The 56,369-nt window shown below is 32.1% G+C and overlaps 2 protein-coding genes across 3 annotated transcripts; both read right to left on the minus strand.

Moving 5' to 3' along the window:
• Positions 1-2,696: 2,696 nt before the first annotated feature.
• On the minus strand, positions 2,697-25,698 carry LOC114332996 (uncharacterized). Its single transcript, XM_028282801.2, has 6 exons — positions 25,518-25,698; positions 14,181-14,309; positions 8,141-8,176; positions 6,311-6,419; positions 3,961-4,025; positions 2,697-2,833 (listed from the first exon to the last, which is right to left on the minus strand). Exons 1-6 carry the CDS (start codon positions 25,590-25,592, stop codon positions 2,816-2,818), a joined length of 432 nt encoding a protein of 143 aa, XP_028138602.1. The 5' UTR covers positions 25,593-25,698; the 3' UTR covers positions 2,697-2,815.
• Positions 25,699-37,642: 11,944 nt separating this feature from the next.
• LOC114332997 (uncharacterized) lies at positions 37,643-52,036 on the minus strand. Of its 2 annotated transcripts, XM_028282802.2 has the most exons (6): positions 51,889-52,036; positions 46,876-47,001; positions 45,391-45,426; positions 43,214-43,322; positions 39,636-39,700; positions 37,643-37,776 (listed from the first exon to the last, which is right to left on the minus strand). In XM_028282802.2, the coding sequence occupies exons 1-6, from the start codon at positions 51,970-51,972 to the stop codon at positions 37,765-37,767; spliced, it is 432 nt and encodes a 143-aa protein (XP_028138603.1). In that variant the 5' UTR covers positions 51,973-52,036; the 3' UTR covers positions 37,643-37,764. The 2 variants fall into 2 exon arrangements, with proteins under 2 accessions (XP_028138603.1, XP_028138605.1); XM_028282804.2 differs by lacking the exon at positions 46,876-47,001.
• Positions 52,037-56,369: the final 4,333 nt, after the last annotated feature.

A 56,369-nucleotide genomic window follows, 5' to 3' on the forward strand; every position in this document is an offset into this window, starting at 1 on the left:
GGCTGCTTTATAGATTCTTGCTTTTGTGTCTTGTCTTAGGAGTTTGTTCTTCCAGATTGTGTCATTAAGACACTTCCTCTTCAACATCTCCGTAACTGGTTATATCTATTCCCAGATATCTAAACCTTACTTCCTGCTTTATTATTTTCCCATCAATTTCGATTTTACATCGTAGTGGGTATTTATATGTTGTTATACATTTGTTTTTTTTTCTGCTGATATTATCTTATTGTATTTCTTGGCTGTTATATTGAAGACGTGTGTTAATCTTTGGAGATCTTCTTATGTGAATATAGTCCTTTTTTGAAATGCAGATCCTGCTTTCTCTATTTACTCTACTCTATTCTACTCTACTCTACTCTATTTTATTCTCTACATTTGATTTGTAGGAAATGGTCCCAATCTTGATTTTACATATATGATTATTTGATTTTACGTAAATTTTTTGCAAAAATAAACCCAGTGTCGTATCCAAATAAAGCTAAAATACTGCCAAAATCATGTTATATTCAATCATAACATATTGTAACTCAGTACCTTTTGTAAATATTATGTTGTATATAATATGTACATCTGAAAATATCTTGATATCATATCTGTTTTGAACTGCTCAAATTAGACGAATTTTGTTTTCGTGTAAGTTTAGCAGTTTGTTTAATATTTCAGTTTATAATTGATTCATATCAAATCAGTAAATAATTATGAAAATACTCAATACATACTCAGTGTTATCATAATCAGTATTTTGTTGTATTCGTTAGGTTTAAATACAGAATCATATGTTAACATTTTGTATATACATTCATGCCATGAGATGGAATATTCCTTGAGCAATATATTTAGTTTCAAAATTATTTTTGTAGTTTTAATACTAATTTTAAAACTCTTCGAAAGTTTAGGTAAAAGATCTCCTTCACCTTTTTAATATAATTTATGAAACTGGCTATATATCACAGGATTGGCTGCTGTCGACTTTTGTGACGATACCTAAAAAAGCAAATGCGAACAGATGTAGTGATGAATTTTGCACTTTAGGATGTACCACAAAATAGAAGAACAACTTGGTGATACACAGTTTGGGTTCTGCAATAACCTTAGAACTAGAGAAGCACTGTTTAGTGTTCAGATTATGGTACAGAGAAGCAGAGATGTCTGATATCCGGTTTATATGTGTTTTATTCGCTTTGAGAAGGCCTTTGATCGAGTAAAACATACTGAAATGATTGTCATTCTTCAGCAGGTGGGTATTGATGATACATACCTACGCATTATTAAAAATCTTTACTGGCATCAACGTGCAAACGACAGGGCTGCATTTTGTTCCCGCAAATTTTTAATATCTATTCTAAGTTCGTTTTCAATAAAGCAGTGGATAATGTTTGCAACATCTGATTAATAGGATCACCCCAACGTGTAATGCATATGGACTCAAGCTAAACACCGTAAAGACAAAAGTGATGGTTATCTATCAGTAAAACGCCGATACAACCGGAAGTGGTAACAGCTTATGGTGAACAACTGGAGAGAACTAACAGTATCACCTACCTCAGCTGTAATCTAAATGAGAACTGGGACATGAGCAAAGCAATTAGAATAGGTATAGAGAAGACCAGAGCTGCATTCTTTAATATGAAGAATCTGTTATGTGAAAACAATAGTACTTTGAGTTCGAAAATTAGATCAGTGAGCTCTGCCGTCCTCAATTAAAACGCGGTATCTGCAAAAACAAATTTAAAATAGAGTTTTTTCTATTAGTGGTTTCCTTATGACCTTATTTATGCTTCTGCAATGTCTGAAAGCCGTATCATTTTATTTATTACCAAAATTAACAAATTGGAATATGCCGTATGCGCTAAATTTCAATACATAGTTGCTTAATTATAATGCGGTATCTATAGAGTACTCAACTAAAAAGCGGTATGTGCTAGCGAGTATCATGCCGCGTTTTAATTGAGCACAGCGCATTTACTGTGTTTTAACTTAATTATTTTTTAATTTTTTAAACATTTGTATTTTGAACATTTATAACATGTAGGTATTTTGCGTATGTAATAAACAAGTATAAGCTATTTATTTGGCTTTTTCGGTAACTATTCTTCCTTTCGGTAAAAAATCCTATTTGTACATAAAATGCAGATACGGCACTATTTCTGATCCAGTAATATGTCTGCTGCTCAATTAAAACGCGGTATATGACTTATTATTAACAGCTTTGATAAAAACATTTTTTTTAAGAATACATTTTTAAATAATGTTCAACTATCATTAGAACATGTTTTGCGTTAAAAAGTTGTCAAAACATATAGAGTCCTGAGAAAAAAATTTGAGAGCCGATTTCTCGGTTTTAAGTTGGCTGCACTTACCGCGTTTTATTTGAGGACGGCAGAGTTGTTAAGTGTTATCTACTCTTTTGTATGGTGTCGAAGGTTGGACTTTAACAGATACTTAATCTGACTTAGTTGGATTTTACCGTAATTTTATGACGGCGAACTATACGTTGAATTGCGTATCAGTTCGACCGAAGTTATAATGTTTGGAGGAGGGATAGAGTGTGTACCCGAAGGCGTTTGGAAGCAAGTGCCTGAGGTACACTTTCAATCATACTTTCATGAGCATATTTTCAATTTCAGAAGTTTTCACTTCTTTCGGCGCTCCTCCTGTGCTAGTTTTTTTTAATAAAAGGAAAAGATAATCAGTTTAATTTTGTTAACAGGTTTTATTATACTAAATTCACATCTATTTTTAATTTAAACATAATCTAATAGTAATTATGGCGGCTAGTGTCTTCAGGTCTATTAGAGAAGTAATTTTCGTTTTAAAACATAACAAACAGCTAAAAAAGATAAAGCGTAGTTATTATTTTTATTAAAATATCGTTTTTTTAGAAAATAGGATTTGAGATATTAATTTTTTGTATAGCGAAGGGGACAGGCAAACAAGTTAGTCAATCAAGAATCGGAATTGATGACAGACGAAATAAGGAATTCAAAAAATGAAAATAAGTAAAGCTTCGGGAGAATATAATATTATTATAGAAGTGGCAAATATTGGAGAAGACAAACTATTAGAGAATATAGAGAAACTGTTCAACTTACGTTTGCACTAAAGTGAAGCACTTACAAGGTAGTTCAGTGCAGTTACCATTTTATTAAACAAAAAACGATCCAAGAAACCTCGAGAATTACCGACCGATAAGCCTGTTAAACTATCTCGGTTATTCACAAGAATAATAACAAATAGACTGGAAACAAAATTAGATTTTTAACAACCTAGAGAACAGGCAAGTTTACGGAAATTTGGTTTATAGAAAAAATATGTTTCTAAAAATTTTGGAAAAATTTACTTTCCTCAAAATAACTTAAAAAGTATTAGTGATACAAAAATCTCAAACAGTAAAAAAATGTAGGTTTTACTGTTATAAATGCTAGTTTCATTTTTCTGTAAGACAAATATTGGTTAAGATATGGCTGTTCAAAGATTGCATACACTCGTGATTAGTGACTCGTTCAAGCTCTTTCAACTAAAACCCTTTCAAAAATAAGCACTCTAAACCGGTGAAACTGACAGGTCATATAAAAAATAGATAAGTAAAGTAAATTGTTTGTAAAGCGGTAACGATTAATTTAATTTGTGGAGCTAAACACGGAAAGATTTTCATGATTTTTTTTAGAAATTTTGAATAGCCAACAATTCTTAAGAATTCAAAAAAAAATTGTTTTTATGTTTATCTATTAAACCAGCGGTTCTCATTCTGTGGTAGGTAGATGTACTGGTGGTAAAGAGTACATGTACAGGTAGATGTACAGCCAAAATCAGCACCACTATTATAATTAATTAAATTACCTAGCTAGATAGGGGGACATTTCAGTTAGGTGGTACCAAAAATAATAAAAAGTATTTCTTGGTGCATGACTTAAAAAGATTGAGAACCACTGTATTAGACAATAAAATAAACTTTACCTCTGGCGCAGCGGCATATATACATTTTTCCATTTCAAATACCATATTATGAAGAGGTTTTATACCTAAAAATATACAAAATATATCACATGTTGATATTCACATTAGGCCATCATTAAATATCTTGATATGATAGTAGCTGAATATTTTTGGCCTAAGGGAATGGGAAAACTGTTTAGTTTTGAAATTAGTTTTTAAATAGAAAATATTTTAAAAACTAGGTAAAGTAAACTTTGTTTTTGATTTATTTATGGATAGCCTTGCTTCAAAACCAACTCATTATACTCGTTGTAACAGCTTTATCGCACCAAAAACTCGTACTCGAACAAAAGCTTCAACTAACATAGGTTAGCGCAGTTGCCACAATTCTCTCAATGTATATTCCCTATGTCCAGCTGAACGGTTTACGTACTGTATGATCAACGAATATAGAAGCAAGAAATAGAGCATATTTCAAATGAAAGAAATGGTCACAGTTAGTGTATGTACTTCAAAATACTCATCTAGATGGCCACTGTATGAACTTCATTCTATTATTTGTAGAACTCTACACTTATAATTAAAAATTTGAAAAAATAAAATGTTCATGCTCAGTATATATAGGGTGAGGCAGATAACTGGTCTATTAGAAATATCTCGAGAACTAAATTCAACAGAATCATGAAAATTGGAATAAAGGGGTTTTAAAGGATGATCTATTAAATGAAAATATTTTCATCTCTGCAACTTCCGGTTATACCGGTATAACTCGTTTTTTTTAAATGTGACACCCTGTATATTTTTACATTTTTGTATTCTCTTCGATGTCTTCTTTCTTAAAATATGAGGTTTTGCAATATTATACGGGGTATTTTAAAAGATAATTACGTTTTTTTAGTAATTTCGTAGCAAAATTACCGCCCTGTAGAATTGTAGTAGTTTGACATCTAAAACTCTACTTACGTTCAAATAATTTTTAATATACTCTACTATTGTTAAGAATCATTAGTATAGCTAAATTTTTAATTTTAATATACAGGGTTGGTCGAAACTCATAATGAGTATTTTTTGAGTTTTCTTAAATGGAATACCCTGTATTTTAGTATTGCAATGAAATTATATTTTATGGTACTTTTTTATTTCTTAAGCATTCCCTATACCTAACTGCTTTAATTTGTGAGTTATTGGTGATTCAAGCTAAACATTAATTGCACCAAAAAATACGTAAAATTTTATTAAGTTGGCCGTGAAAATACTCAATCCCAAATAATTTTTCAGAAATATATACATATTAATCCAGACTGGTCCTTAAAATTACCAATAATGGTTTATCTATCAAAATACATACGTAGTTAAGATTGTTGGTGAGATTAACAATTAAGCACAAATTAAGGCAGTTAGGTATAGGGAATGCTTAAGAAATAAAAAAGTAACATAAATATCATTTCATTACAATACTAAAATACAGGGTGTTCCATTTAAGAAAACTCAGAAAATACTCATTCCGAGTTTCGACCAACCCTGTATACTAAAATTAAAAATTTAGATATACTAATGATTCTTAACAATAGTAGAGTATATTAAAAATCATCTGAACGTAAGTAGAGTTTTAGATGTCAAACTACTACAATTCTACAGGGTGTTAATTTTGCTACGAAATTAATAAAAAAGCGTAATTATCTATTAAAATACCCTGTATAATATTACAAGACCTCATACTTTAAGATAGAAGATATCGAATAGAATCCAAAAATGTAAAAATATACAGGGTGTCCCATTTAAAAAAATGAAGTTATAAGCAACTTCCGGTATAACCGGAAGTTGCAAAGAGATGAAAGTATTTTCATTTAATAGATCATCCTTCAAAACCCCTTTATTCCAATTTTCATTATTCTGTTGCCTTTAGTTCTCGAGATATTTCTAATAGGCCCTTTATTTGCCTCACCCTGTATACCAAATGTGTATCCATGTGTATCCCTCTGTCTTATCCCATTGCCAAAGAAACAATGTGAATTACGACTATATAATCTAAATGAATAGATTCTTCTTTTTCTTATATTAGACATTAAATTTGCCTGTGTTTGATCTTAAATACTAATATAAAAAAAATTACTCCATCGATCAGCATTTAATTATAACGTGGCAATATAACAGTTTACAGCAAATCGTTGCTATTGGACAAATAATGGTCCAATAATGCGATGGTTTAAAAGGGAAATTCCTAGATTGTGTTCCCAAAGTGACGCCATATATTAGTTTTCGGAAATGGGCCAGATTCTATTTATTTTTTGACTCATGTAACATGTAACTAAGACAAGACATCTGTCGGGTCAGCCAATTTAAAATAGCAATTAAAAGCAAAAACACTAACCTGCAACGTTTTTTTGACATGTCAGAACTGATTTCCCAATAGTTGTTTTATACTTAGGAGGTATGAAACCAATAAGCATGTCTTCATTCAGTTTTCCCGACTTTTCCATCTGAAAAAAGAAAATTTTATTTTATTTTATTTTTACGTCATCTACAATAATATGTATCATCTACCTACAATAATTATATGTAAGTAAAAAAATAAGTTTATTAATTATAATGTTCACTTTCAATATAGTATAGTATAGTTGATCCAAAAGATGGCATAACCCAGACATCCAAAGTGAAAGTTATCCTTCAACACCAAATTGTTCTATATGGTCCACACAATGTCCAGAAAAAAGCCACACCATTTTGAGCGTCGGGTTTGGGGGGAGAGGGGGGAGAAATCGGTAAATTCGTGTTTTTTTTAAGTTTTTCGCCAATATTTCTAAAACTATGCGGTTTAGCATGAACAACCCTCTATACAAAATTGTTCTACATTAAATTTGAAATAAAAAGGCCCTATGCATAATCTTTCTAAAATGAATGGTTCCAAAGTTACGGAGGTAGTATATAATATAACTGGTCCAAAAAAAAGGCCTAACCCAAACATCCAAAGTAAAAGTTTTCCTTCAACACCAAAATGTTCTATATAGTCCACATATTGTTCAGTAAAAAGTTACACCAATTTGAGCGTCCGGTTTGGGAGGGAGATGGGAGAGAAGCCGGTAAATTAGTAGTTTTTTTACGTTTTTCGTCAATATTTCTAAAACTATGTTTTAGCGTAAACAATGTTATATACAAAAATGTTCTACATGAAATTTAAAACAAAAAATGTTCTATACATAATTGTTATAAAAGCAACGGTTCCAGAGTTACGGAGGGTGAAAAGTCGAAGTTTTCGATACTTTTTATATTTTTTGGGCAATATTTATGATATAACTATACCAAAAACCCAGACATCCAAAGTGAAAGTTATCCTGCAAAACCAAATTGTTCTATATGGTCCACATAATGTTCAGAAAAAAGTCACACCATTTTGAGCGTCGGGTTTGGAGGGGGGAGAGGGGGGAGAAATCGGTAAATATAAAAAGTATCGAAAACCTCCACTTTTCACCCTCCGTAACTCTGGAACCGTTACTTTTATAACAATTATGTATAGAACCTTTTTTGTTTTAAATTTTATGTAAAACATTCTTCTATAGAACATTCCTTACGCTAAAGCATAGTTTTAGAAATATTGACGAAAAACGTAAAAAAACTACTAATTTACCGACTTCTCCCCCATCTCCCCCCCAAACCGGACGCTCAAAATGGTGTAACTTTTTACTGAACAATATGAGGACCATATAGAACAATTTGGTGTTGAAGGAAAACTTTTACTTTGGATGTCTGGGCTAGGCCTTTTTTTGAACCAATTATACTATACTACCTCCGTAACTTTGGAACCGTTCATTTTAGAAGGGTTATGCATAGGGTCTTTTTTATTTCAAATTTAATGTAGAACAATTTTGTGTAGAAGGTTGTTCATGCTAAACCGCTTAGTTTTAGAAATATTGACGAAAAACGTAAAAAACTAGGAATTTGCAGATTTCTCCCCCCTCTCCCCCCCAAACCCGACGCTCAAAATGGTGTGACTTTTTTCTGAACATTATGTGGACCATATAGAACAATTTGGTGTTGGAGAATAACTTTCACTTTGGATGTCTGGGTTTAGGTCTAACTATACCATACTAATACTGGTTATTTGAACGAATACTGTAATATTCATTATGTAAGAATTACTATGCATAGTTTATTTAAAAATATATGAATAAAAAAATATTAATTTAAAAATATCTGCACTTACCACACCTGAGGTGACCCAGCAACACGACAAATATTTCTAAAACAGAATAGTAGTTATTTTAGAAGTCATACCATATACTGTGAATTAAAACATTACAAACATTGTACAACATGTATTTTATTTTACATAACTCTTTTTATGGTTTGGAAGTCAGCAAACTGAAGCCATAAATATTATTTTGTGGTAGTATTCACCTAAAACAATTTTGGATCTTCATCATCATTCTCTTTGCCTTTGTCCCTATGCGGGATAGGCTCTCCTAGTTACATTTTTCCATAAGATTCTATCTTGGGTTAAAATAGTATGAATCTCCGCCATGTTCTGCGTAAGGGTCTCTCTATGTCTTCTTTGGTCTTATTCTCCTACTCCTTCCAGTAACTAGCAGATTAATAATTCTTGGTATTGGGTGGTTAGCGTCTCGGTGTTTTATATATTATACAAACTATGTTAACCATTCATTGTTGTATATGCCTCGATCCCCCGTACCAAAAAAAAGTTGATTAATAGCAAGCTGAAAATTTGTTAATAGCTTAACGGTGTCTAGTCGGACAAATTTTGATGTATGGGAACACTGGAACAGGGGAAGTTTTAATTGTGGAACGTGATTTTAATTGTGGAACGTTTTGTCTTGACAAGCTTATGATCGTGAAAACTAGCAGGTTGTTTTTAAGTTTATTCAATAGCGAACTTTATACATTATGTCCCTGTAAGTTGTATCCATATGGAAAACTTTTTTATTATTAATTTTACGAAAAAAAGTTATTCTTTATAAAAAGCTCTGCATGGTCCAAAACCTAAGATTTAACCATCAAATATCAAATTTTTTGAATATTATACGAGGTATGTCAAAAAGTTTGAATTTCACTCAAGAGTAAAGTAGATTTATTTTTCGTAATATTGGAAATTGCTATTATGAAAAGTTGTTTGGAATTTAAAACTATATTCTAATATGCAATTACATCCTTCTAATTGAAAATTTTTTTTTTGAGAAATTATGTATAACTATCGTTATTTTTTCAGTTATTTCAATTCTGATAACTCTTTTATTATTAATTTTACGAAAAAAAGTGATTCTTAATAAAAAGTTCTGGATGGTCTAAAACTTAATACAACCAATCTAAAATACAACCATCTTATATCAAATTTTATCAATTTTGTACGAGGTATGTCAAAAAAGATAAATTTAGATCAAAAGTTAAGTACCTTTATAGTTCAGAATATTTCAATTAGAAGGATGTAATTACATACTGAAAAATAGTTTTTAATTCTTAATAACTTTTCATAATAACAATTTTCGATATTGTGAAAAATAAACGTATTTTACTCTTGAGCGAAATTCATATTTTTTGACATACCTCGTATAAAATTAATAAAATTTGACAAAAGATGGTTGTATTGTAGATTTTAGACCATGTAGAACTTTTTATTAAGAATCACTTTTTTTCGTAAAATTTATAATAAAAGCGTTATCTGAATTAAAATAACTGAAAATAATGTTAGTTATCCATAATTTTTCAAAAAAAAATTTGTTTCAATTAGAAGGATGTAATTGCATACTAGAATACAGTTTTTAATTCCAAACAACTTTTCATAATAGCAATTTTCAATATTGTGAAAAATAAAGCTACTTTACTCTTGAGTGAAATTCAAACTTTTTGACACACCTCGTATAATATTCAAAAAAATTGATATTTGATGGTTAAATCTTAGGTTTTGGAACATGCAGAGCTTTTTATAAAGAATAACTTTTTTCGTAAAATTAATAATAAAAAAGTTTTCCATATGGATACAACTTACAGGGACATACTGTATATAATATATGAAAATACGTTTGTCCGACAAATATGCGAGGCATTTTAATAAATCCGACACGTAGAACATGTCAAATGACAGGAATTATATTGGTGGTAAATAGGAGTCTGATTTTTGTATGAGAGTTTAATGAAATGGTAACAAATCAATTGGAAATTCTGTCCTAAAAAATACATGGGATGTTTTCGTAGTCTGAAGTTCGAAACGTATAACCTGTTCCACAATTAAAACTTCCCCTGTTCCAGTGTTCCCGTTCATCAAAGTTTGTCCGACTAGACACCTTTAAGCTATTACATTTAAACAAATTTTCGGCTTGCTATTAATAAACTTTTTTTGGTACGCGGGATCCACGCCTAATAGTACACCATAGCTGTTCTTATGACAACTTTATAGAATTTTCCTTTCAGTTTTGTTCGAATATTTGAGTTACCAAACACACCACTCGTTTTCTGTTTCAAAATCTTTTCCTGTACCTCCTATAGTCATGATCATCATCATCATCGTCATCTAGCCTTCTGCGTTCAAAGTTGAACAAAGATGTCCCATAATTTATTCCAATTGTGTCGGTCTTGAGGTTCCTGTAGCCAATTTCCAGCGATACTTTTGACGTCGTCTCTCCATCATGTAGGTGGTCTACTTCTGCTTCTTCTGCCTGCTCGTGGTCTGCACCACCCTGTAATATTTTGGATCCACCAGTGGAGTGCCAGTTCCTTTTCAGTCATGCTATGCGCTCTAAGAGATATGTGACGCCTGGCCTTTTTATTTCTTATTTGCTCGTTTATAACATTATCTCTGAAAGTCAGTTCAAGTCTCGACCGTTCCATTTTTCTTGGGCCACTATAACTTTGATTTGTATGGTCTAGAGTCTAGATAAAGGAAAGTGTTTCGACGCCGTAAGTCATACTATACTCAGTGTACTCACACTGTGTAAGCAAGTACACACTTTGCTTTCTATAGTCATATATTGTATATTTATGTTACATTACATTACATTATATATCATATATCTTCCAAAGAGAAGTGCATGTATTCTGTCAGTATTTTGATGGAGCTGCATTTTCTTACCTACTGACGTAAATAGCTGTATAGATAAATTTTAAAGAGGGCTGGGGAGAGGCAGAAGCTCTGTTTAAGACATTTTGTTTGTGCGACATTTCAGAAGCTTGAGTTCCAACTTTAACAACCGTTTGGTTATCTCTATAGTTATTAGATTGCTTTGACGCCGTTTTTTTCCTGGAAGCCGTCCGTGCATGCACCCCGGTGCAGGTTTTCAGCTTATTGTGCTTTCTTCCATTTGTTCTCATGACATCCAACCCAATATAGTAGTGCCCTTCACTAGCCTGTAGAGGTCGATTAGGTTACTGCCATGTACTGTCGGACTTGATCTGCAGTCTCCATATATAGCTTGTCTCTTGCGGTCCAGAGTCTCGCAATCGCACAATAAATGTCTGACGGTATCGGTATCTGCCACTGAGATCTCCATTATACAGGGTGAGTCATGAGGAACTATACATACTCCTACCTCGTATAGAGGCCCCTATGGGGAATAACAAATGACCATTAAAAAGTGTCTGCTCCCATTGTTTAATAATATACAGGGAGAGTTTCGCATTTTGACAGAAACTTGTATTCGTCATAATTTTTGAACGGTCAGATCGATGTGTCTCTTATTTTGGTCAATCGTTACACTATTACCACCTAATCAACTGATTTAGTCAAACTAGAAAAAATCAGGCCCGGATTTAAAAAATAGTTCGTTTTGGTCTTAGAAAAAATTTCACCCCGTATAAGCTTTTTGAAAACTCTAATATGAATTTTACAAATTAGACAAATAGGCAATTAAAATGGCATATTTATTTTTTTCCCCACACGATTACTTAATTTTTTATAAAAATATCAAATTTGACTATGAATTAAAAGTTTGGTAAAGTGAACCATAGATTTAAAAAAATTAACTTTTATTACAAAAATTAATTTTTTTTTAAACAAATATTTAATTTATGTTACCACCCAATCAACTGATTTATTCAAACTAGAAAATTATCAGGTCCGGCTTTAAAAAATTACTTCGTTTGGGTCTTAGAAAAAATTTCACTCTGTATACGCCTTTGGAAAACCCTAATATGAATTTTACAAATTAGACAAATAGGTAATTAAAATGGCATATTTATTTTTTTCCTCACACGATTACTAAATTTTTTATTAAAAAATCAAATTTGTCAAAATCGCAATTTTACCATAAAAATAAAAAAAATTAAACAACGTTTTTCTTAAAATCAAAAGTTTCACCATTTTTTTTTCTATAACACGTCTAGATCTAAAACTCCCCACACAGTTCTCTTTGGACTCTATAGTTTAACATAGACGTGATCCAATAGATAAATTTTAAATTTTTTCACTTAATTTTTGCGATTTAACTTTGCAATTCACGAATCTGCACCTTTTATTTTTAAAAATTTAAAACTTTTACAAGAAGAAGACTGAAAGTCTACAACAATTTTCATAGTCTTCACAATGGTAAGAGATATGTGCTGTAAAAATTTCAGAAAAAAAATATTAAAATGGAACAGAGTTGTAGCAAGTTACCGTGATTTCATTTTTTTTTTCATTTTTAGGTTAAAATTCCGATTTTGACAAATTTGATTTTTTAATAAAAAATTAAGTAATCGTGTGGGGAAAAAATAAATATGCCATTTTAATTGCCTATTTGTCTAATTTGTAAAATTCATATTAGAATTTTCAAAAAGCGTATACAGGGTGAAATTTTTTCTAAGACCAAAAGAACTAATTTTTTATATCCGGGCCTGATTTTTTTTCTAGTTTGAATAAATCAGTTGATTGGGTGGTAACATAAATTAAATATTCGTTAAAAAAAATTAATTTTTGTAATAAAAGTTAATTTTTTTAAATCTATGGTTCACTTTACGTAACTTTTAATAATTATTCATAGTCAAATTTGATTTTTTTATAAAAAATTAAGTAATCGTATGGGGAAAAAATAAATATGCCATTTTAATTGTCTATTTGTCTAATTTGTAAAATTTATATTAGAGTTTTCAAAAAGAGTATACAGGGTGAAATTTTTTCTAAGACCCAAACGAACTAATTTTTTAAAGCCGGACCTGATTTTTTTTCTAGTTTGACTAAATCAGTTGATTGGGTGGTAATAGTGTAACGATTGACCAAAATAAGAGACACATCGATCTGACCGTTCAAAAATTATGACGAATACAAATTTCTGTCAAAATGCGAAATTCGCCCTATATATTATTAAACAATGGGAGCAGACACTTTTTAATGGTCATTTGTTATTCCCCATAGGATCCTCTATACGAGGTAGGAGTATGTACAGTTCCTCATGACTCACCCAGGTGTCCTTTTACTGGAAAATGTTCAGTTAGAAAACCTGTAGTGATTTTGAGCTGATTCCTGTTCATTTTGAACAGTTCTTCAGCTCTTTTTGCGCATGTCTGAGGTATAAAACTCTTCGCATGCGTTTACGTGGGAATTTCTTCCCAGTATTCTTTGTGCTGTCTTCGTATCCAGCCTCTTAATCGGTCTCTGATTGTGCTTTTGGGCACTCCCAGTGGCGGTTCTGGACCGAAGTATCTTGTTGCTGATCCTTATCTAGCAAGTTCGTCAGATTTCTCATTGCCAGCGATCCCTTGATATACAGGCACCCAAATGAGTTGTACCTCATTATGTTCCGCCAGGGTGTCAAGTTCTTCGCGGAATTCCCATACAAGCCTTGATGTTATCCTTGGGTTCTTTAAAGCCCTCAAGGCCGCTTGGCTGTCTGGACAGATATTGATTCTCTTATATAAGTCCTCAATCTGTTTATCCGTGCACAGTGCAGGATACCTCTGCCTGAAATACTTGTCCTAGTGGGATGGAACCGCTATAGTTCCTATCCTCACTATATACTCCTGATCCCGAACAATCTTCTGTCTTGGACCCATCTGTATACCAGGTGTGGCCCTCATACTTCAGATGTCTGCCAAGATTTTCCCATACCTCTCTGGAGTGTATTTCTATACATGGAAAGGTATTTCTATTTTATATTTGGGGATATAATGGTCTGTTTTGACGCCGTTTATATACATAAAATTTATATCTGCTTCTTTTATTGCTATCTATAGTTATTGCAAAGGGATGAAGTCGAATGCGTTATGAAGATCTATAAAAGCTTCCAGGCACGTGTTAAAAATTACGGAAAGTAGTTACTTACCTTAAATTTAACGTCATCTTCGAAAACACCCTCTTTCGCTTTATCTATTATTTGTTCATTCACACCTGTTTTCCCTACACATTCATTGTGTAGTACTTTTGTAAGCTCTATAACTTCTTGCTTAAAATCCTAAAATATACGAAAACTGAATTATTTTTTAAAATTATTAAAAGGGAAAATCTACTAGAATATCAACTGGATTAGTTAATAGTAGTAATAATATTTTCATCTGTTTTCATGAACTTGCATTAGCGTGTAGATAAGATAGAGTAGAGTAGAGTATGTAGAGTTTTCCCAAAGATAAAGCAAATACAGATGATAGGTAGTTTAAGTTAAAGAAGTTTAAATTTCATTATCAAATAATGAGAATTAGACTGAAGTTTACCAAATATCATTTTGTCATCAATAAACTGGACTATAAACAAGAAGTAAGATCGAAGATAGAGGTAATAAACCAGGCTTTATCAAAATGAAAAGCTTAGGTATTTTGTAACAGTAGCATTACATGAAGAAGAAGTGATAACTGCGCCAACAAATCTCATGTAGTTTTCTCGTGTTGGGATTATCCATTACAGATATCAGACATTGTCATATCTCTCAGTAAAAGTTGTCCAGTCTGCTTTTTTAAAATTCCATTTAAGACGAAGAAAATGTTGGTATTTAGATGCCAACTTCTATTAGAACTGCTTGTTGGCTATGTGGGAAATCTGGGTGTACTGCACGTGAAGCTGCCAGGGGTTGATTGTTTTCGTTTGTAGATTGACGACACAAAGTATAGGTACACATCTGGATTGTATTCTCGTCTCCAGGATGTAGATCGAAAAGTTTCCTGATCTTTAGCCTCAAAGACTAAATAAGTGTCAGCCACTTCGTTGCAATTTAGCAAAGTATCGCCGTTTGGGTCACTTTGCCTATATTTCCGGAGTTCGTAGTCTTCTTCTTCTTCTTTTTGTATAGACATGACTGTCTGTTTTTTCAATGTGCCTCTAGTAAGTTGTCGTTCCATCGTTTTCGTGGTCTTCCCACTGATCGTCTTCCTGTTGGGGAACCGTCTCTCGCTATCCTGACTACCCTATTTGCTGTCATTCGGCTTATGTGGTCATTCCATTTCATTCTTCTGTTTCTTACCCAGTTATTCATGTTATTCACCTTGCATCTCCTTCGTATATCTGTACTTCTAGCTCTGTCCCATAGAGTCTTACCATCGATTTTTCGAAGGGTTTTCATCTCCGCTGTTTCGAGCAATCTTTTTGTCCTCTCTGTGTCGGGTCGTGTTTCTGCCGCGTATGTCATTAGTGGTCTGATGACTGTTTTGTAAATTCTGCATTTCATTTCTTTTCCGATATTTTTATTTCTCCATATCGTGTCATTCAAGCAACTTGCGGCTCTGTTTGCTCTATTCACTTGATCTTCCACTTCTGTTTCAAGCCTTCCGTAGCTAGATAGTGTGACGTCTAGGTATTTAAACTCCATCACTGGTTCTATTATCTGACCTTCCAGCTCCAATTTACATCTTATTGGATCTACTGTTATAACCATGCATTTTGTCTTTTGAGGAAATTAACATGTTAAATTTTCTGGCGGTTATGTTAAATTGGTGCAGCATACGTTGTAAATCATCTTCACTTTGAGAGATTAGTATTGCATCGTCTGCATAGCAGATTATTTTAAGTTGTTTTCTCCCATTTGGTATCCTTTTTTAGTTCTTAATTTTTTATTATTTCTCCATGATCAGGTTGAACAATAAAGGACTCAAGGAATCCCCTGTCTTATCCCATTACCGGCTTCAATTGGGTCAGTTAGTTCATCTTCCACTTTTACTTTTATTGTGTTGTTCTGGTAGATGTTTTCGATCGTTTTAATTATTCCTAGAGGTACCTCTCTCGAGTATAACAAATAGATAACGTCCTTTAATGTGACCCTGTCACATGCTTTCTTAAGGTCCACGAAACATAAATATACCGGTTTGTTGTGTTCCAACGATTTCTCTTGAACTTGCCTCATTACGAGTTCGTAGTGACTGTTGAAATCTCCAACATAAACTGTTCAATAGTAATACCACTAGTGATTCAATTTTCGCGATAAGTCTGTCGATTTACTTCTAAACGAAACTGAGTTGCTTGAAAACACCAAGAGTCCGTAGGACGAGTGGTGTTTTCTTTAAGCAACTCAGTTGAGTTTAGAAATAAAAGACAGACTTATAAGATAAATAAAATCACGAGTAGAGTGGTATTTTATTAGACTATTTCACGAACAAAGTGATAGGTCAAAAATTCAGTAGAATGAGAGGAAGGAATTTCCTAATACATTTGATCTAGGTAACCCAAATCTACCCATTTTTTGAATAATTCACAATTAGTCATAATCATGAAATATTTATTATAACTATAAATAATTTGTTATAATTATTTTTTACCTATAACAATAAATAGTTGAAGGCCCAGTCTTTTAGAATGAATGCTAGTCTTTCTTTGTTATTTTCTGCATCTAATTTGTAGTTGCGATCCACACAGAACATCATAAATTGTCTCCATATATAAGATTTAGATTTTCTTGTGTTACTCGGTATATTTTCTTCAATGTTTTGGTTTATAACTGCGTTTGAAGTACCACCGAAACGACTCATTTTGACGTATACAGCTACAATAATTTTTTTGGCAAACGTCAAACTTTGCTTTGCGATCGGTATCCATGGTTACGTCGTTGAAAACACGAAGCTGATAGACCAATCAGAATTGAAAGACCTGGCTAATTGGCTCTGCCAAAGCCATTTTCCAAAAAAAAAAAGAATTGAAAGACAGTTGGTGTTTTCGCGATAACACAAGCTGTCTTTGGTTTGTGATTGGTCAGATTATGTGAAAATTTTAAGATGAGTGAAATAGTCCGTAAAATTGAACCGATATTTTCGATTAGCCGATAAGCGTTTTGTTGTATTTTTTTAAGAGGAAACAGTAGCGATCAACAGGTAGCCACAAACGCGTTCCAAGATTGCGGCTCTAATTTTGAATATTTTGTCGAGATATTTGGCACACATATTCGTAATATAATAAAGAATGGCGGTACAGAGCCCAATTTCAGGAATATGTTGGTATGTGCAAATTACTCTACAACTAAATAAAATATTGAAAAAAAGAGCCTGTACCGCCATTAAGAAAGACAAAAAAATACACTTTCTTCAAATAAATTTTTTTATCCCATGCCTAGATTTTGTGTAATCTTGGAACTACTAAAAATCGATTTTTTTATAACAAGAAATCGAACGTCACTGACTTGGCAACATTTTGCGCCTATGTGTATAAAAATTATTGTTTTTGATAGTATAAACGTCACTGTCAGTGTGGCGAATTACCCACGCACTGTTGCCTCACTTTTGAAAGTTCGCAGAATTTTCGCAATATTGGACCGCGTTTGTTGCCACCTGTTGATCGCTACTGTATCACCTTAATAGGGTATTTATTAGCGTCAATTTGTTCACAAGTCCATAATACAGGTTCGTGTTCAGTTTCTGTTATTATTTCAAACATCCTTATTTATTATATTTTCCTTATTTATTTTCCATCCTTATTTATTTTTTATAATAATATCAATAAACAGTTTCTCTATGCAATTATAAAGATACCAGTTATTTATTTTTACAAACAATAAATAGCAATGCATGTTTGTAATTATTTGTCATTGGTGTCATGTAATTTATGGTTATTTTATGTAATTACAATATAAAATAATTGTTACACACTTAAATAAACGTTGAAAGGTCAATAAAAGACACTGGAAATATAATGTGAATATTAATTATTACAAAATAGATGATACATACATTAATACGGACTACACAACTATGTGGGACGATCTGTTAGAAGTTGATAGAAGAAGAGGTAGTAGAAGAAGACACCATGGACAAAAATGAGTGACGAAGAAGAGCAATGAACAGCGACCCTTGAAAAGGAAAAATTTGAGGAAGAAGAAGAAGATTAATACGGACCACAAATCAAGTATGCGAACTTAGTGAAAAACATTAATATGTTTTAAAACGTGATGTTCTACGAGTAGCTATGCCTATAGGAAATATAGGAAACATTATGTAGTAAAGAACAAATCAAATTGATAAAATAAATAGAAAATATGCATTAGATAAAGTTCTTTCCAAATTATATTATATAGTACAGGGTTGCGAAAAAGTCTGGCAACACGTTATTTTCTCGGAAACCGCAGGAACGATTTTTATAGATTTTGGTGGGTCCTCTGGTGGGTCTTTTAATGCGGCCGATATTATAGTGGTAATTACATTGTTGTCAAATCTTCCGTTTTTCTGTAAATCTAATGAACTTTCTTATTTCAAATGAAACAGCCTGTATATTTCTTAGGTTTCGGAATCCTTAAGGGATACTGATTATTTTTCATATATTTCCTATACCTAAATGCCATAATATTTGAGTTATTTCTACATTTATTAAAAAAAAATTTAAACAATTTATAAAAATAAATTTTTTTGGCCCGGTTAGACATTACTTTAGGTTCTTTGGATCATTAGGAACAAAAAAGGTCTTTTGTAATTTTTCTCTAAAGTTAATCGGTTTTGAGTTATAAACAATTTAAATTGAAAAAATTGAAAAAAACGAAAAATGACGATTTTCAAGGTTCAAAAACACAAGTAAAAAAAATAATTTTTAAAATTACAAAGTACCTAAATTCGAGATCACACCTTCTTCGAACAGATACCTATAAAAATGTTTGGCACGTTTTATTCTAAAATATTGCTTTTTAATTATTAATGAAGCGCATATGAGAGAACGGGCGATCGCATTAACAAATAAAAAATAATATTTTAAAATGAAACAAGACCAAATTGCTTATGGGTAACTGATAAAATAAGGCTTGAACTTGAATTTAGGCACTTCGTAGTTTCAAAAGTAATATTTTTACTTGTGTTTTTAAACCTAGAAAATCGTCATTTTTCGATTTTTTTCAGTTTTAAATTGTTTATAACTCGGAAACGATTAACTTTAGAGGACAATTACAAAAGACCTTTTTTGTTCACAATGATCCAAGGAACCTAAAATAATGTCTACCCGGGCCGAAAAAATATAAATTGTTTAATTTTTTTTTTAATAAATGTAGCAACAACTCCGAAATTATGGCATTTAGGTATATGGAATGTCATATGAAAAATAATCAGTATCCCTTAAGAATTCCAAAATGCAAAAAATATATGGGGTGTTCTATTTGAAATAAGAAAGTTCATTAGATTTCCAGAAAAACGGAAGATTTAACAACAATGTAATTGCTACTATGGTATCGGCCGCATTAAAAGACCCTCACCCACCAAAATCAATAAAAATCGTTCCAGCGGTTTCCGAGAAATTACCGTTTTGCCAGAATTTTTCGCAACCCTGTCCTGTATGTACTTACTTTATTTTTGAAAAGATAATTATCAGTTAACCTATAAATTATTTCTTCTCGGGTGTTGGCTTTTTATTCGCCTTTTTGCTTTGTTTAGGTTAGTCATCTGTTTTAGCCATCTTGAGTTATAATCACTTTTCCTTTGTTGGTTCTTTTTTGCCACAGCGTGACTCATTCCATTTTTTTTATCAATGCTAGCATCAGATGACAAAATAACTAGAGAATTTCATAAAGACATCTATGCCAGCCAAAGACCCAGAAGTAGTTTTACCCATTACAGTTTCAGAAGTATTAGCAGCTTTAAAGAAAATGAAGAACCATCGATCATCTGGTGACGATGGATTCGTTATTGAAATAATAAAAGTTGGAGGAGAAATCCTACTATATTTAGTAAGGGAACTGTTTAATAAATAATTACATGGGGGTACTATTCCAAAGAACTGGACCAATGCAATGATAATCTTGTTATAAAAAAGGTGATATAACTAAATTAAACAATTATATTAAGGAAGTGAAAAAATCAGTCTTTCGACTAAAAAATTATACACCCTTTTGACAGCTTGTTGACCGATAAGTACAAACTCTTTATGAAAATCTTAACCAGAGATTCTTCAACAAGGATGTGCTTCTTCCAGTACCTCGATTTCCAAATATTTTTCCTTGCAGGATGGCTTGTAGCTTGCCGGCAAGCAGGCAAGGCTGCATACTATCACCTCTATTATTTAACGCTTAGTCGACTTAGCTTAGCTTAATGAAAAAGTCGGCATAAGAGTAAATGGAGTCTTAGTTAACATCAGATATGCAGATGATACAGTAATAATACCCGATAGTTTACAAGACCTGCAAAGACTCATGAGTAAAATAGTAAGGTGTAGTAGGGAGTAGGTATGGACTCTCTCAATACCAAAAAGACGAAGTTTATGAAAATTAGTAAAAACAACCATAATAATAACGAAATTTTGATAGTAGAGGGCCAGCAGATCGAAGTAAAAGTTCACTTAGCTAGGAGCACTTATAACAGAAAATAATGACTACACTGCAGAAATCAAAGTCAGAATAGAAAAAGCACGTTCTAATTTTATGAAAATGAAAAAGGTCGTATGTAGCAAAGATTTAAGATTAGCTCTTAAAGTACGCCTAACAAAATGTTACGTATACAGCGTACTATACTATGGAGTGGAATCATGGACGTTAAATGTAGAGACAATGAGACGACCTAACGCCTTTGAAATGTGGACCTATAGAAGAATTATGAGGGTTTCCTGGGTAGATAGAGTTACGAACAATGAAGTACTGAGAAGAATAGGTAAAGAGAAGAAAGTTGAACTTACAATTAAAGAAAGAAAACTACAGTATCTCGGACATGTGATGCGGGGCGAGAAGTATGGCATCCTGCGACTCATAATGCAAGGAAAGATAGATAGCAGAAGAAGCATCGGAAGGAGACGAATTTCATGACAGAAGAACCTGAGAGAATGGTTTGGATGCAGCTCAAAACAACTATTTAGAGCTACTGCCTCAAAAATTAAAATAGCTATGATGATTGCCAACCTCCGTAGCGGAGATGGCACCTGCAGAAGAAGAAGTAGATCTTAGAGAATAGCTTAAGCCGTTCGCTGCCGATCACGACCCAGCGCGTGATATGGTTACTTAAGTCAGGTGCCGTTAAAAAAAAATGGCTACTAGCTGAGTTCCATTCTCTTCGATAGGCAAAAGAGAAAGAAAGAGAAAAGATGATAAACAGTTTAACAGCAAAACGCAGCGTTTAAAATTCCTCAAACCAGCCAGGATTAGTTCATAAGAAAATATAGCCATAACTTTATAGAGTATTAATGGATAAACATTTGCATTTGTCGATTATGAGAAGGCTTTCGAATCTGTAGAGTGTAAAACACTACAGGAGAAGAGCTTAATAAGGAAGACAGAAGTAAGAAACACTGATATCAATAAGTAAAAGAGTTACAAGACCAAAAAATATAACATAAGGATATTTATTAAAAATGAAAAAACTTACTTTTAAATCTAAATCTAAGGGATGTGCAGCTATTTTCGCGGTTACAATTAAAACAAACACTGGTAATAGAACTCAATACATTATGCTACGTTTGTTTATTTGAATTTTTTAAAGAGATATTTATATTTTCCCAAGTATTTATATTATACTGCATTTATTAACATGTCCATTAAAATGTTACATTTAGGTTGTATTTCTTAGAGGAGTCAATTTTATTTTTTTAATGTGTAGGGGGGTTCAGTAGAAGCTTAAGTTCAAGTTTTTGGGGTCGCCGCCCTTGTCTCCCGACGGCCATATTGGAAAAAGGGGTGCAAAGGGTTTTCGCGCTGTATCTTCTAAACTAGCAATCCTACAAAAAATTTAATTACGCATAAAATGTTGCAAATTAAATTTTCTACAATTTTATATATATTACTTTTTATCGTCAAGTGGCCAACAAAAAAGTTATAAATAAAAATATTAGAAAATTTTGTAAGAAGTTTCTTTTTGGAGGTTATAACTTTTTTTCCGTTCATTTCACAATAAAATAACATCATAGCGATTTTGTAGAGGATTTTTCAATGAACAATTTTTGTTATAAAGTTGTTTAATTTTATTTATTATCTAGGTTCTACAGCGCTCTAATCTTGACCAGATTCTCGAATTCTCATAGGAATACAATAAAAAAAATACTTTTCTATCTATATATTAGTCAGCGGCAGCAACCTTTATGCCGACCACGAAAATCAAATTTAAGGTGAATGACCAATTTTGGTCTATTTTTATGTTGTCGAGGTCGCTGAATCCGAATATGAAGTTTATTTTTATCTAGATTTGGTGGAACATGTTCAAAAATCAAATTTTATACAAAAATGCCGAAAATCAATTTTGATGATTTTTCAAATTTACCTCGCTGTATCTTTGGTCGGTGTAAATATTTCCATTTGAACATTTTACTGTTTAATCTCTGAGGTATGTAGATAACAACGTTTTTTGCTCTTCTTAAGAATTTTGTAATATGCGGTTGCGTCATTCTTCTTCTAAACCGGCGAATTTGTCCTCAAAAAACTTCTTGTGCCGTTTCTATATAATATGCTTCTGGTTATAAGTTTTATAGTGGGGAGAAAGGTCAAAAACAGATTAATAATAGCATACCAATGTTAAAATCATAATAAATTGTATGAATAAAAAATATATATAGAATATAGATAGAAAAGTAAGCCTAACTTTTGATTTTATTATATCCCTATGAGCATTCGAGAATCTGGTCAAGTTTGGAGCGCTGTAACACCTGAATAAATAAACAGAATTAAAAAAATTTATAGTGGAAATTGTTCACTAAAAAACCCTCTACAAAATTGCTAAAATGTTATTTTATTTTAAAATGAACTGAAAAAAATTATAACCTCCAAAAGGAATCTTGTTAAAAATTTTTTACTTATTTTTGTTTATATCTTATTTGTTGGTCACTTGACGATAAAAAGTAATAGAAACAAAATTGTAGAAAATTTAATTATACCCAATAATACCCAGTCTACAAAAGCCACGTTCCCAGGTATTTAAATTTGCTCACTCTTTCAATGGACTTGGTATTCAGTGTTATGGTGGAGTCACTAAGATTTATGAGAACGATACGTCAAGAAATACGATTACCTGAGAACACAGAAAAAATCAGTTTAGGTTGAGGAGTAGGATAAGAAGTCAAAATTTTACTAAAAATGTTCGCGGTAGCTCTAGAGTCAATATTTAAGAACACTTAATACAAATCAAATGATATTTGCAGACATTGTATTAATCGCAGACAACGTACAAGACCCAATGTACCGGGTGTCCCAATAAGAATGGCTCTCGGCCATATCTCAGGAACCGTTTATAGTAGAGCTTTGAAATAAAAAATTTTATAACAAAAGTTGCCTCAGGAAAAGCCTGGAAATTATTTTTATAATTGTGGGTCCACCGCTAGAGGGCGTAATTGAATATCAAAAATAAAAAAATCTAAATATTATAAAATTTTCCTAATAAAGGGGCACTGGAAATCCGATTATTGTATTCTTCATCAAATTCTGCGCATATTTGATTTAACAAGTTTAACTCTACCTTTGCAAATAAGAGGTGGGGGTGAGTGGGAACCTTGTTATGAAAAAATGGCTGTAAGTCCGGTTCTGCTAAATCAAATTTTGAAAACTGGGTCTTGTTGAAGACAGATCTTTTTCTTCAATGTAAGCGTGATAATTTTGAACCATCCTAATAAGTAATAAGCCAGCTGGGAGGCGTTATTTAATTTTTTTCAGAAATCTAGTTTTCTTTGGAAAATATTAAATACAAGTATGCATTTTTAATCATACTTTATAAAATTAGATTAAATTAGCAATAGAATAGCGAAAACCGCATGTCGATACCTTTTTTCTATCTCAAGATATCTCGAGAAACGTGTAAATTTTATACATAACTGTTACTATCACCGGTAAACTAAGTTAATGAAAAGTAGTGTGCCGTGGAAAAAAACAAAATAACATTTTCCAGATGTCAACGTATAAAAATATAATTAATTAAAACAACAATATAAAGAGAAGCAATACTATTAAAATTAAATATAACACAGAACAAAAAGAACTACTTAGTGACGACCTAAATATTCAAATTGTTGCCCATCATACATTACTCTAGAATACATTATCCAGAGAATACTAAACGCCATTCAAAGCATATCGAGAGCAGAAATTGAGACTGCTGTTCAATCTACTCTTGAAAGAGTAAATGTTTGCAACGAAAATGATGGGCAAAAATTTGAATGTTTATGTCCTCACTAAATAGTTGTTTTTATTTCTTTGTAATAGGGCTTTTCAACGCTTCTCATTTGTTTCGAGCCTCTGTCATATGCCGTATAATCCGTGTATAATATTAATATACGAGATATGAACGAGGCTTGAAACAAATGAGAAGCGTTGAAAAGACCTAATATACGTTGAGAACTGGAAAATGTTTCTTTGTTGTTTCCATAGCACACTACTTTTAATGAATTATTTCGTTTACCGGTGACAGTAACAGTTATGTTTTTAAATTTACACGTTTTGTAAGATATCTCGAGATAGAAAAAAGGTATTAACATGCGGTTTTCGCTATTCTGTTGCTAATTTTGTCTAATTTTGTAATATGGTATTAAAAATGCATGTTTGTATTTAATATTTTCCAAGGAACACTAGATTTCTGAAAAAAATTAAATACCGCCTTCTAGCTGGCATATTACTCAGTAAGTTGATTCGAAATCATAACTTTTACATTGATGAAAAAGATCTATCTTCAACAAGACCAAGTTTGCAAAATTTGATTAAGCAGAACCGGACTCACAGCCAGTTTTTCATAACAAGGTTCCCACTCACCCCTACCTCTTATTTCCAAAGGTAGACCTAAACTTGTCAAATCAAGTATGCGTAGAATTTTATGAAGAATACGACGATCGGATTTCCAGTGCCCCTTCATTGGGAAAATTTTGTAAAATTTAGATTTTTTAATTTTTGATATTCAATTACGCCCTCTAGCGGTGGTCCCACAATTATGAAAATTATTTCCAGGCTTTTCCTGAGGCAACTTTTGTTATAAATTTTTTTATTTCAAAGCTCCACTATAAACGGTTCCTGAGATATAGCCGAGAGCCATTCTTATTGGGACACCCGGTACAATTGAACAATACATTCACTTAAAACTCTGTCTGAAAGAGCAGAATTACAAGTAAACTTTGAGAAAACTAAATTTATGACCTATATAATAGATGTTGGAGAATAGCTAGAAGAGAAGATTAGATGAAATTTAAGAAAGGCAGGTGTAAGAAACAGTGAAATACATAAGTAAAAGAGTAACAAGACGTAAGACCAAGAAAAAATATACCATAATAATAATATATTAAAATAAGGCTGTAATAATATATTAAAATTGAAAAAACTTACTGATAAGTCCAAAGGATGTGCTGCTATTTTGGCTGTTACGAATAATACAAATACTGGTAATATAAGCCGATACATTATGCTGTGTTTGTTGTACTTATTTGAGTTTTGTTATCGAAATTTTTATATTTTCCCAAGTATTTATATTGGTGACTCTCGTACACGAGTACACGGGATTTATAGTTTTTTTTTAAACTAGTTTTTATATAAACTTTTGCACTTGTTAATTTCCGATTAACTAGTAATTAACTTAGTAATAACCTATTATTAACTACAAGAAAATGTTTATTAGTAATTATTTTTGTTACATTTATGTTTTAATATAGTTTTTATATTTTGTATTACATTACGTACATGCAAAGACCAAAAAGTTCAAGACCAATAATGTCACTCAAATTCAATAAAATTTACATGAACAGATTCGTCTCGAAATTACGATCATTTTATATCATTGCGTCGACTGTGAATTTTAATTAATAGCGGCGTAAATTTTAAATAGCTAAAACCCAGCATGAGCTAAGTACCTTCGTACGACTGACCTTCAGAAGATTTATGGAGTACCGAACTATAAAACATTTTTGAAGTTATACTTCTTTACCGGCGATATGAGGGTGAATTTTTATATGTTAAAACCTATGATCCCGGCGCATGCGCAATATAACTTTGTTCTGATTGGATGTTCAAATGACATGTCAAAAATTATTCAATATGGCGGCTATGGCACAGCTGTAGTTAGATTATTTATGGTTGTTGCGTTTTAAAATTTGTGTGAAAAGAAACAACAAACAAAAGTTAGTTAATAGTTATACTGCCTTTTTAAATAGTTCTCATATACCTATATTTTTGGACTTTTGGACTATTGGACTATTTTGGACAAGGAAAACTTATTCTAATTTGGTAAGTAGTTTTTATTATAATCATATTGTAATTATACATTTGGATTAGGTTGAAATACAGTAGAGCGTCGATTATCCGAACTAATTGGGGGACATAGGTGTTCGGAAAACCGATTTGTTCGGATAATCGAACTACAATATATTGATACATATTTATAGTCATACATATTTATCCGCAAGTGAATAAAAGCCATATTTATATACCTACATATTTATTGTGTGTGTGTGTGTGTGTTTATGTTTTATTGGCACTGGTTTAAGCAACCAACTGGCCAGTCAATGTGTTTTGAATTCTCTCTTTTACAAAATATATGCTTAGTATCTAAATTTAAAACTATTAGTACTACTGTTTTTTTTATTATTTTTTTTATTATTTTTTTTAACATTTTTTTTATTACATTTTTTATTTTTTTTTTTGTATATTTTTTTATCGCGCTAAAACCTAAACCCGATTCAACCTCGCGGAGGTTTAGATCTTAGTAACTTTTTATTTTATTTAATTATTTTTTTTTTTATTTTTTTTTTATCTTTTTTTCTCAGAGCTTTAATTTTAAACAATTAACATGGTTGTACAAAATTTTATAAACATCTAGATTGTTTGATTGTAAAAGGTATATAAGATTAAAAGGAAATTGTACATTAACTTGAACTAGATTGGCAAAAAAGTTTGATATTTCAATAAAATGTAAAGGACATTCTAACAGCATATGTTGTAGATCAGCTAGCTCTCCACATAAACATTCATCATTATCTACAAGTCCTATTTCTCTTTTGTAGACTGGAGTCAGACAGTGATTACTTCTTATTCGACAAATAGTTTTGATAAAGCCTTTGTTGGAAACTTGATTAAACCATGTCTTGATGGGAAGTGTAGGCTGGATTTTTTTGTAATAATTTCCTTTGTCTGAATTATTGTATTGTTCCTGCCATTTCGTCCGTTTGATAGATCTCATAATAGAAATTATGTCTCCCATAGGAAGTTGATAAGTATGCAGAGTGGATTCCTTCGTTGTTGCTTTTTTAGCCAGATCATCTATTATTTCGTTGTTTTTTATACCAATGTGTGCTTTTATCCAACACAATATTATATTTTTGCCCGATTTCAAAGCTTCACTGTTCATTGCTATGATGTCACTGATGATATAATTTTCTGCAAAATTATGTACATTATATTTCAATGTCTTTACAATGCTTTGGCAGTCTGTAAATATAACATAATTGAGTTCTTTTTGATTAATACATATTTTGTATGCTTCTTTGATTGCAATGAGTTCAGCTGTGAAAATTGTCATTTTATCAGGTAATCTGTTGTTTATTTTTATACTTTTTTGTGGGTAATATATAGCATATCCAACTTTTCCTTCCATTTTTGAACCATCCGTATATAATTTCTGATAACTCCCCCAGTTTTTTTGTACACACTGAAGGTGGTCTATTTTAGTAAGGAAGTCTGTCGCACGAATATTACTTAAATGACAGTTAACTGGAGATAAATAATCTTCATAATTTAGCTTTCGAGACGAGCTTTGTTCAATTTGGTGTATGTCGCCAATGGAATTAGAAACGTTGAGGAAGCTTTCCACAACTAAAAGCAGTTTCTTTTTTTCCCAGTAATAATGAGTTAGGTATGAGGTGGTTAAATGAACAATTTTATTTAATAGCAGTTTATCGTTAACCGCTGTTTTAACTATAAATTTCTCACTTAGGTATTCCCTGCGTAATGAAAGTGGAGGTTCATTAAGCTCACATTCCATGACCAATATAGGTGTGCTACGAAGATAACCAGTGCATAACCTAAGTGCCTTATTTTTGATCCTCTCGATTTTTTGGAGTACAGAGTTTGATGCTGAGCCATAAAAAATAGATCCATAGTCTAAGATTGATCTTATCAAATTTCTGTATAGTAATATTGATATGTTTGGATCAGCTCCCCAGTTACTGATACTTACAGTCTTCATGATATTCATTGCATTTTCCATTCTTCGTAATATGTAATTTGTGTGTTCTTTCCAATTTAATTTGGAGTCTAAAAATACGCCAAGAAATTTTATTGAAGTTTTATAAGGAATACTAGTATTATCAAATTGTAGATGGCTTTGAGGAACATATCGTTTTTTAGTAAAGGTAACAATGGTTGATTTACTCTCTGATATTGTTAAGTTATTATCGGTAGCCCATTTTTTTATAATATTCAATGTCGATTTAAGGTAGTTATTACATCTATCTATTGACTTATTTTCTGCATATATCGCAACATCATCAGCGTACTGTAGGATTTTTATGTGTTGAGGAAGTTTAGTTTCTAAGTCAGCAGTATACAGTATATATAATATAGGACTTAGGATGCTACCCTGAGGTAGTCCCAAAGATGTGTATCGGGAGTTAGATTGATCTCCATTTAATCTAACGTGAACTGCTCGATTAATGTATAAGTTAATGATGTTCCATGTTACTATCTCGGGTATTCCTATTTCCAACATTTTCGCGTATAGTATGTGAAGATTAACGTTGTCGTAAGCCCCTTTTATATCTAAGAACAAAGCACTAACTGCTTTCTTATAAGTAAAGGAACTATAAATGTCTATTAAAAAGTGGCAGAGGCTATCTTGTGTGGATTTACCTTTTCTAAAACCAAACTGACTTCTTGGTAATAGGTCGTTCTTTTCTAGCCAAAATTCCAGACGGTTTTTAATAAGTCTCTCATATGTTTTTAGTATACAGGAAGCCAGACCGATTGGACGGTAAGAATCCCAATTCTTTGATGATTTTCCTGGTTTTAAAACCGGGATAATAGTGTAAACGTGCCAATCGTCAGGAATCTTTATGCGGCGCATCCAAATTTCATTATATATATTTAGTAGTGCAGCCTTACCAATTCTTGAAAGATTTGATAGCATCGAGTAATGGATATTATCGGCACCTGGTGCTGAATTTGAGTTTTTCTTCAACGCAAAGTTTAGTTCAGTGGCAGAAAATGGTTTGACTAGGAAACGGATTGGTTCTGGATAGTCGTACAGAGCATTTAGTTGTAAATCAGGAATTACTAATTCTGCAGACGGCGGTGTGATATTTTGATGGAACTCTTCTATCCACGAAGCTTCCGACAGAATAACAGGGACTTTGTTCATTGTTTTTCTATTTTTTATTCGGTTAACTTTTGACCATACATCTTTAATAGGGACTGACCTATTTAGGGATCCGACATAATCTCTCCAGCTATTTCTTTTAGTTTGTTTAGTGATCTTCTTGACATGTGCATCATCTTTTTTATACTTAAAAAGGTTTTCATGGTTTGGATTTTCTTTGAATATACAAAAACTTTCCTGTCTTCTTCTGACTGCTTCTTCACATTCTAAATCCCACCAGTATTTTCCTCTGGAAGTCGGTTTTTTTATTTTAAATTTGGGGATGCAGTAGGATGCAGTTGTATTTATATTGTGCAAAATTTGTTCATAAGAATTTATATCTTTAAATTGAGAGAATACATCTTCCGAATACTGTTCATATAATTTCCAGTCGGCCTTCTTTAAATTCCACTTTTGTGAATATGGATTATATGTATGAGTTGGTTGATCCTCTAACTCTACTCTTATAGGTGTATGGTCTGAACCAAATAGGTCTTGAAGTGTTTTCCAAGTGATCAGGTGGTTTAAGTCAGGAGTACAAATGGTCAGGTCTATTGCCGATTTCGAGAAGTTCCTAAAGAAAGTAGGAGAGCCATCATTTTTGAATATTAAATTATTATCGTCTATACAGTCCATCAAGATTTTACCTTTCATATCTGTTTGGTTGTCTAGGCCCCAGGCAATGTGGTGAGCATTAAGGTCACCTCCTATTATAAATGGTCTTTCTATAGATGTTATGAAATTGTTCCATTGTTGTAACAATAACTTGGTTCCTGGGGGAACATACATAGATATAAATGTGACAGTATATGACTTAAACTTTATTTTTATTGCTACTTTATTGACGTTTATTAAATCTACTTTCATGGTGACTTCCTCGTAATATAGGTTTGAATTTATTAAAATTGCTGAGCCACCGCCAACAGTTACTGAAAAGCGGTCGTCTCTGACAATATTGTACCCGTGAAAGTTATAATACTTTTCTGGTTTAAATCTAGTTTCTGATAATAATGCGATATCAACTTTCTGGTCTTCTAATAGGTGGATAAGGTTTTCTCTATTAGAGTTAGCCGATCTACAATTCCATTGACAAATTACCAATCTATTCATTATTATATAAGAGAGAACTTAAAACTGATTGAATTGAATTTACTAGAACTGATTTTTCTGGAATTTCAAAATTTTTGTGATTTATATTAGAGATAATACTTGTAACTATATTTGATATTAATTCTGTTAATTCTTTTGATGGTTCATGTATTTTAGATCCTTGTTCTGGATTAAATGTAGATTGATACGAAGAAGAGGTGATAATACCACCAGGTCTGTTGGACATGGGGTTTAACTTTATTATTTTTTGATGTTCCATTGTTACTTGGTCTGGTGAGGAAGAGATAGGTCGTTTGTATTTTGGTGGTTTTATTATTGTATATCTATTTGAAACTGAAGGTAGAGCGAACTGATTGGAAGATGTTTGAGACGTGGACAATTGAGTAAAGGAATATGAAGAGGATGGTGCATTCATATTTGGAGTTTGATGAGAATTTATTGAGGAATTATTGGCTGCTATAGATGCATAAGTTATCTTAGGAAAGAGTTTAATTGTTTCCTTAAAAGATAAGCTGTTTTCAGACATATAATGTTTTATTTTCTTTTGGCGATCAAATTCTGGGCATATCTCCCATTCATTAGTGAAGTGTTCACCTTCACAGGATAGACATTTTTTGTTAAACGATGATAAAGAACAAGAATCGGAAAGGTGAGATTCATGACACTTAAAACAGCGAGGATTACTTTTACACTGCTTACTCATGTGCCCATACCTATAGCAGTGGTAACAGATAGTTACCTTTTGCTGGTATTTTTCAACAGTGTGTAAGACATGATTAATTACTACATACTTTGGTATATTTTGGCATTTAAAAGACACAATAACTGATTTTGTTGGATTAAATATTACTTTGTCATCTGCTACTATTTTTCTTGTTATTCGTTTCACATACTCAACCGAGAATTTGCAATGGTGATCAAATTCCTTTATTCTATTTTTAAGATATTCTTCCGATATATCTGAATCTATATCCCTTACTACACCTAGTTTAAACAATTGAAATTTTGGAATGTATGCGGTCAGATTTTTTTGAATAAGGAATTTGGAAGTAACTAAAGCATTTGCGCTACTATAATTTTTAAATGAGACCCTAACTCGGTTGCGTCCGATTGAGTCAATTTTTTTTATATAATTGTCAATTTCTGGATGTAACGTAAATAGGATCTCGCCTATTTTAACAGCGTTTAATTTTCCTGTAAAATTTAAACTGGAGTTTTCAATGAAAATGTAAAAAGGTCCTAAATCAATTTTTTCGTATAAATAAACAGGCCTGGTTTTTTCTGGTTGATCTGAGTTTACTAAAGTATTTTGTTTTTCATTAATATTGTTAAGATTAATACTACTACTTATCTTATTTTGAGGCTGGTTGGGTAGAAATCCATTTAAATCTTGTAAATCACAGCTACTATCCATCGAATTCTCAATATCAGGCGGTTCGCCTCCACTAGATGACTCCATAGAGGAGTTTTCAAGTAACGTTTAACTTATGAACACTTTCAAAATGTAAACTAAATAAGGAAAAGTTTAACAAAACTAAACAAACTAAATTAGAACGGTATAAATCAAATAATCCGCCAAAAATTAATATTTTTCGGAGAGATTTCCAAATTTAAATTAACTTTGACAATTATTTTGACGTATCTGGACATATTTATTTATATCTTGACAATGACAACTAGCAACTAAACAAAAAAGTGCAGTCATTGCAACAACATAATTATTTTTTGATACAATATTGAAGAAAATTGAAGATATTTTAAGCGTCAATTACTAACGCTTGCTCGGTATTCGAGTGCGGGACGCGGGAGTCGATAGTTCGAATAAGCGGTCGTTCGGTTGATCGACGTTCGGATAATCGACGTTCTACTGTACATTTATTTTCTCAAGAATGGGGATTTTAGAGAGAAATCCCAAATTAGGTCCGATTTTTATTTTTAAATTATGATTTTTTGGCGTAGATTTATTTATCTAGTAGGTATGTAATGCTTTGATTTACATACTTAATTTGATTACCAACAAAAGTTCTACCAATCTTCATCTGATATATTGTTTTCTTACTGTTTTGTTATATTTTAATATTTTCTTCCACAACATTTAAACTACATAATTTAATTATATTCAAAACAACTGTCAAACAGTAAAACGTTCAGTTACCCTATTTTTCCACATGACAAATAATGTGGAATTGGAAGAGTGAGTCTAGGCTTCGATTACGAATCAAAGCGCCACGAAATTCACGGGTTCGATTCCCGATGCAAGTTTTTATTTTTTTTATGCATTTTATGATTGTAAGTATATTTGTTATATAATTTTTTTTTTCAGAAAATGCGTATTTAAAATTTTTGCCAACAATTATTATCGTTCAGAAATCATTTTTTCTTTGTGGCATTTTTCAATGTGGTTGTATGCGTTTTATTCTTTTATTTTTTTAAATTTTTGGTATTGTCTTAAAAATCACATAATATGTAGTAGAAGTATAACTTCTTACGTGCGTACAAAGTACACACTCATTCTTTTTTTTTCTGTCTAACTTACTTACGTACCCGTTTGATTTTAGATTCATTTATGGCAATTTACGCCGTTATTAAGCAAAATTCAGAGTTGACGCAATGATATGAAATGATCCTAATTTCCAGACGAATCTATTCATGTAAATTTTATTGAATTTGAGTCCATAAGATACATAAATACCTGGGCAAAGAAAAGAAAAAAGAGTGGAATGAACACATAAGCAGGATATCTGAATCAAGGATAGTAAGAATAGCCAGAGACAAGTCATCGTTAGACAGAAGAAGTATAGGACGCCCAAAGAAAAGATGGAATGACAACTTAGGGGCAGAATGAAAGACACCGTTGAAGAAAAACAGGCAGTACTGCCTATATAAAAGAAGAAGAAGAAGAAGAAGAAGAAGAAGAAGAAGAAGAAGAAGAAGAAGAAGAGTCCGTAAGATGTGTGCGGTGTCCTTTGTTCTCACATTTCTACCTATAACCCTTCTCTTTAAGATCATTTTCTGCGTCATTTAACTATCTTTCTCTTGGTCCACCCACTTTTGTTTTGTCACTCATATCTGTTTTTATTAATATCTTTGGTATTCTTTCTTCTTTTATTCTTACTTGTGCCAACTATCCCAATCTTGATGCTTTTTGCTTCTTCTGATATCAAACGCTCTTTAAAAAGATTAATGATCTTGTTATTAGATCTTCTTCTATGTATTTTTTTCGCTTTGATACACCCAAAAATTCTTCTCAACATTTTACTTTTTTGTATATTGATTTTTTCTCTTGTGTTTTTTTTTGTATTCATGTTTCGTTTGCATAGAGGACTGCCCGTCTAAAAAATGTTGAGAAGTAAAATTCTCAACTTGTTCGAAGCATACTAAGGATTTCCACAATTTTCACTGTATTTTCACTCAACCGTTCTTTCCAGTTTTTTCTGTTTTGTCAGTCCCCTTCCTGCAGATTTCTTCTTTTCATTGCTTAGTTCTCTGAAGATCTCTGAAAGATCTTCCTACCTATCGGGCTCTACTCTGTTATTCTATGCATCCAACGATTTTGGTCTGCTCTTCTGACTTCTCTGTACCAGGTTAATCTCTTCTGTTCGATGTATTTGAGTTCATTGTATTTGAGTTAATTCCCATTATTTTCTTAATCTCTATTTTATTTATTCTATCTCTTCTTGTTACTCTGCAGCTTCTCATTAGAAATTACATCTCTGTTGCTCTTATTTTGTTTTTGATTTTCTTATTAATTGTCGTATTATGTGTGGAAGTTTTAATTGTGGACAAGGTTAAAAATTTGAAACGTCAGACTACGAAAACGTCCCATGCATTTTGTCGGACAGAATTTCCAATTTATTTTTTACCCTTTCATTAAACTCTCATGCAAAAATCAGACTGATATTAATTTATCACCTTCTTCTTCAGGTGCTATGTCCGTTTATCGAACGTTAGCGATCATGTTGGCTATCATAACTTTATTCGCAGCAGATCTGAAGAGCGATTCCGAAGTGTGACCAAACCATTGCCTCAAATTTCTTAACCAAGATGTTCTTCTTCTTCCTCGATTTCTTCTGCCTAATATTTTACCCTGCATAATTAGATGTAGAATGCTATATTTTTCCGGATGTCTACAAACATGCGAAAAATACTCGAGTTTTCTAGACTTTATCATTTTTACCAGTTCTCTGCCTTTCTTCATCCTGCTCAGAATAATATCATTACGTACACTGTCCATCCAGCTTACTCTCAGCATTCTTCGATAGCACCATAATTCAAAGGATTCAACCATCTTAAGCATTCTTCCTGTTAAGGTCCATGACTCAACTCCGTAGAGAAGAACGGAAAACACGTAACACTTTAAAATTCTTGTCCTAAGACTCAAATTTATGTCATGACCGCATAGAATTTTCTTGTAACGGAAAAATGCTGATTTGGCTTGAGCAATTCTGCAACGTATTTCGGTGGATGGATCCCAATTATCAGTGATTCTGCTTCCCAAGTATGTTATAGCTTCAACTCTCTAAAGTTGTACATCATTAACGTGAATTCCAGCATCTATGACATTATCATTACTGACGACCATATATTTTTTTTTGATGTTAAGATGGAGACCATAATTACTGCACTGTGCTACCACAGAATCCAATAGATATTGTAATTCGGTATCACTACTGGCAATCAGTACAGTGTCGTCTGCATATCGGAGATGATTTATCAGTTTCCCGTTTATCACAACTCCACCTTGTGTAGTACTGAGTGCCTCTTCAAACATTTTTTCTGAATAAATGTTAAAAATTAATGGTGAAAGAATACATCCCTGTCTTACTCCACGTTGAATTTTAATCTCTTCTGTGTGATTACCGTCTACTCTAACTGTGGCTTTTTGATTCCAGTACAAGTTAGCAATGATTTTTAGATCTTTATCGTCAATATTAGTTGACCTTAGAACATCTAACACCTTAGTATGTGATACTTTGTCAAATGCTTTTTCGAAATCAAGAAAACATAGGTTCACATCAGCATTTACATCTCTACTCCTTTGTACTAATACCTGCAACCCAAACAGGGCCTCTCATGTACCTAGTCCATTTCTAAAGCCAAATTGAGTTTCGCCCAAATGTTCTTCGATTCTTTTATATATTCTCGCATGGATCACACGCAGAAAGACCTTAAGTACGTGGCTCATTAGGCTAATGGTTTGATGATCATGACATTCTTTTGCCTTCGCTTTCTTGGGAATTGGTATAAAAGTAGATTTCAGCCAATCATGTGGTAAGTAACCATGATTATATATAGCATTAAACAAGTCAACCAATACTTTACTTCCGCAATCTCCTAGTAGTTTTAGAACCTCTGTGGGTATTTCATCAGGTCCCATGGCCTTCTTTGATTTTGACAAGCGTATAACATCTTCCACTTCGCTTTTAGTTATAGGTGGTCCACTATTCGCGTCCGTTATGTTATGTTGTATTGGTCGATCATCCTGAAAAAGATCCTCAATGTATTTCCTCCATCGGTGCAGTTTTTGTTTGGTGTCAAAGAATAGATTTCCATTTGAATCAACTATCGCACGACTACTTATATTTCCACACTTTGCTAATTCTTTTACCTTCTTATGCATTTAAAAGAATCATATTTTCTTTCATTCTCCTCGATTTCGCTACATTCTTGGGAGAACCATTGCGCTTTAGCATTCCTTATTTTCCTTCTTATTTCAGTGTACAATAACTTATATTGGTCTTCATTGCGATTTCTGTGTAGTCTTCTTCTTTCCATCAAATCGAGAATTTCATGCGTCATCCATCTTTGTTTTGGTTCAGCTTTCACCGTCTCCAATTTCCCTTTTATATGTGTCTGAATGGTATCTCTTATATTTTTCCATCCAATTTATCACCAGCTGGGCATTTTAAAGTCCGACAAGTTGGTGATAAATAGCTCAAAGTTCCTCATCTCAGAGAAGTTTCATCTCTTAGTTGCCTGCCACCTCTTATAACATAATGACCTAGTTACCTTTTGACCCACTTACCACGTGTGGGAGTCATATGTTTGCCCTAGGGCCGTATCCTTAGGAATTTTATCCATCCTTTGGATTTTTCGATGTGTTTATTTATATAAGACTTTTGTCTGTTTTTTGAAAGGCTTTGACCTTTGTATTTTTTGGTTGGCTCACCATGTTCTTGTAACACTGATGATGCTCTTGTTACAGAGCGAAAACGTTTTGTTTATATGTTTGTAGCCCTTTAGGGCTTTTTAAACTAATACACCTTTTACCAAGAGGACAATTTTTTATTAAATTTCACTTGTAATTAATGGTATACAGCCAACTACGGGAAGTCCTTCCTTGTGAATTTTAAATTCATTATTATGTTTCCTAGCACGGCTCGGCTCGAACGAGCCACGAGCCGAGCCGACACGGGCGACGAGCTCAACTTGAAGCTCGAAGTTCCAGCCGAGCTTCTATCTCGAGCTCGAGTCCATCCCTACAGATGTGCCGCCGGAGTCTATAGTGGTCGGTGAGAATACTGACCACCAGGGAACGTCTTCTACGGTCTAACGTGAAATTCACACTGGGATTGCAGTACGATAAAGATAGGAGTGCGCTTCAGAGTTGACACAGTTCTTTTGCAACGCTCTTGAGAGAGCAATCAACAACTGGTGAAGACCGACAACCCTGTGCGTTTATTCCCCATTAAAAATGTATTGCCCTATCTTAGTTGTACTGCATTCTCGGTGTGAATTTCTCAATAGAAGAAGAAGTTGGGCTGCGAGATTTTTGGATGACCCCACTATATTTTTTGCCTCCCTTGCATCTTACATAGCATCTTACTGTCAGTTTTCATTTCAGGTCTTTGTTGCAGAGAACTGTATTCATTTTTTACACTGACCCTTATTTCTATTGTTTGATCATTATTTTCTACATATTTACTACAATATAATACAATATTTTTACTCCTATGATGTACTTTCAATATTATTTTGAGAAGGAAATAAAACAATCTTAAAAAATTAGTATTTTATTGATTTATTTATAAAGAGTAAAAACAATACAAAAATAAATTCATCTTCATAGAAATTGGAACGTCTATTATCGTAGAAATGGGAACGTTTGATTATTTTATTTCAAATAACCAACTGAAAACAAAAACAATATTAGTTGTACGTAATCAATTATTATTTATACATGGTATTGTTAATAATCAATATATACCAGAACTGATCTGTCTTGAGTTGGATGTGAGGGGTGCCATTCGGATTTTTGCAGAAAAAGTTGTGTAATAACTTCATGACAAATAAGTTAGAAGCATTTGGGATGTGGATTTATCGACGAATCCTTAAAATTCCCTGGACCGCACGAGTAACAAATGAAGAGATCCTGAGAAGAATTGGTACAGAACGACAACTGCTATGCCCAATTAAACAGATAAACTTGGGACACGTAATTAGAGACGAAAGATACTAATTTCTGCAAACGTTAATTGAAGGAAAGATCGAAGCAAGAAGGGGAGTGGGCAGGAAGAAAATGTCATGGCTCCGTAATGTCAAAGAATGACTAAGAAACATTGGAGACCTAATACATACTGCAAGGAATAGAGGAAAATGGTCAAATGTGATCGCGAACATCCATTAATGGATTGCATAAGAAGAAGAAGAAGATATCTTCATCAATAATAACTTATTTTCTTCCCGTCTCAGATAGGTCGTAAATATTAATAAGAAATTTTTTTAAAAATGATTCAAAACATGATGTGTTTCTACTTTTCATGGTTATGCTTTAAAATGATTCGTAAGTTGTAGGGAAATAAACTAGCGACAATTAAATTTTTTACGAGACACTGCTCAGTAGTGCTCAGTAGTGCTCAGTATGAATAAAATGAGTTCCAGTGTTTAACAGTCTTTAGTAATTCGCTATCTTTGTTGACCCTTCTTAGTACTTCCTCATTAATTTTTCTTGTTTTATAAGGTATCTTCAGCATCCGTCTATGAATCTACATTTCCAATGCTTCGATTCTGTTCATGTTTGATTATTTTAATGTCCACATTTCTGCACCATTCAAAAGTAGAGACTAAATGCCTCTATTGCAAAGGAATCACGGGCCCCTATATAAAATTTTTAGTGGGGGCGGCAGACGTGAGGATGTTGCACATTACATTTTGTATATTTTGGATATCCATAGGGCGCCCATGAAAGGAATGTCTCCATTTTCATAAAAATAGTTTTATTCATTGTTATTCTGAGTGTAGTTTTGTCAACTTACACTCCATTTAATTGAATCTGAAAGTGGTTTACGAGTATGGACTAATAATTTGGTTTTGTTTGAGTTTATTTTAATGCCAATTTGCTCTCCTACTTCGTGAATAAGAAGTCAAGCAGAAATTGAAGATCTGCAATATTGAAAATTTAGTTCAACAGTTGCCTCCATATTCTGTGTGGCAGACTTATCCCTAACATAGATCGCTCCATTATTCTCCGTGTGACTCTCAGTTTGGTAGCATAGGCTTTTGTTAAGGTAAACATTTTTGCTACATATGTCAAGACTGGGAGGACGCACTGATCAAATACCTTTCTCCTTAGGCATGTGGGCAGCTCAATTCTAAAAGCTTTCAGTTTTCCATATGCTGCCCACCCAAGACCGATTTTTCTCTTCAGTTCATGAGTCTGATTATCCATGTCAATCATAATTTCATGTCCCAGGTATTTATATCTATCTACGAGTTCTATTTTTTCAATACTGATGTTCCGATTGGGTTCCAAATTGCTCATTCGAGATGCTTTAAGAGCGTTACTCCAAGTGAAATTCGGCGATGAATTTTCTAAATACAATCAAATAATAGCAGAAATACTACAGAGCAGCCTACTTGAACAACTTTACAATCATCTGAACTTATTGCAATATTAGTTTTAAAAGGAAAGTAAAGGTAAACCTAGCTTAGGTATACCAGTACTTGCAATATTAAACAGAAGTAATTTTTATATTCACTTAAGTACTTACTGATGAGTCTTCAGGGTATATACATTTTGCCATTCCGTATATAATATCTTCGGCAGATTGATTTTCTAAAACAAATTATGTTTTTTAATTGTTTACTATTTACATAACACACAGTAACACTCTTTATTATGGACGCTCATCAAATGGGTTATTGTTATTAACGGTCTTTAAAGGAGCTTCTTAATAGCAATCTAGAAATCGGCAGCAATCCTTAAACTAGTTTTTTCGCAGAATATCACTCCATCTTTAACAAAAAAATCTTTAACTTTAACCTTTAAACGATTGTAATCAGCCGGTTGTAGCGATTGTCCTCTCTTCTATGAATTCAAGTTGCCGGCAAGAACCGAGCGCCATTGATTGGATGCAGTCTCACCACTACGATGAATGCCATGGAAGATGGGCTGCCGTGAGTGTATTTAAGATGAAATCCGGGGATAATAAAATCAGTTTCACCCAGAGTTGTGAGCTGAAAGGAATTCAAGGGCTGCCAGCCTGCGGCCACTCAGTTCCCTAGCGGATTGAGTTGGGAGAAAACAGCAGTGATGCGACGGATTGAGTCGGAACCTGCCGGGGCGGAGCCACTGGTTGCTTCTAACTCCAATCCGGAGTCGTTGTATGGGTATCAGTGTGTATACTTGTTGATACTTTGCTTCCGTGATGGCTAGAGTATGTGTGGTTATACCGGATTGAGTTATAACGAAGCTGCGAGTCAGTGTGTAATTACATATGCAGTGATGAGCGCGCTAATAACCCAGCAAAATAACGCAAAAGATAAAGTACATAATACAAAGCGGCTGTGCAAAAAACTGATCTGAACCAAAACTCACCGTCTGCTCGGAATATTCAAATATTCAAATATTTACACCGTAGTATGGTTAGAATGACCTCTAACGGGGAAAGATGAAATGAGTGTCGATAACGATTCAAGTAAACTGTTTACCCTTATATAAAGATACCAAATGGGCGACGCTTAGGAAAATATTCAACCAATGCATCTCAGTTTACCCATCTGAATCGTTATCATATTGTGCTCTAATATCGAGTATAGTGTAAAATAAAAAAAATTTAAAAAATCTAACACATTCGTCAAAGAAAAGCGTGGCGCGTCTTCATCGAATAAACGGTTTTCGCCCCACGCTTTTCTTTAACGAATGTGTTAGATTTTTTCAATTTTTTTATTTTTTGCTTTTTGGTTGATTTTTTTTTACTATTTTTAATTTTAGTCACTCGTAACTAAAGAAAAGCGTTTCGTAAAATTTTTTTTTCATATTTTTTATTTTTTAACATTTTTAACAGTTAACATAAACATTAAAATATATCGTCATGTTTATTAAAATATGTATAAAACATATGATGTACTAACAAGAAAAGTAGTCGGAATCGGCAAAAAATTTGAAACTTTATTGTTTATTTATGAAGCACAGAGTAAAAAATTAACGTAAAAAGTGAAATTATGTATAGTTCATATCATTAGCTATAATCCGTAAAAGTTTCAAGTTTTTACATTGTAAAAAACGAGAGAATTTAAACATTTTCCATTAAAATCGTTTTTTTTTATTTAAACAATTTATACATATAAAAAATTTTTATTGACTATTCGTGAATTGTTCCCTCGAATGCATATGTCTGCAAATTTTCATTAATTTGCATTGGAGTAAAGGCAGTTAAATTAACGTCTAAAGACTTGACGCAAACTATTGAACTAAATAAAAGCGTTTAACAAAATAAAAATAAACGGTTTCGTTTTGATCCAAATTGAGTCTCTTGCCATCACCTGACACATGTTTCTAGGCTTACGAAACCGTTTACTTTTATCAAAACGAAACCGTTTATTTGTTTTTGCACGATTAATCATTTTTGACTGTTTACCGTGACAGATTTTACGTCAGTAGGTGACATTTACTAGCAACTCGATGGTAAGTAATCCAACTCGACGGTAAGTACTCCAACTCGACGGTAAGTAATTCACATACCGTCGAGTTAATAAGTCTCTTAATTTTAATTTATTTTCGGAAAGAATAAAGAAAACTAACGAATTATGTATTAATATTGAAACTTATGGTACAATTTGTTAAATTATTTAATGAAATCCCACTTGTTTAGGCTGTGGTTTCACTTCTAACAGAAACTCCTGCAGAATCGCATACATTAGTAGTATCCAACATTTTTTCTCTTCAAATACGCGATCAAAGTTGAAAACTTGGAAATATCAATGCCATCATAAAGAAAAACGGTGGATTTAATCATTGAATATTCTGCCCAGAGGCTTCCAGGAGCTTTCAACTGCATATGTCTTTGAACGAAATATGCCAATAGAGTCTTTTCTTCGATTCTTAAATTCTTGCCTTCGCACCATTTTTTAAAACTTTGGTAGGTATTTTGATAACGGATTTTGAATTTTTCGGGAATAATTGCGGAACACCCTTCTTCCCAAGCCCGTTCAATTTCTTCAAATTCACTTTCGCTCATATTTTAATTTATAATAATCAAAATTGTACTTAAAATTATTGACAACTAAATAAAAACTCAATTCTCCATTGTTGTTATGCACCTTAGTTACTACCTAACAACCAAAGTATCTATCTTGATAAAATGAATGAAACTAGTCAATATGACGAAAATGTTTAATTGTATAATTTATAATGGTATCAATCGTGCAAAAAACGTTATAAGCATGTCGAACGTTAAGGGTAACCGATCTTAGACAATAATTGGAGTCGTCGCTCCGCTCCTCCTCCAAACAATTGTCTTCGATCGGTATAAAACCCTTACCGTTCTCCATACTTAATATACTATTGTTTTACACTATTCGCGGTGTGCAAGTACTTGGAAAGGGAAACGAGAAACGACCGTGCGCGAGTCGCGGAGAAATATTGCAACTATCTTAAATAATTCATATTGTCAAATTGACGTATATTTCATACCTTCTGTCATTGACGCAGAAAAATTATATACTGCTCCACAATATTGATATGATATGCAATTATTATATAAAGGTAAATTTAATTAATTGTATTTTGCTTGCAGTACTGCATTTTAATAACTGATTTTATTTACTACATACAATTGTTTACGTTTGCTAAACATAACCTGCATCTTATTTTTTCTTCTTATTATTTTTTTGGACTATGGTCTTGACAATTATCCAGCAACCAGGACTAATATAATTGGCCAATACAATTAAAAGTGCGAATAAAAGTACAGAGCGTAGAAATAGAGGTCGCTTTGCCGAACTTGCACGGTCCCAATACTCGATTTTAGAGTACAAAATGATAAACGATTTGCTGTCCACACTGCGTTCCTTTTTGCGTGCGCTAAACGCATGCCGTAAGGATTTCCGCAGTGAATACCTTGTCACCGAAGTGATGCGCTAAGGCTAAGGCATTCTTTTTTACAGAGCTCCGACCCGAATTTTCATAGCGCACAGCGTGCAACGATGGGTAAACTGAGATGCGTTGTGGAATATTTTCCTAAGCGTCGCCCGTTTGGTATTTTCATATCTGGGTAAACAGTTTACTTGAATCGTTATCGATACTCATTTTAGTATAGAAGTATTTTTGATTGTATTTATAACTTACTTGGTTGTGCTTTATGACACCTTATAATCAAGTTCGACAATTGAGGTTTCTTGGAGGGTGGAAGAATCTGGTCAACTAGATCCACATTTAAATTTCCCTGCTCGTCTATCTAGAAATATTTTGTTTATTTTAACTAATGAAATAAATATAAGAGGCCTGGACCCGCGTTCCAAAAAAAGTTGATCAATTAAATAGAAAGCTGAAAATTTGTTAATAGCTTAACGGTGTCTAGTCGGACAAACTTTGATGTATGGGAACACTGAAACAGGGAAAGTTTTAATTGTGGAAGAGGTTACAGGCTTCGAACGTCAGGCTACGAAGACGTCCCATGTATTTAGTCGGGCAGAACATCCAATTGATTTGTTACCCCTTCATTAAACTCTCAGGCAAAAATCAGACTGCTATTAGCTATTACTAACCAATATTATTCCTGTCATTTGACATGTTCTTCGTGTTTCACTCATTAAAATGCCCAATTGGTGATAAACGCCAGTCTGATTTTTGCATAAGAGTGTAATGAAATGGTAACAAATCAATTGAAAGTTCTGTCCGACAAAATACATGGAACGTTTTCATGGTCTGACGTTCCAAATTTTTAACCTGTTCCACAATTAAAACTTCTCCTCTTCCAGTGTTCCCATACATCAAATATTGACCGAAATTTTCAGTTTGCTATTATCAACTTTTTTTTGGTACACGAGATCCAGGTCTATAAATTATCGGGTATAATATCACAAGAGAGTGAGAATAAATTGAAAATAATGCGACAGTTTTTCGAAAATTTGTTGTCTGGCAATAGACACGAGAGCCCGCAGGGCTTGAGTGGCTATTGCCCAATGATAACAAATTTGAGTAAAAATTAAGCATTATTTTCTTATTTATTCTTACTGTCGTGTGATATTCGTAAGATTATTTTTTAATACGTATATTATGGATATTTTCTTAAATGTGACAGTTGCCAAAACTAGGAAACTGGTTGCCATTAAACAGAAACAATCTACTTAAAAAAATTCTATCGGGAATTTTCTACAGTAGATAATTCTCAGTATAATTTTAATCTGATTGGACAGAATTAAACACGTGATCAAATATCTTACTATACGATTGGAAGTCAAAATCATTAAAAAATAATCAGAAGTATTTATGAAATAAATATAAATATAGTATTTAGAATTGTTTAATTAAATTTATGTTTAGGGGGCACAAGCGGGGATTTTTGCAGTTACTTGAGCGCATCAGATTATTACATGGGGAGAAAACTTGTACCCTGTAAATGTACCTCTACCATATATTGGCTCTTAATACAGGGGAGTTCGTTACGGGGGTCCAAAAAAATCTATCCTTAGAAAAACTTGAAATCGTCAGATTAAGATAAAGTAAGTTAAGTACATGCAAAAGAGAGCCCGCATTTTTATTGCAAATTTGTATTCCTTACGTAAAAATAAGCAACTTTTATTTGAGACATTTTTTCGAAAAAAGATTGTTGGAAATGGTAAATTCAAAAATAGAAAGTCCCCCACTTTAAACGAAAACTTAACTTAACTTTGTTTGGTTTTAGGAGCTACTCTTCTCAACCCAATGGGTACCGATAACGCTCGAGTGACTGCAAATTTAGCATACTTTCCTCCCCTACTATTATAATTTTTAAAATGTATTGCATTAATGCACAAACTTAAATTTTCAACTTTATCGCAGAGAAAATTTTGAAAAATAGTTTTTATTATTTTAAGTAAACAGTGCTTTAAAATTATTTTTAATTATAAACATATTTTCTGTATATTAATCTTCGATTTTGTCAAAAATAGATATAGATATTCTTGAGTAAGGAGCACATTTTTACACACTTCCTATACAACTAATAAAATGTGATATCTCATGGAATATTGTAAAGATCTTCTTCCTTAGACTGCTACAAATATTTCAAAATTAAAAGTAGCCAAATCAATCCAGTCCTTCTCAAGTTATAAAATAAAAAAATATAAAAAAATAAGAGTCAGAAAAAAATGGAGGATGTCAGAAAAAATTGAGTGCAGTGACTCTAGAAGGCAATTATTGATTGTATTCGCCGTTGCATGGTGACGGCCAAAATCACTAGTTTTATTGCTATTATATCATATTGCTATCATATGCACTAGTGTATTGCTATCATATCTTATTTGCCATAATGTTATACTTACCACAGTTGAGTCCAACCAGTTGCAAGCAACATAAGCCTGTAATTAAGTAAGTATTTTAGTAAAGTTTAAAATTAAAATTTAAAAAATGTTTAAACTATTATTATTTTAACTGCGTGATATGTAATAACTAATTATGTATGTTTATGTATATTTGTGATATAAACTTTGCACATTACAAAAGTTAACAAAATTTTTACAACTTTTTTTAAACAAACTAATTGAAACAAATAAATTAATAATTTAATTGAATTTTGCTGTTTTTGGTTTGAATGGACATATTGATAGAAAAAGATGGGAATAGATGGAGACACAAACAATGTTATTGACGTCGAGTATGGCATAGGATTTACCTGAAATTAACATTGTAATGATTTTAATCTAATAGACCTCTAGCCATCTGTTTACCTGATGAAACATGTTTTTTATTGAATTTCATACATAGGCAAATAAGACTTGCATGGTTTAGCTGTCAAAGGGGGGGTCAGAGGGGCCGAAAGATTTGAAAATCAAAATTTCTAGCACATTTTTGTGAATTTGTTTTTGAAAGTATGGTAGAATTATTTTATTTTTAAATTAAATAAGCAAATTCAGTATAATTCATAGAACATTAAAAAAAAATTCAAGAAAAAGTATTGAAAAAATGCGAAAATGGCTATTTTTCAAATTTTAAATTGCATATAACTCGACAACAATAAATTTTAAAGAAAAATCACAAGAGACCTTTTTTTGCTCAGAATGACTCAAATTATCTAAAAGAAATTTGTTCGAAGTAAAAAAATAATTTTTGTGAATTTGTTTAAAAAACAAGGTACCCTGTGGATATGTTATAAGTACCTCCTTTTGAGTAAGTTTGTGCAAAAAAATCTAATAGAAATAGTTTCGCTAACGGGGACGACGATACAGCCTGGACTATAGCACTAATTGTTAATAATAAACAATAACAGCTTTGTAATAAAATAATGATAAAAATTTCTTCAGGATCTTGAAGGAGGGGTTTTAAACTTGGATTTGATCACTGTCTGACTTTCATAATATAATTTTTAATCGAGTTATTAAGCCTTGAAATTGTCAATTTTGCATTTTTAAAATTTTAAATCGCGTATAACTCGACAACAATTAGTTTTAGAGAACAAAGACAAGAAACTTTTTTTGCTCAGAATGACCCAAATTATCTAAAAGAAATTTGTTCGAAATGAAATTTTTTTTTGTGAATTTGTTTAAAAAAATTGTTTACATAGTTTTTCGACAACGGCACCGCCTGGCACCCTGTAGATTCATTATATGGACCTCTTTTTGAGTAAGTTTGTGCAAAAAATCGAATGGGAATAATTTCACTAACGGGGGCGACGATACAGTCCCGTCTATAGACTATAATTTATTAATGACTTTAATACTTATTTGTTTAGTTTTTATTTTAATTTTATTTATATTAGAAATTATTTTATATTTTTCGTTTATATTATTAGAAATATAATCAGATCTTACTTTTGACTTAGCATCGTCTTCAAATATACCATTTTTAATATTGGCCAATAAGTTCTTTGAAATTTTGGATTTCTTTACACAATTTTCCTTTAGCACTTGCAACAAGTTTTCTAAATCTTTCAGATCCTGAAAAATATGTTAATAAAGTTGCATAACTTGTAATTAGTTTATATAAAAATAAGATTCAGATCAATTTTAAGAGCATAGGCACAACATTTCGGGCCAATGTTTTTTAAATGCATTCATTTTTTTTTCGAATCCTGAGAAAACTGATCAGTGTTTTTGAAAAATTTAAAAGCAGAATGAAAGATTGCATTATTACTGACGGCCGAAAGTCCCTGAAGACTTCTATAATGTTTATTTTAATAAGTAACAGGGGTGAATAAAAAGGAGAGAATTTATTGGGTTTTTTAATTTCAAATATCTCATTCAAAAGAAACTTTTTAGTTATTCTAAGGGACTTTCGGCCATCGGTAATAATGTAATCTTTCATCCTGCGTTAAAATTTTTCAAAAATACTTATTCGTTTTTTCAGGATTCGAAAAAAATGAATGCATTTAAAAACATTGGCACGAAATTTTGAGCAATGCCATTGCGTAGAAATGATAATAAAAAAGTTTAACTGGTATACTCATTTTCCTTTAAAGCTCTATAAGTATATTATTATTATTATAATTTATAATATTCAAGCAACAAATTAACCGATCAGGCTTTAGAAATTTTATTTATATTTGGAATTGAAAGGTCTTCATTTTAAAGCTTTAAAGAATAAAAGAGGTTAGTTTTACATTAAAGAATGAAATTTAAGACCTCGGTGCAAGAACGGGACAAGTCCACTTTTCTGAATAGTTGGGAAGTCGACAAAGACTTAATATTTTTAGAAAATATGAATAAATTATGCTTAATTAAATTAAGCTAGACAAGTCTTGTCTAATATTCTTCTAGAAGGATTAATTAAATTAAGCATAGTTTATTTATATTTTCTAAAAATATTAAGTTTTTGTCGACTTCCTAACTATTCAGAAAAGGGGACTTGCCCCGTTCTTGCACCGAGGTCTTCAATTGCAAAAAACAACCATTTTAGACACATCGCAGGCTGTACTGCAATAACAAATCAACGAAATTAAACTTGGCTATATTACAATCACAATAAAGATGCACTAACAATTAACAAACCAAGACACGTTGAATGTTACGAGGAGCACTCCCGAATCATGATTTACAATGTATATACATTGTAAATACCAAATCATGATTTACAGAGTTAGTCCATTCTTTCATGGTTTTTGCTCTAAATTTTAAAGAACCGCTTGGATTGACATGAAATTTGGCATACGCATAGCTTACATGTCAAAAAAAAGTGATATTGTGCCGATTTGTGCTTTGGCACTGGGGGTGACTTTCACCCCCTCTTGGGGGTGAAAAAATTCTTCTTCTTGACTGGCTTTACAACTCGGGGTGAGTCTTCGCCGCATCCACTATGGCCCTCCATCGTCTGCGATCTTGCGCTTCGATTTGCCATTGTTGTACCCCATTCCTAGATAGATCTGTTTCAACATCCTCCTTCCATCTTTTTCTGGGACGGCCCACTGATCTTCTACCGTCTGGTCTCTCGAAGAACACTGTCTTTAGCACTCTGTCTTCCTCTGATCTTACTACATGACCTGCCCATCTTATCCAATTAGCTTTTATATGTCTGACGATGTTTTCCGTACCATATAGAGTCACCAATTCAGCATTGCGGCGCCTTCTCCACTCTCCTGTCAATTCATCTATTTGAGGACCAAATATCATTCTGAGGACTTTCCTTTCAAATATCAGCAATTAATTTATTTCTCGCTGATGTAGAGTCCATGTTTCACTCCCATATGTAACAACTGGGCGAATAATTGACATGTACAGTCTTAATTTAGATTGTCTTTTCAGCAGCTTAGATCTTAATAACGATGATAGGGAGTATAATGCTCTATTTCCCGCAGCTATTCTTGCTGAGACCTCTTTTTCTATGTGATTGTCCTCTGTGATTACTGCTCCCAGATATTTAAACTCTTTTACTACTTCAAAGTTGTGGTCATTAATAGTTACGTTCTGCCTAACTCTTGGTCTTGGATTTTTGGGTGAAAAAATATAAGTCTAAAATAAGTCCGGAAATGGATAAACTGACTAATTTTAAGTAACTTTTGCTCTATAGAGCTTTTTCGCCAAGTCAACACTTTTCGAGTTATTTGCGAGTGAATATGTTCATTTTTCAACAAAGTAACTACATTTTTAGACGGTTTTTCACAAATAACTCGAAAAGTAAGTATTTGTCGAAAAAAAAAAAAGAATGTGTGTGTACTTTGTACGCACGTAAGAAGTTATACGCCTATTACGTATATGATTTAAACGAAATTAATATACTTTTAATTTATATTTTATTTAAATATTAAACTAATTTATACTTACTACTTCTCAAACATTTTTATTAAAACAGTGCCAAAAATTAAAATAATAAAAAAATAAAACATACACAAACACATTAAAAATGCCACAAATAATTTCTGAACCTTAATTGTCCGAAAATTTTTTAACTAAATACGTATTTTCTGAAAATAAAATTATATAATAAATATACTTACAATCATAAAATGTATAAAAAAAATAAAAAAAATAAAATTTTCTATTGGGGTTCGAACCAGCTTATCAGCGCGATTGGTATTGAGGTTCATTTGCCTTAAACGCTTCTCCACGAAGACAATGTGTCATTATGTGCGAAGATCGACTAACTAAACGGATTAAACTTTTGACATTTTTGAATTAAATCAAATTATTTTGATTCTGAATTGAAATGATTTAGAATTGCAAAATACAACAAAACATAGAGTAAGAAAACAATATAGTAGGTGAATATTAATAGAAATTTTGATGGTAATCAAATTATGTAAATAAAAGTATTACATACTATGTATTTTGGTAGGTTCAAATAGGTAGGTACCTATGATACATTTACAATTATTACGTACCTGTTGCTTTTAAAAACTATTTAAAAGTCACTACAATTATAAACTTTTTTGTTTCTGTCCTCACAACAATAAAACTAATATATTATACAACATTTTTTTACCTTCATATTGAACAATTATTTATTATTGACAGATCATTTCAACAACCAATCAGAGCCCGTATAACGACTAATACCATACTGTCGGTGTGCGCATGCGCGCAGATTAATATAAATTCACCCTCAATCTCAATCGCGCCTAAAGAAGTATAACTTCAAAAAACGTTCCTAGCAAAATTATAGCCTGTAAAAAAGTAAAAAAAATGGTGTACGCGTTAGGTCTTTGGACCTCGTAAAACCAGAGTTATAGCCAATGAAAAGTAGATTCAGATTCACCAAACAAATAGAATACTTCGAAGTGAAATATTCAAAAAATTAAGCACTTTTTGGGGAAAACCCATTATAACTTTTTTAAAGTGTTTAAAAAAAAGCTTTATTTCTGTTTTTATAAAAAGTTTCTAGCATTAAACTAAAGCACGTTACGCTCAAAATAAAGTTGGTCCCTTTTGTTTTGGCAAAAAAAATCGGGAAGACCACCCCCTAATTAGCAACTTAAATGAAATTAATCGTTACCGCTCCACAAATTATTTTACCTATGTTGTGTTTATATGATCTGTAAGTTTCATCGATTCAAAGTGTTTATTTTGGAAAAAATTTAATTTTAAAGTAAAATTTTAAAAAATTTTAATTTTGAAAAATATGCTTTTTTTCAAAATAACTTAAAAATTGTTAGAGATTTTTGTTTTTCTGTTAGACAAAAAATTATTAAGATTTGGTGTTTCTAAATTTGCATATATTCGTGATCAGTGACTCGTTCAACCCCTTTTAACTACAGCCCTTTCAAAAATAAGTACTTTGAACCGATGAAACTTACAGATCATATAAACAATACATACACGAGTCAAGAAACTTGTGAAGTCGTAACGATTAAGTTCATTTTAGATACCAATTAGGGGGCGATTTTCGCGATTTTTTTACCAAAACAAAAAGGGTCTAACTTTATTTTGAGCTTAACTTGTTTACTTTTGATGCTAGAAATTTTTTTTATAAAACAAAAATAAAGCTTTTTTAAACACTTTAAATAAGTTGTAATGGTTATTTCACGTTAAAGTATTCCATTTGGAATTTGACGAATATGAACCTATTTTTCATTAGCTATAAACTGCTTCTACTAGGTATAGAGACGTGATATAATATACACCATTTTTTAAAATTTTTTACAGGCTATATTTTGCTAAGAATGTTTATTTCGACAAAATACTTACTATTTGAGATATTTGCGAAAAACCATCTAAAAGCGTGGTTATTTTGTTGAAAAAATGAACATATTCACTGGCAAATAACTCGAAAAGTATTGACTTGGTGAAAAAACTCTATAGAACAAAAGTTACTTTAAATTAGTCAGTTTATTTATTTCCGGATGGACGCATATTTTTTCACCCCCAAGAGGGGGTGAAACCACCCCCAGGGCAAAAGCACATATCACCACAATATCATTTTTTTTCTTTGAGTTGTTAGCTATGTGTATGCCAAATTTCATGTCAATCCAAGCGGTTCTTTAAAAATTAGAGGTTTTGCAATATTTTACCGTTAAAGAAAGTACTACTGATAGGTTTCAAAAATTCCTGTATTATATCCTGAAATCGACCTGTTTTTCACCCGCAGCTTGGACTGTAATATCTATTTTCTCAATGCTGGGGTGTAATATTAATTAGAAGAGAGAGGTAGAAGGTAGAAGACGAAAAAATAATAATACCTTGTACCTAATGGAAAACGACTGTTACATCTTAATTTTTACATAAAGTGTCCACATTACACGGTCTTCCCCTACCACTCCATAAAAATAGCCATCATAGTAATAAAGTAACAGTTGAAGCATTATCATGGTGATGATAACGAAGATGTTATGATAAGATGACAATAATGATAAACAATAATATAAGTATGTTATTTCATTTAAAAGAAGAACTTACCGATTGTGGAGCAGCTTTTGTTATTGCTAATTCAATACCTACTATTAAACACAATATACCTGTATATAATATAGGCTTTGACATTTTGTCGACAATAAACTACTCAATATATTTTTATGCTCACTAATTTTTTTTTAGAAAAATGATCCTATTTATAGTAGTATGTAATGACAACAATTATTATAATTACTTTAAATACGCTGTTTATAATTTTAGTTATGTATATTCAGAAAACAGTATTGGAAACTAATAAAATCCATTAAAAACTCTACCGGGTGGTGAATCGTCAAACGGGCCACAGAAAACTCTATGGGAATTTCTAAATTATAGCCCAATAAATGACCATTTTGGAGTGTAATTTCCAGAGGCAACTCCGAATTGCATGAAAATTTGGTTTAGGTTCTACTTACCCTCCACTTCAAAGTTGAATTTGTGCCGTTGGTTGCTTTTACTTGGCGGGTTACATTTACCCCTTCTCGGGGGGTGAAAAACGCGTGTTTAAAATAAGGCCAGAAATGGATAAATTTACTTATTCTAAGCACCTTTTGTTCTATAAAGTTTTTTACGTAAGTCAATACTTTTCGAGTTATTTGCGATTTAAAATGTTGATTTTTCGACAAAAAAACTACGTTTTCAGACCGTTTTTCCCAAATAACTCAAAAAGTAAATATTTTATCGAAAAGAATATTTTTAGCAAAAGTGTAGCCTATAAAAAAACGAAAAAAATGGTGTACAAGTAAAGTCTACAAATTAAGTAGAAGCAAAGTTGTAGCTCATGAAAAATACGTTCTTATTCGTCTAATTCCAAATCGAATAATTCAACGCGAAATCACCGAAGAAAGAAGCGTTTTTCGGGAAAACCGTATTAACATTTTTAAATTATCGAAAAAGGCTTATTATTTGTTTTTTTACAAAAGTCTACAGCATCAAAAATAAACGAGTTACACTGAAAAAAAAAGAACCCTTTTTTTTTGGTAAAAAAAAAATCGTGAAATCCTCCCTCTATTTAGCACCCTAAATGAAATTAATCGTTTGGCTTTGCCATCTATTTTAACTGTATGTGTATTGTTTATTATGATCTGTAAGTTTGATTGGTTTGAAGTGCTTATTTTTAAAAACATTTGGTTTTATAGTAAAAAAAAAAATTCTAAAAATTCTTGAAAAATTTAATTTTTTCAAAATAACTTAAAAAGTATTAGTAATAAGAAAAATCTTAAAGAGTAAAAAAATGTAGGTTTTACTATTATAAATATGCTAGTTTCATTTTGTTTCTTCGTAAGAAAAAATTTGGTTAAGATATGGCTGTTCAAAATTTGCATACACTAGTGATTAGTGTCAGTTTAAATTCGGACAGTGAACCTAGCCACAACAGTGATGTGTGCAACAATAATTATTAATTTCTAAGGTCAACCGTTGGGAATACCTAGGACAGTACAGTAGTAGATTAAGTTAAATGTAAAATGCTGGTTAGTCTTAAGATTAGGTGCATTGTTAATTTAATAAATAATAAAAAAAAAACTAGTGATTAGTGACCCATTCAAGCTTTCTCAATTATAACCCTTTCAAAAATAAACACTTTAAACCGGTGACACTGATAGATCGTATAAAAAATAGATAGGTAAGTAAATTGCTTGTAAGGCGGTAGCGATTAATTTCATTTGGGGAGCTAAACTAAACACGGCGAGATTTTCATGATTTTTTACAAAAAAAAAGAGGGTCAACTTTATTTTAAGCGTAACTCGCTTACTTTTAATGCTAAAACTTTTGTTAACAATTAAAATAAAGCTTTTTATAAAGACTTTAAAAAAGTTTAAATGGGGTTTTCCCGAAAAGTGCTTAATTTTTCGGTGATTTCACCTTGAAATATTCGATTTGGAATTAGACGAATAAGAACGTATTTTTCATGAGCTACAACTTTGTTTTTATTTAATTGATAGACTTTACTGATACACCATTTTTTTGGGTTTTTTATAAGCTACACTTTTGCTAAGGATATTTTTTCGATAAAATATTTATTTTTTGAGTTATGTGCAAAAAACCGTCTGAAAACGTAATTTTTTTGTCGAAAAATCAACATTTTCAATAGCAAATAACTCGAAAAGTATTGACTTACGTAAAAATCTCTATAGAACAAAAGTTGCTTAGAATCAGTAAATTTATCTATTTCCGGTCTTATCTTGAACGTATGTTTTTTCACCCCCGAGAAGGGGTGACTATCCCCAAGTAAAAGCAACCAACGGCACAATTTCAACTTTGACGTGGAGGGTAAGTAGAACCTAAATCTAAATTTTCATGCAATTCGGAGTTGCCCCTGAAAATTACACGGTATCGCCGAATTTCCCGTTCATTTTCTGGGCTATTATTGAATTACTGCTTCCCTAATTATTTGAGATCAAAAATCTTGGGAAACTATTTTTAAGGACAGAAATCTGCATTAAAACACTTGCAAATTGTTCAACGAATTAAATACATTCCAAAATTTTGCAAAATACAATACATTTGCCAGAAAACCTATTATTAGTAAAATCTTTAGATATTAGACTTCCAAAAATCATACAAACAAGCTGAATTTAAAGAATGTTAATTTTAGGACGACCCCAAAAAAGATGCAAAAAAGTTTGCCACGCCTATACCTTTTAATTAGAGGGCCCTATTGACTATCGATAAAAACCAAAATGCATTTTAAAGGTTAAAAGGCCAGTTTTCGTATATTCGTATCCAATTTTTGCATTTTTTCGCAAATGAAGTCAGTTTCAATACAGCTGTTATAAACAAAAACTACACGATTTTTGCCATTTTTTGCGATTCTTATGGGGGCTTTTATGAGGAAGCCCGGGGGTAGAAGTGACAAACTTTTTTGCATCTTTTTGGGATTCCAAAATTGATATTCTCAGCAAAATTTAGCTTATTCGTATCATTTTTAGAGATCAAATCTCTCACGATTTGACTAACAATACTCTGGCAAATAATATATTATATTTTTTGCAAAATTTTGAACTGTGTTTAATTTGTAGAAAAAAAATTAACATTTGTTTTTATAGGGCAGTCAATGATGGTATTTGGCTCCGAATTCCATCCTACTTCATCGATTTACTTTATATTTTCATAGTAGGTAGGGAATAGCTCAAGAAACAAAGTCTACCCTATGCCGATGTGTGCTTTTATCTTGGGGGTGGTTCCCACCCCTTCTCGAGGATGAAAAATGTTTTGGTTAAAATAGCCACGGAAGAGGCTAGAGAACCTAATTTTAAGCAAAAACTATTCTATAATAATTTTTTGAAAACTCAAAATTTTTGAGTTATACGTGGTTGAAAATTGGCCATATTCATTGAAAAATGACACCTTTTCGGACGGATTTTTGCGAATACCTTAAAAACTATGCATCTAACAAAAAAACTATATAAAGTATTTCTGTAGGTTATAAAAAAACAAAGAGATTCGTTCCTTCATAAATGTTCTAGTTAAAATAGAGGGATGTGGTAGGTAAGAAGAGTTTGTTTTTTTGCTGCATGCTAAAATCGGTGTATTCAACTTGAAATAACAGAAAAACTCTCGATTTTAGGTGTATAACGATACTAATAACTTTTGTAGTGCTTGAAAATACCTTTAAAATGATCACTACTAAATGTCGATTACGTTCAAACTAAGCGAGATATTCTGCAAAAAAGTTGATGACTAATGCATTTTAAGAAGAAATGAGAAGTATATTTAACCCCTCGTCCACCAGAATTTAAATACATCGTTTTTCTTCTACAATACTTTTTATTATAGTGTTATTTCTATGTTCAAAAAGGTGGACTGGATTAAAATGAATGGTTTTTGAAAAAAAATAAGATAAAATTATAGAGCGCATTTTTAAATTTCCCTAAAAATCTTCCTTTTCCTCCATGTAACTCAAAAAAGATAAGAGATACGAAAAAAAAGATACTACACAAAAATATAGGGCTTTTTGAGATAAAAATTTCCTTTTTACTTTTCATTACTGTAACTCTTATCATTTTCAAGTTACATGGAGAAAAGGGAAGATTTTTAAGAAAATTTAAAAATGCTCTCTATAATTTGATCTTTTTTCAAAAACCACTCATTTTAAACCCATCCAACTTTTTAAACATAGAAATAACACTATAATGAAAGGTATTGTGGAAGGAAAACGATGCATTTACATTTTGGTGGATGGGGGTTAAAATTACTTCTCATTTTTTCTTAAAATACATTAGTTATCAATTTTGTTTGCAGCATATCTCGCTTAGTTTTAATGTAATGGACCTTTAGTATAGCTCATTTTAAAGGTCTTTTCAAGCACTACAAAAGGTACTAGAAGCATTATATACCTAAAATCGACCGTCTCTCTGTTATTTCAAGTTGAATACACCAATTTGAGAATGTACCAAAAAAACAAACTATTTTCACCTACCATACCTCTTTTTGTATTATAACTAGAACATTCATGAAGGCAAGTGTCTCTATGTTTTTTTATAACC

Source organism: Diabrotica virgifera, chromosome 4 (genome assembly GCF_917563875.1).
Source record: "Diabrotica virgifera virgifera chromosome 4, PGI_DIABVI_V3a".
Taxonomy (NCBI): domain Eukaryota; kingdom Metazoa; phylum Arthropoda; class Insecta; order Coleoptera; family Chrysomelidae; genus Diabrotica; species Diabrotica virgifera.

Excerpts from the sequence above, each read along its gene's own strand:
- LOC114332996 (XM_028282801.2), bottom strand. The coding sequence starts at position 25,592 with ATGTATCGGCTTATATTACCAGTATTTGTATTATTCGTAACAGCCAAA. Across the intron at positions 14,310-25,517 it reads CACATCCTTTGGACTTATCA|GATTTTAAGCAAGAAGTTAT; the intron begins GTAAGTTTTTTC and ends CGTATATTTTAG. Across the intron at positions 8,177-14,180 it reads AAGATGACGTTAAATTTAAG|AAATATTTGTCGTGTTGCTG; the intron begins GTAAGTAACTAC and ends ATTCTGTTTTAG.
- LOC114332997 (XM_028282802.2), bottom strand. The coding sequence starts at position 51,972 with ATGTCAAAGCCTATATTATATACAGGTATATTGTGTTTAATAGTAGGT. Across the intron at positions 45,427-46,875 it reads AAGACGATGCTAAGTCAAAA|GCTTATGTTGCTTGCAACTG; the intron begins GTAAGATCTGAT and ends ACTTAATTACAG. Across the intron at positions 39,701-43,213 it reads GTGTCATAAAGCACAACCAA|AAAATCAATCTGCCGAAGAT; the intron begins GTAAGTTATAAA and ends AATTTGTTTTAG.